At 32.2% G+C, this 72,089-nt stretch overlaps 5 protein-coding genes and 1 non-coding gene across 6 annotated transcripts; 3 read left to right on the top strand and 3 right to left on the bottom strand.

Moving 5' to 3' along the window:
* Positions 1-11,366: 11,366 nt before the first annotated feature.
* On the bottom strand, positions 11,367-12,575 carry LOC120261562 (zinc finger CCCH domain-containing protein 35). The gene has a single exon (XM_039269497.1). It carries the CDS (start codon positions 12,513-12,515, stop codon positions 11,406-11,408), a length of 1,110 nt encoding a protein of 369 aa, XP_039125431.1. The 5' UTR covers positions 12,516-12,575; the 3' UTR covers positions 11,367-11,405.
* A 14,529-nt stretch (positions 12,576-27,104) lies between these two features.
* Positions 27,105-27,177, bottom strand: TRNAV-UAC. Its single transcript has one exon. It is a non-coding gene; the product is annotated as a tRNA-Val (tRNA).
* A 14,277-nt stretch (positions 27,178-41,454) lies between these two features.
* LOC120261815 (probable inositol oxygenase) lies at positions 41,455-43,424 on the top strand. The gene is made up of 10 exons (XM_039269808.1): positions 41,455-41,544; positions 41,636-41,732; positions 41,834-41,915; positions 41,988-42,192; positions 42,298-42,410; positions 42,504-42,626; positions 42,725-42,794; positions 42,900-42,978; positions 43,068-43,149; positions 43,229-43,424. Exons 1-10 carry the CDS (start codon positions 41,514-41,516, stop codon positions 43,253-43,255), a joined length of 909 nt encoding a protein of 302 aa, XP_039125742.1. The 5' UTR covers positions 41,455-41,513; the 3' UTR covers positions 43,256-43,424.
* A 4,977-nt stretch (positions 43,425-48,401) lies between these two features.
* On the top strand, positions 48,402-48,994 carry LOC120260096. The gene is made up of 2 exons (XM_039267538.1): positions 48,402-48,494; positions 48,587-48,994. Exons 1-2 carry the CDS (start codon positions 48,402-48,404, stop codon positions 48,992-48,994), a joined length of 501 nt encoding a protein of 166 aa, XP_039123472.1.
* A 3,028-nt stretch (positions 48,995-52,022) lies between these two features.
* Positions 52,023-53,003, bottom strand: LOC120260095 (zinc finger BED domain-containing protein RICESLEEPER 2-like). The gene has a single exon (XM_039267536.1). The coding sequence runs from the start codon at positions 53,001-53,003 to the stop codon at positions 52,023-52,025; it is 981 nt and encodes a 326-aa protein (XP_039123470.1).
* Positions 53,004-55,825: 2,822 nt separating this feature from the next.
* LOC120261029 (K(+) efflux antiporter 4-like) lies at positions 55,826-69,035 on the top strand. Its single transcript, XM_039268687.1, is given in 21 exon segments — positions 55,826-56,111; positions 56,666-56,709; positions 57,225-57,283; positions 57,400-57,478; positions 57,605-57,666; positions 57,759-57,834; positions 57,949-58,023; positions 59,194-59,265; positions 60,213-60,296; positions 61,335-61,403; positions 62,730-62,807; positions 63,738-63,826; positions 65,526-65,622; positions 65,754-65,807; positions 66,614-66,709; positions 67,050-67,150; positions 67,152-67,236; positions 67,322-67,399; positions 68,061-68,105; positions 68,349-68,441; positions 68,542-69,035. Coding segments are annotated over 21 exon segments (1,704 nt in total). The 5' UTR covers positions 55,826-55,924; the 3' UTR covers positions 68,623-69,035.
* Positions 69,036-72,089: the final 3,054 nt, after the last annotated feature.

Genomic DNA, 72,089 nt, shown 5'->3' with positions numbered 1-72,089 from the left:
GAGGAGATTGTAAAATAGATAGATATAAGGTCATTTTTCTTACAGAACAAAATGGAACATATCAGAATACTATTTCATTGAGTGGGAATCAGGTTCCCATGTCATTCACCCAAAACATGAGAATTTGATTCCCTGCAAATGCTAAATGATTTACAATCTTTTGCTAGGAATGCATGAAGCAGTTTATTAGGTGTACCAAAGACTATTACAGTATTACAACAATTTGACTAGGCAATGGTCTGTCACTTCTATTCTTCTGTAACATTAACATTGCTAACGTCCATTATTTCAGATAGTGTCACTTTGTATTCTTCAAGACCTCTTGTTAAATCATATATATGCTAGTATTAGGTGAAGAGATGAATGATAGATATGGACATTGTGATAGCTTGATGGTGATGTTGCACTAATCAAGATGCCCACATTTTCATTTTCATATTATAGTGATATCAACCTTATCTTATTATCATTTGAATTTGAAATCTGAAAGAGCTAATGAATTGCAAAGATAGTGCTACTACTTCTATATGTAGTATAGAATAGATATGCATATATAGCTGCTGATTTTCTTTTTCTGAGAATCAAATGTTATTCTTATCAAGTCTTTGCCTTTTACTTTTTTATAAGAATGCTAGCAACACTTGTTAGGTGGAACTAGTGATGCAAGCTTTAAACAAGCTCATCTGTGATGTTGTTTTTGAAATCCTTGTACTTTTGGTTATCAAGTAGGAAAGAGGACAACTATGTTGTGACATTTGTATTTGATTCTTTATTTTGGTACCCTATAACTTGTGACATACTTGTTTTGAAGTTTTATCTTTCTTTCTTATGATTCTCCTGCTTATGAAGCTTGAACTGAGGTCCTTAATGCTCAGAATCCTGGATAAGATTTTTATCAGGGAATACAGAATAGCTAGGTTTTGTCAGTCTCTTTGTTTGTGGTGTGGACCAGCCAAGCTGTGGTTGTGATTAGAATTTACAGGTGCTAAGATTGAGACATTCAACATGAAAACTGTTTTAAGATTTTTTTTATTTTTATTATTAATTCATTTAGTTTATTGTGCTATTTATTAGATTAACATATCAGAAATGCTTATACTAATGTGTTTTTTTTTTTTTGTTTTTTTTTAATATGAGAAATGTAGATAAGTCGCAGATTTTGAACCCTTAATCTTTGATTCAGGTCGACTTTTCTATTGCATTTTGTTTTTATATTTTATCATATTGTTTATTTGTATTCATGCTTTATATATATACCTTGTGAACTATTTGTGCCAAGGAGGGTATTAACATGGAACTTTGTTCCCCCTTTATTTGTTCTTCATATTTATTTGTGTGTTTTTTTTATAAAAAAAAAATCCCTTTTATTTGTGCTTATGAGCACTTGTCTATATACAGTATTTGACAGTAACAGCTGATAAAGATATTATTTTATTTTATTTTTTGAAAATGACCTTACAAAATAATATTATCCCCCGGGTATAATTATGATAAAGTAATTTGGCATTCATAACCTATACCTATCATCACTTACCTTGACCAATACTTTACAATAACCGCCCCTTCAGGACAAGTTTATCATAACAAGTGGGTGTTTTTCTTTTATGACAAATTAGTGTAATTTAATTCCAACTGTATATATATATATATATATATATATGTAGTAATTAAAAGTAGAGATAATTAGTGGTTGTTGGAAGAAGCATAAAATGCTTTTCTTTTCTTTTTTTTTTTCTTTTTTTTTAAAAAAAGCCCTAAAAAGTCCATTCATAAGCCTAATTGTAGGATTATTATATTATAAATTTACACTACTTTGAAGATGATGGTGGTGGTAGTGGAGATAGTGATGTTATTGGTGTTGATATATAATGAAAAATAAAAACCCTAACAATGTATATAAATGTCACTCTCCTGACTTTGAGGAGGAGCACCAAGTAGACAATATCTTGTCCCAATTTAATCTCTCACACAAAGTCAATTAATTGGCCATACTCTTCCCTTAATTGTCATCAAAATTTTAAAGTAGCAATTATCTTAGTCTTTGATGTTGGTCATGAGAGGAGCATTATGGATAGTTTTAATTGATTATTATTCTTTTGTCTTGATCCTTGTTTTGTGCCTTGAATTAAGGAATAATTTTTATTGCATGTCTATACTTTTAGCTTTACTTTTTACCCTTTAACCCTACTCTGTTTGATTAACTTTTTCAATAATCAAGATTAGGATCAAATAACAAGATATTCTCTTTCTTTTTTTTTCTCCCTTATTGTTTTTTTTTATAATTGTTTGTTTTCCAATTGTAATTATGAATGCACAAGTAGCACATAGATTTTTTGAAAAGAAAAAGTGTTGCATATAACTCTTGTCAAATCTTCATTTTACTTTAAAGTATATTTTTAATATAAAATAAAATATATATATATATATTTTGAATAAAGAGAGTATTAATGGGAGAAAAAAAAAAACTACTTGTTTTGTGATTTTAAAATATGAGGACCTAGCTAACATAAGTGAATGATTTGGCTTTTACAATTGAATGGAAATTTTGTTTTTTTATTTTTTATTTAAAAGAAAACTAATAATATTAGGAAAATAACAAATTTTTATAATTTTTAAATTTCAAATAAATTCCAAATTAATAAATAAGATTTACAACATAAACACTTTCTTAAATCAAAATTTTCATTAGTTCATCAAGGTCATCATCACTTGCTTAAAAATTCTTTTACATTTCTATTCGAAGCATACTTAGAATTTAATATTTAGATAATTCTTATTACTTTTTATGAGCTTTATTTTCTTTATTTTCCTACATTTATTCATTTATTTTTTAATATTTTTTAAAAAGTAAATAGTCGTAGTGTCCAATCTATTGCCATCGTTCTTGCTCACGCTTGTAATTCGTGAGTGCTATTGTCAACCAAATGGACCAGAATTAAGCATTTAATTTGTAGCTTTCTTCTTTTCCAATTGAAGTCCTCTTCTTTGATTCATTAGTCTTGATCATTTAATTGTCAAGGTCTAGAAAGAGTTTTTATTCTTCTTTATTGTTAAAAATTTATTATTATTTTTTAAAAAGTTTAAATACATTTCAATTCTAATATTCATTTTGATCCCTATATTTTAAAAAGAACTTATGTAGTATTATGTATTATTGTCGGTGTTGCAAATTCAACAATAATATTAAAATAATTTCTCTCTCTAATCATCCGTCGTTGGATTATTTTATTGATACTCTTCAACTAAATAGTAATACTATATTTATAAACAACAAGACATTCAAAAGTATTTTTCTCTCTAATGTGTACTGTACCTTTCCTAATCTTCAACTCAAACAATCTGAACCGTCCAATCCATCAACCGATTGATCTCTTCATCTATTTTCCTAATTTACACTATACTCTCCCTAATTTATACTATACCCTTTCTAATTTTTATTGTACCTAGTTGACGTTTCGTCTATATATAAAATGTATTTCACGTATGGTTATGATGTCACATAAAATGTCACATCCATGGAACATCCTATATGAAATACCATACATTAAAAATAATGTTAAAAACACATATTTTTCATTTACAAAGATAAGAATAAAAGAATTTTTATTTAAATAATAGAGTTGTACGTTCTTATTCACATTTTTAAAAATTGTATTAAATATTTTGAAAATATAAAAAAATAACAATATATTTATTAAAAAATTATACCATACATTTAAAAATAATGTTAAAAACACATTTTTCATTTACAAAGATAAGAATAAATAATTTTATTTAAATAATAGAGTTGTACGTTCTTATTCACATTTTTAAAAATTGTATTAAATATTTTGAAAATAAAAAAAATAACAATATATTTTTTAAAAATTATAATTTTTTTTAAAAAAATTTGAATAATATGAACGGACTTCTTATATTCTCCATCTTTCCTTTTGCAATATAATAAGCTTAGACAATACTAGATTATTCTCCCTATAAAGATGCATGAGGTCGGCATCTAGCTTTAACTATTATTTTCTAGTTTTAGCTAATATTGATTTTTTTTTTTCATTAGTTTAAAATTTTTTCTTCAAATTATGAGGGCTAGCAAAACCCACAATCATAATTTCCCAAATTTCGAAATTTTTCTCAAAAAATAAAAATTAAATTAAATTTTTTTAAAAAAAAACCTTCACCCTCTCTCTCTTTAACACACTATAATTAATAGTTAATGAATATTAAAATAACTTTTGCTTGTATGCTACACTTTGAAAAAGCCATGTCTCTTTCATATAAGATATTCAAGATCTATTTTGAGTTTTCTTCCTTTTCTTTTTTCATATACTTATATTAATACATAAAATTATATAGGTTTTTTTTAAAATATATCATGATAAAAACTAGATGTTAATGATAATGATTCCAAACATCATATTATTTGTCATTTTCACATTGATAATGATTCTTGTTAGGCTAATTAATTGTCAAGCATTTGTGTTTTGATTGACAAGGCAAACCCACACATAATTAAAATGTCCTTATGGTCCAATTGTAACCCTAATAATTCAAAGGCATTGAGTAGGATTTGAAAACCAAGGACATAAAAAGAGCTCCAAAATGCAAGTTTGGAATAATTTTTTATTTAACTCTCAACAACAATAGTTTACTTAATCATACCATTACTTGAATTTCAAATTATTTACTAAAATTATATATTGGATAGCATTTGGTTGGAGGAATAAGGAAATAATTAGATTTAATGTAAATTGAATTACTATATTTATATGTTTATTTATAAAAATATACCAACATTCAAGTGAAGTCTTGACTTCTTTGACTCATTTTTGTTTATCATGTGACAATCTCCTGTACTAAACCCAATCAAATCATTCTAAGCACTCCAATACTCTAATGACATTGAGAATAGATGATTCATAGTTTGTAATCATCTCTTAAGTGCGACTAACGCTCTTACAGGTTTCTCTATATTAGTCTTCTTTCACCACCAATGAATAATGATATTTTTAAATTTTATTGAATTCGTGTCGTATCCATTTTATAAAAATTAATAGAATATTTAAAATAATATTTTTTTCTAATTAAATTTAGGATGAGAATTATATAATATTTAAATTTCACTCAACCGGACATAACTTAATAATTGGTGTAATCTGTCCCCCTGTTTGTGAGTATCAACTAAATAGGTTTTTTTTATATGACTTTAATACATGAACATGTAACATATTTTTTACATGAGTGACAAACATAGCTATCCACTTTTAGAAGGCTTTATTTGCAAATTTCTCAAAACATAAAATCACTTAAGGACAAAGCCTAAACCCCTTACAACATTATTATAGGTATATATATAAAATAGCTAATCAAGGGTAGCAAATGAACCATGTCTCATGGGAAAAGGATGGTGGTATACTAATTGTGATTAGTTCAAGGATTGGGTACTAATTAATTGTTTTTTAAACTTAAAATAAGAACATTGTTGGGTAGGCACACTACAAAGCCACACCATTCCATATGCACGTTCCCAAATAGTTTTCTCAAGGCTTCCTTATTTAAGCTAACCATAGTACCCTTTTTTTTTATTATTATTAAATATAGAATTTACAAATTGATGCTTACTATGAGTTTAATATACCCATTCGCATCTATTTTAAAATTTAATATTATCCCCTGTTTTTGCTATATGGTTTTTGGGAGCCTCTAGTTTTTTAAAAAGAGGTTCTTTCAATAATAAAAAATAAATAAATAAAAAATTTATATAATGTTTGATGATGTTATCAACGAGCTTGTAGCCTAGTAGTACCCAGGTTCCCTCATTGGGAGAGACGCGAGTTCGATTCCCCCTGATCACGCTCCCTAGAAGATTTTATCACTTCAAATCATAAGTTGTCATAATAGAATTTTATCTTTTTTTAAAAAAATAATAATTTTTTTATTATCTAAACTTGTAAATGCTAAACCGAACACTCCCTCCTGAACTCCTAAATTGTAAACCGCAAGGTTTGCGGTTTACTATTTAGAGTTTCGGATTTAGGGTTTAGGCTTTAGAATTTTGGGTATATGATTTTTAGGGTTTTAGGTAGGGTTTAAATTTTAAAATTTAGAGATTTATATGATTTGAATTTAAAGTTTATAAAAAAAATAACGTGGATGCCAACTTGTCATCCACGTCATTTAAAACCTCTACTTAGTCTGATGTGGTGATTTATAATTACAAAAGAATATAATCTGACATGGTGTCTCCCTTTCATATAATCCTGCTCTATACATCAAATGATGTAATTAAGATGTGAATTTCAACTATCATCTCTTTCAAATGTCAAGAAATGGTCTATGATGCTAGTTCGTTTCTAATCAAATTAAAGAAAAGTTAAATTGGTTTCTAGTGAAAGTAAAACAAGAAATATTAATGATTAGAGTATCTATCACTTCATTTGATTTGAATGACTTACAAAACCTTGGGCATATTTGTTTTTCTAATCCCATAGAATTAAAGTTTATAAATGGTACATGAATGAAAATGAAAATTTAACCATGAATTTTCACCTTTTCAAGTATTTAATTCACTGGTTTTTTAATTGTCATGGATCTAAACTAATAAGAATGCTGTATTGAGAGCTTTAGAAAAATTAATCTTTTGTATTTTGTATATACATAAATATTTGAATTTGAAAACAGTTATTTAAACAATCAAAGCATTTATCATTTGGATTAATCCCTATTGTTAATGAAATATATTTGGTGGATGATATGATTAAAGTTTGTTTTTCTATTTTCAATAAAAATTGTTTTTTTTTCAATGGTAATACGCTCAAGGAGATAAAGAAAAAGCAAAAAAGTTAATAAAGATTTAATGAGATTTTGAAATTTCTTTTGAAAAAGATGAACATGAAATTTCCAAATCTAAATAAATCTCCTCTCAAATGTTTTTTAACAAATTCAATCTAATTTATTTATTTTTTATTTTTATAATTAATTTATTTAACATAACATTAGAAAATGAGAAAAGATCTCATTGTTTATAATTTTACCCTTAATCTACTACATAAATCTCCCACCGGCCACCCAAAAATATAATGAAAATTTTTCTAGATGATTTAATTAATTTTTAGAAAATTAACATTAATATTAATGATATTAGTGCAGTTTTTTTATTATTAAGTTAAAAAAATAATAATTCAATTAATATTATTTTAGTTATAAGACAAAAGAATTTGGACGTATTCATACATCACTTTTTTGACTTCATCCAAATTGAATTGAAATTTGATCGAACATAATTTTGTAAATACTTTTATTTTCAAATTAGTGTCGTATAATATATTAATGCTAATATTTAAAAAAATATTTAATGGCTCATAAAAATATTTGACTACAATATATTTTAAAACAAATATTTTAAATATTACTTTATTAATTTTTTCGCACACAAGATCAAGATGTCAGTTTAAAAAAACGATGGTTCAGACTTCAGAATGGTCAAAATGAACTTTGCTTCAATTTTGTTAAATTTTTTTAATTTAGTGAATGAAAAAAAAAATGTTAACTTTAACGGAACCTCCTTTTTTGATCACTGGGGTGCCAAAAGATAAAATAAAAAAATATATATAATTTTGCTTGATTACAATACCTTCAAATTTTTTTAATTAATGCATAAATTTTATTTTATAATAAAATTATAATTGATAAATCATATTATTATATATTTTTTTTGTAACTAAACAAAATTTAGCAGACAATCTTTTATTTTATTTTTTACTAAAATTTGACTATCTAAAGATTATTTAATCCTCCCTTCAATTTCCTCTCTTTTCCTTCTAATTTAATATTCAAATACTATAACTTCCCTCATTTTTTAAAAAAAATTATTTTTGGATCCAAACAAAATCCGAGAATAATTGAGTCAATATTTAAAATATATAAAATTTAATAAAATTATGGAAAAGGGTAGTATGGTCATTTGAACAAAGGAAATGGATCCATTTGTGCAACATGTGAAAGGGTAGTTGAGATATTTTTGGATAAGATTAGAGGTCCATCCTTCTCCCATCTCCATTGTCCTTTTCCTTTTCCCTCTTTCATCCTTTTCCACTTATATATATATATATATATATATTTTGGATGCATTGATGGATGTGGACTCTCCATCAATTTCATATCCTGATCTTTTTCATATTTCTTTTTTTTATTCATATTTTATTATTGTTATTTTCCCCTTAAGAAAATATTAAATATTTATATTTGTCAATTTTTAAGGATTTTTACTATTTTACCCTTGGAGGGGAATTGTAATTTCATATTGAATTTTTATATATAATTATAGGGGCACATAGGTAAAATCACATCTCATTAAAATAAAATTTGTAAAAAAATATAATTTATTATTATGGAATAATGTTCGTACTTTTTATTATTTTTTATTATTATGGTGTTGTCAATGAAGAATGGATAGAGTTTAACAATATATATATATAATAAAAACTATAGAAAACATGTTCCTGTCTCTTCCGGAAATGCCCCCGCCTGGTCTGCCATCTATGTCACAGTCCAGCCAAAAATTATTCCCGACATGCCCCCACATCTATTGCCAAGTCGAAGACCACTATTTCAGTTGTTTTTTAAAAAAATGGCTTTCATATCTAAATTAATTTATTTTAAATTTTATTAGTTTTAATCTTTTTAATAATTTAATTAAATTTTTTTAAATTTAGAAATCTAAAAAGAAAAATCTGGGTTTTAATTTCATTTAAATATCTATAATTTTTTTCCCACCCTCGTAAAATTCATTAGTTTTAAAAAATCTTTTATTTTAGAAATGCAAATAACAAAATTATCCTTTGATTCCATTCAGAATTAACTAGTCGATTCTCTTTTTGTAATTAAGACAATAATCTCTTTAATTTATCCAATGAAACCGTTTTAAGAGAATAATTGAACCTTTTTATTTTTTTTTTTTGAATATTGACCACTTTGAACAAGACCCATCATCTTATCAGTTATCACTTTGGAGAAAGCAAAGCAAATAAAACCAAAATAAAACCTAGCTTTATTAACCCTCTCATTGAAAGACTAGACCAAAGAAAATGTTTCCCAATTTAATCAAATACTCCTCCGGACCTTTTCTATCTGTCATAACTAATAGAAACTAGTTATTTCATAACATTTACTTTAAATTACTCTTAATTTATATCGTTATATTTTTCTCCCATATTTAATTTTAAAAAAATTAAAATAAAATATTTTTAGATAAATTTAAAAAAATAATAAATGTTTCTTAATGTTAGAAAATGATCAATAAAAATGAACATGAATTTGGACAGATAAAAAAAACAAAAAGAGTATTTTAATTCGGGTAAAAAGAAATCCTAAAATTTTAAATTAAGTAAATAAATAAATAATTTTTATCCTACTTACACAAAAAATTGAGTGTTGATTTCATAGATACAGTTCTATAGTAGTTATTACAGTACCAAGACGTGACACACTAACACCCATATAATTAATATAAACTATTAAATCTAATACTCATATATATATATATAATATCTAACACTTAAGTATATATATATATATATATATAGAGAGAGAGAGAGAGTTAAATTATTTTTATTATCCAAGTATTTTTTTCACTTTAGCCTAGGTTTTTTTTTTCTCCACTATCTAGTTGAGTCTTAACACATGGTTAATCATTATTACGCAAAATCTAGACAAAAAAAATAAAAATTACAATAAACGAATAAATTTGATAATTTAAAAATTCATAACATTATGAGGGAATAATTTTAAATAACGTTAGACAATGCTAACCAAAACACTTTCTTTTTTTATTTCTCAACTTTTATTATGAGAGTCAAGTATTAAGCTATCGCTCTAGTGAACAGGGAAAAAAACTACACTACATATTGATAAAATTTAAGTTAAAAATTAGAGTAACATCTAAAGTAGATATGTGAGGTTTGAAGAAACAGTTACATCAAAGGAGGAGCAATAATAAATAAAGAGATGATTCCTCGGACACCCTTCCTTGAACAAGATGATCCTCGCACAAAATATAACTCATTCGTCTAATAAATTGTCTCAATTTATTAATTTATATAAAAAATTAATTATTATTTTTTTATGATAAACTATCAATTTATATTTATATTATATATAATATAAATATAAATATCAAAATAATATATTTATTTTACATTTTTTATCATTTTAATTTTTTTTAATATAAAATTTATTTTTTTTTATCTTTCAATTCATTAACTAGAAAAAGATCAAAAAGTCAAATCCATTAATTGATAGGGCTAAAAATACATAAATATGTAGATACAAGACTAAAAACAGCCGATGTTATATTAAAAAAATTAAAAAAACAAAAAAAATAATTTTTTTTAATATTTTAACCTATAATATATAAAGAATAAATGATAAAACATAATCAAATCTTGATTTCATTTTGAATTATTCCCTCATTAAATATTAAAAAGTATTTATTATTATTATTTTTTTAAAAATTACCTTAACAAATAAACCAACTTTTTTTAATAAGTAAAATTCAATTATTCACTGGGAATACTATATAACAAAAACCTCTTCAATTATTTTATAAATAAAATAATAAATTAAATTATATACTCTTTCCGGTTTTTTTATGTCATAAAAAAATATTCTGTCAGTTTTTGAGATTGGAGAGTATAAATAAATAATTGAATGAATACAAAAATAGATGCATTAAATGCAGTCTCGTGGTCTGGTGTAGAGAGGCATCAAACTAAAACTCCTCCCCGGACTCCACGTGAAACTCTTAAATTCCACCCAATAATCCCGCCTCAATTCCGACGAAATAAATAAAGTAGTCACATTTATCATTCCTGGATAACTCCCCACAAAAAAATTCACTCCGTACCATATAAATTTCCCTTTCACTTTTTTTTTCTTTTTTTTGCAAAGACAACCCTTCAAACTTCTATAATAATTTCACAGGGTTTATATATTGAAAAGATTAAAGAAAACCCATTTGATTGAAAATAAAAATACATTACAAATAACCACAAATGGGACATTAATGACAAAAAAAAAACATTCAGAAAATCAAATTACACTGAGGAGATGCAGAAAATAGAAATTAAGACTTGCTACCCAACTTTGATAGCCCTATACACCAAAAGCCCCCTTTTTTTTTCTTTTTCTTGAAATATATCCAGAAAACCCCTCCCCCCAAAACAGATCATACCATCACGTTTCCACAAATGCCATCGAAGTCGAGAGTATTTACAGAATTGACATCAGATATTCACAATCACCAAAAAATCAGGGTAATCACCTCCCCAATTAAACCGCCCTTTTTTTAATCAGATCTTTCGTTTTCTTTGGGATTTTTTTTTTAGATCCAATCCATCTCATCATCAACACTCTCACATCACCAGCTCCGACACCCACCCAACGTCCGGCGTACCCATCGCCGGCGCCGGCGATCCGGTCTCCGGCCTCTCCATCCCGCTCTCTTTGCTTAGCCTCTCGAACATCTTCGCTCGTAGAGCCCTCCCGGACTCCACCCTCTCCATCGGGGGTTCATCCACATGCCCCCCATCCCAACGATCAAACCACCCAGAACCACCCACTGACGACCTCGTCGGCGTCGCCGGCAAGCTGCTGAATCCCCCGCCGGCCCTTACCGCCGGTGACCTCGGCGATCCAAGACCACATCCCATCTGAAGACCCCACGAACTTGGCGCTGATTTCGCCTTGCTAAGCTGCAACTGCCGCAGCGATGCCAAGACCTCATTCACAGAAGCGCCGACCGGTGCACGCCTCACCACCGGCGACATCGGCGGCGAGTCCGACGGAGGAGACACCGGCGGGGAGATCAGCGTTGAGGTCGGCGAAGACGAAAACATATTCTTCGTAAAATAAGCATCAAGCGCGTGGTGACGAAGCGGAGATCCATCGTAAGACTCGACGGGGGCTTTGGGGCTCTGAGTCTGCGGAAGCACGCGCAGCTGCTCCGGCGTGTGGGCAAAGAAACACACACGACGGCGGCACGCCGTGCCGTCCTTGCATGGCTGGGTGCGGTATCGCGCCGGGTGAAGCCAGCATTCAAACACGCCGTGTGCGAACTCGCAAGCATCACCACGCTTGCAACTCCCTTTGCGGAAGTCCGGGCAGGCAGTGCCAGAGTAGTGGTACTTCCGTGGATCTCGGCGGCGTGCCTTCTCGCCGGGATGCGCGTACGGGCACTCCGTCCAGTCGTGTGAGCGCCCGCGCGCGCAACGCCGCACCTTGAACTCGTACATCCGGAACTCATCGCACGAGTAGGCATCGACGGGGGCATCCAACTCATCGCCATCCTCGTTGGACGGGAGAAACCTCTGGAGTGCCGCCATGGTTGCATCTCCGAGAAGGTATGGATCATTACCAACGGGTAGCTGAAACGCAACGCTTTCCGTTGGATCATCGAAGAGGTTCCATGGAGGAGCGTGGACCGTCGGATCGGTATGTCTCCCTTCTCCCATCATCATCATCATCGTCGTTTTCCTTTCAATATCTTTGTTTTTAGTTCACTTCCATTGAAAAATGGTGTGAAGGTTTGGGGGGTTATAAACTGGTAGGGTGAACTAGGGTTAAGGGTTTGAACTAGTGGTTAAGGTAACTGTGGTTAGTATTGAGTTATTTTAACGATGGGCGTTTCGGAAACGGACGGCGTTTGGGTTGGAGACATGGCGCGAGATATTGAGATAACGGACGAGATGCGGGACGGTTTTTTGAGGGTAAAGTGGTGGGACACGTGGAGGATGGATAGGGGATTGGGAGGCATGCGCATACCGAGGTGGTTCATTCCCAGGCCACGTCTCGCTGTGCGCGCTAATTTTTGGGCCTAACTTAACTACAAACTTTTAAAGGAAAAAAAATATTTGCTGCTTTTTTTTTAATATAATTTATTTGCTGGGAGTTTTTGCGAATACGTGCTTGAAAAGTTTCTTATTTGCGAAGAATGTGGTGAGACACTGAGAGAGTTTACACTTATACTTTGTAAGGGGTATTTTTGTAAAACGTATGAGTTTGGGCGCGCAATTAAGTGGGATTTGGTCGGGTGATTTAAGGTTGGGCTTGGCTGCGTTGGGAGGGATATTTTCTACGTGGCGTCATTTGGTCATCCTGTCACGTGACTGTACTTTTCCTTTTTGGCGAGTGGTTTTAATTTTTTTACTAGTTAGTTGACGAATTCTGTTTTTTAGTTTTTACTTGGCTATCAAGTAATATATATTTGCAATAATTATGAGCTAGGTAGGATATTTGACTTCCATATAGGTTAGATTGAGAATTTAACTCTATTTTAATTAGTTGATTAATTATATTTAAAAAAAATAAAAAATAAATTTTCATTTGAATTGTATATGTTTAGTTTTAATTTTTATTTTTAGGATTATATATAAAGATGATTTGAGTTTTCACGACCGTACATAGGGAAAAAAAAAGGCGCCTATACAACCTACTCAGATGTGGACTTGGCATGGCTTGGATTATTCAATAAATGTCGATTTTAAACACTTTAAAAAAATATATATATATATATTAAAATTGGAATAAATAGTGATAATATAATATAGTATAGCAAGTCCAAGTCTGTCTTGAAGCGTGATGGGGAGTGAGGGGTGAATCGGGTGATGGTCATGGAGGGTAATGGATAACACTGAATCAAGACATGTATTGTTGGTGGGACCCAACTGAGGCCATTCCTCATGAAAGCGTACGGCCAGGATATTGCAAGGCATCCCCATCCAAGGCGCTTTGGGAGGGCACCACCAACGCCCCCGTAAGGGGTTGTTGATCCCTGCCCCACGACATTGAGTGCCATTCAATTCGGTTTCTGAGCTCCCCGCAGTGCCTAGTTTTAGCAAAAACATCCCTCCAAAACCCTTAATTATAGTCCTAATAAAATCCCTTTAAGCAAAGGGCCACGTAAGGTCGTACCCACGTGATAGGCTAAACGTCCGGGGTCCGGCAGCACATGGTACAACATGCAGTATAGCCAATCAGGATTAGCCACGTAGGCATAGTGGATAATGCTGCTCGTACGGTAAGAAGCCACGCGGCGGTCGTGTCAGTGGGGCGCTGACTGAAGTGTGACTCCTGGCGGTACACGTGGCGCACGGTTGTGTCGCATCGTACTGACACGTGTGAGTGTGACCAGTGGAGATGAGGGCACGTAGCAGTAAAAAGATAGAGTGGTAGGGATCTCGGGATTCGCGTGAAGTGGTACACGGGTTTCGAGGCAAACAAAGCCATGTTGATGTTGGGTTTGGGTTTAGGGTGTTTCTAGAGAGGGAGGAAGGATGACACGGTCGTGGAGGCTGTGACGATGATGTCAGTGGTGGTCTGAACACCACCCGGGGAGGGGGTGAAGGGAAACATGGGTCATGTTAAGGTTAGGGAAGAGATTTTTCTGGCTTCCTTTCCTGTCACCACCCGGCATGTCAACGTGCTGGAGATTTTTAGAGGATTTGGGTGCCCTTTATTTCATCCATTCATATTCATATTCCTCATGCAAGTTCTTTCTTTTTTTTTTCTTAAAAAAAAATTGTGTATTATTCAGATGGATGAAAACAATAATGAATTGAATAGATTTTGTTTTTAAGAATATGGATAATAAAATGAATTATGAAATTTTTTTTATTGTGATTCAATTTTATTTATAAATTAAATAAGAAATTAACCAATCAAATGAATTTTTTTTATTTTAAATATAGCAATGATATATAGATAATAGGGACAAAGTTTGTTGTAGAAATATGACGAGATATTGGGTTTAGATAGGCTACTAAAGTTGGCAGTGGGGGACTTTCGGTATTGGATTGTTGGGAAACAGTACAACTAATTAAAACGAGTATATTGATAAAATTTTATATGTTTTAAATATTTTTTTTAAAAATCCAAATATAAGTAAGTGCCTTTTGGTTTTTAAATAGTTTTTGTATTTATTTATTTTTAACCGAACAAACAGGGGGGGACATATAAAATTCAGTACTGCTTATCTTGTAGTTGATTTGGTCAAGGAAAGAATGAAGACAAAATAAGAAGAGCTATTTAAAAAAATCAGAAAGAAATAAAAACAAAAACAACATGAGTTAATCAAGAAGGGAAACTTATCAGAAGGCAAGTTCTAAAAAAGTACAGAGAATTGTAGAGAGTTAATATTTCATTAGCTGCAAAGCTTCGGATTGTACTCAGTGAATTTAGTACGAATGTAAAAATTAAAAATCAATCTGAATAAATTAAAATTTCACAATATTAGAGTGGAACAAACAGACATAATTAACTCGATTAGATGACTATGCACATAGGATACTGTATCCAATTTGGACCTTCATGAGGTCTTTAGGTAAGGGTATCTCCAAGACTCGAGACAATAGGACATGCATAAACTTTGAAGGACAAGCAAAATGTATATATGCTTCTCAAAGGAAGAGATTCATGAAAGGACTGTGCATGGAAGGGGGATGTTCATAAAAAATAATTTAGACAAGCTCATGCTGCACCACCCTGTCAGTGAGACCCACACTGATTAGATGTGGATAAGAACTAATCAGATGACTAAGACTAAGATTGTATTGCAAGTAAAGCACTTTTTCCAATCTTATCAGTGGGAAGCAAAAGTGCAGACTTAAGTAGGCACTAGATTTGCCATTAGTTATGCTTATCTGTTTAACTGCCAAGAAAACCTTTGTTTAACTCAACTGGCTCAAGATATGTATTAGATATTTTGGTTGCCATTTGGTTAGAATAATGCTTGATGGTGATGGTGATGGATTAGAGCTGTAACTTTGTTTATAATCATAATTGTATTTAATTGGATTTGTGATTTCTTTATTTGGGTGTGTTTCGTCAAAACATTAGATTTTTTAAGTCCAAACTAAGGGTGGATTTATCTGCATTGTTTGCATCTCTTTGAAACGCTCAAATTGGACTTGAATAACAATGTGAAAAGATTAAAAAAATAAAAATTGGTTTTGAAGGAAAGCATTCTATGGTTTTTACTTTAATCATTTATTCTTAAGGAAGGATGTGTCTGGATGAAGCTTTAAAAACCAAATCTAGCTCAAACTCTACTTATTTATAGCTTTGAAATAAATGGTCTTTAACTTTCAACTTTTGAGCTAATCCATGTTTATCAACAATACTTTTCATTAAATTAGTTTGGTACTTAGAATTAGGGTTTAACCTTAATCCCACCTTTTTCATATGCTTGGGTATGAATCAGGAACCAAGTTAACACATTATACAATCAAGGGCTAACCGAAATGGAATAATTTAATAAGTTTATAGTATGAAGTTGGGTAGAGCAGGTCCAATTCTTAGAGCCCACTCCATCTGTCTCATGATAATCTATTATATTTAGTCCATGCATAATGTTTTGTCAAGTTCACTATTTTTAAGGCAATAGCTTCAATGAAAGCAGCACATCACCAAGTAACTAATTTACTAATTTCATTCTGAACCTCCTTTTTTTAATTCTTGACTTTAGTGCAAAAATCCTGTGACTAAGGTAATGTGTTATAGATAGTCTAATTCTCACTGTAGTGATACTAGACCTTGGTCGTATACATACATATACACATACATATTTCTTATCATTTGCATGCACTGAAGTTCAATGGCAACAAATATCTTAAGCAGTTTTCTTCTCATGATTTTATTGCTGATTTAATTTCTAAATGCAAAAATTATGTGATTTTTTTTTTTCTGATTGTGTCGGTATTTTGCAACTTGATTTTAATGCTAATTATCTTTCCCTGACGAATGTGCATGTTTTATATGGTTAACTGCTTCTTGTATTCTCTAAACAGCAGACCTTGATAGCATATGTATTATGTATAAATACAGCATGTGCTCATCATGCATACATGCTGAACTTCAATGGCAAACAATATCTTGAGAAGTTTTCTTCTCATGTGTTTAATTCTGACTTTTTAAAGTGAAAATTTTATGCTTGATTATATAATCAATTAATAATTTAGCTACTTATTTCAATTCTGATTGTTTTTTCTTAAGAATACACATGCTATATTCCCAAATGTTTTACTAGAGTAACACTAGACTTTGGTCATTTATAGGAACACATATGTTATTAGACTAAACACTCTGATCATCAATGACATCAAACATCTCAAGCAGTTTCTTTCCCTTCATTTCAGTTCTTTGTAATGCATGTACGTATATATTTATATAAACACAATGTAACACATAATATACTTCTTGTCAGTTACACATTATGAACTTCTATGGTAATAATCTTATAAGAAGTTTTATCTCTTATTTCAATTCTGACATTTATTAATGCAAAAGTTCTTCAACTAGTGCTTGGTTATGGCAAGTTGATCTCAACCCTAATTCTTCCCTGAAGAATATGCATGTTGTATGTATAGTCAAGTTCTTATTACTCTAATAACACTAAACCTTGATGTTTTTTCTTATGTATATAGCCTTTGGAATACACTTATAACCATCACTATTATGTTCATGTAATGTATAAATTTTAGAGAATGAAATTAATATCAGATGTATACTGTAAGAATTTAATCCACTCCACGCTACTGATAATTTGCATAGATGAATCAATATTAATGCAAATTAAGAGCATTCATTCCATCATAATACAATTCCCTACTCCATTCAAGAGTTTAATCATCAACATCATGCAGATGTAATTGAGCTAAGACAACAATCAAATGAAAATAGGCTGAGAAATCCAAGTTCAAGACTGAGAACAATCTCACCACAAGCTTATAATTAATTGAAGAAGAAACCAGCAACATTAACTAGAAATTACTCCTAAGAAAACCAGTAAAATACTTGGCTAAGAGACCTCCTTGCTCCCACACTGTGAGAGAAACCAGGGCCTTCAACAATCCTCAGAATCCAGCTGCCTTTTCCCCTGCAAAAGACCACCTTTTTATATTCTGTTCATAAGCCGGTATAATATACCCCTAGAGTCTTATGCTTAACCTCCTTTCGCTCTTACTTTACCGACGAGTGTCTCTTTCTTTGTTTCCTCCAATCTGATTCGACCCTTCTTTACTAATTCCCGAAGATGATGACGCAATGTGTTGCTTCTCAATTCCCTCTCTTGATTTGGTTTCATGATAGCCACACGCCCCTGAAGATGATGACGCCATGTGCTGCTTCTTCATTCCCTCTCCTGATCCAGTCTCATGCTCGCCATGCACACGCCCTGTTTTTAATTTTCTTTTTCCATTTTGTTGACCAGTTTGACTAGCAATGTAACAATGCTCCTCTCATAATCAAGGACCTTGTCCTCAAGGTCTAGATGAGGATACTGAACCACCAACTGATCTACATCCTCCCAAGATGTCTCCTCAGGTGCTAAGCCGTGCCATTGAATTAACATGCCCTTCACCCATTGACCCTGCCTCACAATCTGCCAAGATTGCAACGGCACTATCGAAAAAATTAACGGCCCTTAAGATAAAGACATCAATAGTTAAAGTATAGTTGTGAAGCTAGGATCTCCCAAACTGGTTTCAAAAGTGATGCATGGAATACCAAATGAATTTTTGTGCCTAAAGGGAGATGCAAACGATATGCGACATTCTCAATCTTTTGTGTTATCTGGAAGGGCCCAAAAGAATTCATTCCCAATTTCTGATTTCTCCGAAGCACAATAGAGTGTTGACGGTATGGTTGAAGCTTCACAAAGACCCAATCGCCTTACTTAAATGTAACCTCTGATCTTTTCTTATCAGCATTGCTCTTCATTCGTATCTGAGCTCGAAGAAGATTGCTCTTCAGTTGAGATAAGATCTTATCTTTGTGTGTCAACCATTGTGATACTAAAGGAGGGTCACCCACTGTCTCAATATATGATAATAACCCCCGAGGATCCCAGCCATACACCACACGGAAAAAAGTCATGCCGGCGTTCGTTTGATACAAGGCATTATACTAGTACTTAGCCCATGGTAACAATTCTACCCAATTGCCATGATTTTCACCAATAAAATAGCAAAGGTACATTTCAAGACACTTATTCGATTCTTCAGTTTGACCATCTGATTGGGGGTGGTAAGCTGTGGACATTTGCATGGAAGTGGCCATTTTGGAGAAAAGATGTTGCCAAAAACCCCTAGTAAAAGTTTTGTCTCTATCGCATACAATAGATCGAGGAAGCCCATGCAATTTGAAAACTGAATTGATGAAAACCTCTGCCACTACTATGCTGGAAAAATCATTCTTCAAAGTCATGAAACGTCCACAGTTTATCAATCACCATATTAATAAAAGTATACCATCTGGAACTCGGCAACCCACAGATAAAATCTATGGCTATATCTTCCCAAACCTGCTGTGGAATTGAAAGTAGATTTAATAATACCCTTGGGAGCTGTGGTGATGGATTTAGCTTGCTGACAGACCATATAGTTTTGACCATAATCATGAACATCCTAGCGCATTCCTTTCCAAAAGAATTAAGTAGCCATGCGCATGTATGTGCGAAGAGATCCTGTATGGCCTCCGAGAAGAGAATTGTGAAAGTCTTTCAATAATCTTTGCTTCATTGTATAGTCATCGAGTATCACCAAACAACCCGTCCAACATAAAAGACCTTGCCGAAGAGAATAGATAGAATTGTTAGTGCTTGATTCCTGTAAGTTGCTATAATTGGCCCATAAGTCTGATCTTGACGCTGCAACGATTGTAATTCAGTAAGAAAGGATGCCTGAGTCTGAGAAGAAGTGAGAGCAAAACATCTAGATAAAGCATCAGCTGCTACATTATCCTTGCTCAGTTTATATTCAATCACAAAATCAAAGCCCAATAGCTTAGGAAGCCAGCGCTGTTGCTTTGGAGTTTGTATTGTTTGCTGACAGATGTGCCTTAAAGCTTGCTGATCTGTTCGAATGGTAAACTGATGTCATAACAAATAGTGCCAAAATTTAGTTACAGCTTCAGTGACAACAAATAATTCACTGACATAAGCCGATTGATTTTGCATCCTTGGGGATATTTTCTTGGAGAAGTAGGCAATAGGATGATTATTATGGCTCAAAATTGCACCAATTGCCACCCCTGAAGCATTTGTTTCCAATGTAAATGGAAGAGAACTTTGGTAATGGTAGCACCGGTGCTGAAACCATTGCTTGTTTGAGAGTCTCGAAAGGCCATTGTGTTGTTTTAGACCAATGAAAATAATCTTTCTTCAGTAAATCCGTCAGCGGGCATGCCAATGTAGCATATTGTTTGATGCATTTTCTATAATATCCACTCAAGCCAAAGAATGCTTGAACTTGTTTAATTGATTGAGGAACTGGCTATTGTAGAACAGCTAAAACCTTGGAAGGATCCATTTCTACTCCCCTGAAAGGCACCAAATGGCTTAAGTATTCTATTTGTTGTTGTCCAAAACTACATTTAGACAACTTAGCATACAATTTATTATTCTTTAAGGTTCATAAAACTGTCTCCAAATGTGATAAATGAAGAGGCCAAGTCTTACTGAAAATCTGTATGTCATAAAAAAAATGAGGACAAATTTCCTTAAAGCAAAGTTAGAAACCTGATGCATGAGAGCTTGGAATGTTGCCAGGGATTTAAAAAGCCCAAATGGCATGACCAGCCATTGATAGTGTCCTTGATGAGTTCTAAATATCGTTTTAAATCTGTTATCAAGATGTAAAAGGATCTGGTGATATCCTAAACACAGATCTAATTTTGAAAAATAAACAACACCATAAAGTTCATCTAAGAGCTCATCGACTATAGGTATAGGATAAACATCCTTAATGGTGATTGCATTCAAGGTCGGATAATCTGTGCAAAAGCGCCATGTACCATCTTTTTTTTTACCAGTGTAATTGGAAAGGAGAAGGGACTTGTATTGTGTTCAATTAACCCATCAATGAGCATTTGGTTCAACATTTTCCTAATTTCTTCTTTTTAGCTGTGAGGATACCTGTAGGGCCTCACCTTAACATGTATACTGTCTAGTATGAGTGATATTTGGTGATCACAGGCTCTAAAAGATGGCAATCCTCAAGTGTAGAGAAACCCATCTGATATTCCAGTAATAATGCAACTAACTCTTGTGGAGTAGAGGAAGGCAATGTGCTGATAATTTCTGTAGACAAACTCCTTGACTTCTGAGTAACTGTAGTGTTGTGATATGTATCTGAATACAATTGAAGTAAGTAACATTCTCTAACAGCATGAGTAGAACATAATCGGGTTAATTGATTTATTGCTTCATAAGCAAGTTTTTTCAATTGATCACCCTTCAGTACTATAAATTGATTGTTGTGATAAAATTGTATCACCTTCTTGTCATAATCAACCACATGAGGTCCTAATTTGGCTAACCAAGAGGCTCCCAAAATTAAATCAGCTCCTGCAATATCCAACACATAAGCAACTACCAACAATGTATAGTCTTGTACCTGAACAGATAATTCTTGAATTTGTCTTTCAACTTGCAAGGTTTGTCTATTTCCCACCAAAACTTTCAGTGGTTATGTTGGGAGAACATCCAAATGCAAGAATTTTGCTAATTTAGGTTACAGAAATGTGTCATCACCACCACAGTCTAGTAAAATTTTTACTAGTTGCCCTCCGGAAGAACCTATGAAATGCATAGTGCCAGAAATATTAGTACTAGACATGGTTTTTAGTGATAGCTTTGTACCAGGACTTGCCCCAGGTTCTTGCACTTCTTCTAATGGATGTGGATCAATGATAAAAGCGTTTTCAGAGAGATTAGTATCATTACCATCCCATTGCAATAACAGTAATCTTTTGTTGGGATAATTATATGTAGGTGAATATTGGGCATCACAATAAAACATAAACTTTTTGCTTTCCTGAGTTGCATCTCCTGTAATCCCATCTTACGAAATGTTGTTGGTGGATTGGGAGTAAAATTTCCTGTATTTGAATTATGAAAACCCAACAAATTTTGTCCTGTGGATACATCAGTAGAAGAATTCAAAACAGCTGTTGTTCCTGTGAGAGGCTTCATTTTAGTATCAGGAGTATATATATTTTTGGTGTATAGAGATTTCTTCCCTAACTGAAGCTTTTTCTTAAAACAACCTTGCTAGTGATACTGCCTGATCCAAATCCTCATGTTGCCATGGTATAATCTCGTCCTGCAATTCTTTGTTTAATCCACTGATAAAACTATCAGCCAAAGCAGTAAAATGGTCAAAAAACTGAGGCACAGTGCCTTCCTGAGTTAGGCAAAATAAAGAATATTTTGAACAGTCAAATGCTTATGGACCATAAGTACATTCTAAGGATTTAGTAAGGACTTGCCATGAAGTCAATTTTCCTAATTTCTGGAGCCTTTGAAACCATGGCACCACCGGACCATCAAAATGCACGGAAGCAATCTTCACTCTATGATGATTTGGCACTCTATAATAGTTAAAAAAAAAAAACTGTTCCGCTTGAAAGAACCACTGCAAGGCATAAGTTCCTGCAAAATCTTGGAAAATCAATTTTGATGTTCTTTACTGAATAAATGTCCATTGTTGGATGAATAGTTATGTGAGAAGGATCCTCAACCAATAAGTGCAATGCTAAAGGTTCACCCTGAGGTTTAAGAGTTTGAGATGCCTCAATCATCAATGAGAGTCCAACCAAGGATTGCTGAATTAATGACAGAGTTGCAAGAGATTGTTCAATGTTTTAAAATCTCAGCTGATTGTTATCCATTAAGGTAAACAGTGTTTCCACCTTAGCTTGGAGTTCCTTCATGCGAGTATTATCAGCCATTGAAGGAAAAGAACAACGAAAACACCAATTGTAATATATAATTTTCAAAGAATGAAATCAATATCAAATGTATACTATAAGAATTTAATCCACTCCAAATCTACTGATAATTTGCACAAATGAACCAATATTATTGTAAATTAAGAGCATTCTTCCATCATAATACAATTCCCTACTCCATTCAAGAGTTTAATCATCAACACCATGCAGATCTAATTGAGCTAAGACAACAAACAAGTGAAAATAGGCTGAAAAATCCAAGTTCAAGACTGAGAACAATCTCACCACAAGTTTACATTAATTGAAGAAGAAACCATTAACATTAACTAGAAATTACTCCTAAGAAAGCCAGTAAGATATTTGGCCAAAGAGACCTCCCTGCTCCCACACTATGAGAGAAACCAGGGCCTTCAATAATCCTCAGAATCCAGCTGTCTTTTCCCCCTGCAAAAGACCACCTTTTTATATTCTGTTCATAAGTCAGTATAATATACCCCCGGAGTTTTGCACTTAACCTCATTTTGCTCTTGCTTTACTGACGAGTGTTCCTTTCTTTATTTCCTCCAATCTGATTATGCCCTTCTTTACTCATTCCCGAAGATGATGACGCCACGTGTTTCTTCTCAATTCCCTCTCTTGATCTGAGTCTCATGATAGCCACATGCCCTTGAAGATGATGATGCCACGTGCTGCTTCTCCATTCCTTCTCCTGATCTGATCTCATGCTCGCCACACGCCTCGTTTTTAATTGTTTCTTTTTCCCCTTTGTTGACCAATTGGACTGGTAATGTAACAGTTCATTGATGGAGAAATTTTTTTATTGAGTGCATTTCATCTCTAGTATGTTTATTGTTAACATGATGAAATGTACCTAATAAAAAAGTTTCTCTTATAAGAAAAGAGATCTATTATTTCTTGTTGAACATGGAGGAGAGAACTTTGTAAAGAGGTATTTTAGAAGAAAGAAAATATAAAGAGAAAAAGACATGCTTTCTTATCCCAAAGAGAAGGAACTAAGACATACATTGTGATTTTTATTAATATTAGTTGAACCTAATAAACTAATAAGACGATAAAAATAAGATAGAACATTAGAGGATAAAGACATGCATTCTCCAAGCACCATTATTTTTAGAGATTAGCATCTGGTTCTCAAAGCAAAGGACAGATTGAATGGTTTAAATAATTGAAAGATGAGTGTTCAATGAAATGGCTTTAGAGAAATTGTATGGAAATGCTTGATGAAATGTTTGTGAAAATGGAATGTGAATAGTAAAAATGTTGATCTTGATGATAATCAGAATTATAATGATGCTAATGATAATATGGTAATGAAATATGTATGCTTGTACACATGATGTATATGTAGAGGTATTAGCATATATTAGCAAGCATGATTTGAATGTGTGAGAGATATTTGTATTCATATAATCAAGAATGGAAATAGGGTTATTTTGCAATTGTGAGGTTATGGATGTTTTTATGGCATACGTGGAATCTTGTAAATGAGGTACTAAAGGTTAAAGAGATGTATGTATGGATGTATGCTCATGTCCATGTGTATGGCAATGAAGCAAGTATGTATATTTGAATAAAAAGCAATGCCAGATTGTGTTGGCCTGAAGTCACACTATGAGAATGTTAAAGATGCACTTTTGAGTGGGTGATGATAATGGCATAATGGGATATGATGGATATAGTACATGTGAATTTATCTTGTAAGGGTGTTTGTTATTATTATCTTTTATGTTTGTGTAATTTTCATGTTCCATGGATTGATGGAAGGTAAAATTTTGATGAGGACTTTTAAGATTAAATGAGTTATGGTCATCATTGTATTTTATGAGAATGAAGGAGTTGATGTTATAAAAGTATGGTATCGTGGAACAAGATCATGTTATAAAATGTTTTAATATATTTGGAGGTATGAATGACTGATGATGGTGATGGAAATAATGCCTATAATATATTGGTTGCTGATATATAATTAGAGTGTTAATAACTTGATATTGTGGGTGCTAGAAAAAAAGAGTATATATATATATATATATACACACACAAATATTTGACATGGTTGAGTTGGTTTCTAATTTATAGTTGAGCTTGAGCTTGAGAAAGAAACCATTAGGGAATGTAAGTTTGGTGTTCAAACTAGCCTCCATGCATAATTCATTATGGGGAAATCTTGTTTGCATTTGGTTTTTTTTCTTTAACTTGTACTGTATTATAAACTGCTTTCCAATGCTTTAGTCCACCTAGCTTTTAGAGTTTGATTATTTGATGTTTTTACTACTTGGTTTTTTATATCTCTAGAGCTAAATTATTTCTTTTTTGGATAAATACCCTAAATTCCTTCTTTGTCAGCAAATTCAGAACTATTAGAATTAGTGGTGTGCAAAATAGAATTTTTATGTCAGTGAATATTGGCACAATTATGAAAAAAAAAACTAAAATTAAGGTCCTCATTTTATACTTATATTCACCTAGCTCTTTGAGCCCATTACCAGAATTATTAGAATGAAAGACCTAAATATCTAAACTCAATTTATTTAATGTCCATGTCTAGAGAGTTCATTCATGCCTCTAGACAGGAGAAAGTATGTGTTAGAGAGGGGTTTGAAGCAATATTCCAAATGTTTCTGACATTTCTGTGATTTCAGAATGTTCAAATTGATAAGGATGAAAGATACGAAAACTAACCAAACAATAAGAGGGCATAGTCAGATGAAGTTTAGGCAAGTGGTATACAACATGGGATTTGATATTAAAGATCCAATTAGAGTTGGTTACATATTGGTCTAGTTTAGCCCAGTGTCAAGATAAGGTCGATAGAAAATTGAACATAGAAAACATAATAGATTTGTGAGGATAATAATTAAAAGAGCATCTTTTATGGTTAGCGTGGAATATAATAATGTTAAAATCACCAGTAACAAGCTAGAGAAGGTTTAATTTAAAAAACATACTCAATAATTCTTGCTATAAAACTTTTTGTGTTTTAATTCTCTGCCTATTGCAAACAACAAGTAGGATCCAGGATCCAAGATCCAGGCATAAGTGAATTTAAAAAAAATTACCATATGAAATGACCTACTAGAAATAGCAATGGAAGTCACAATCACTATTAATCGTCACTAGAAAATGATAATATCTCCTGACAATTCCTCAACAAGTATTGCCACTCATTCTCAGACGGAAAAGGATTTAGAGTGAAATGATACTGTCTCTTTAAATCTACCTTTGTTTTTACTAGACAAACCCCAAAATCCCTAATTTGATTGATTGCATTTGTGTTAAAAACACCTTTACAATTCCAACAAATAATGCTTGTCAATGACACCTAAAATGAAAGGATGGAGATCATTATTACTCAAAATTGAAAAACAAAAGCTAATTACAGCCAAAGTTTACAAAATGGAGAAAGAAGATTTAACTTTAAGCAATATTAATACTCATTCTCCCCCTTCTTGAGAGGAATCTAGAGGATTATAGTTTCAGCATGTCCAAGTACCATTCCTAATATCATTTTGGAATTGAATGTGGAAATTATGGTTTAGGGAAACCAAGATTTATGTTTCACACATTACCAAAAACTTGATGCCATATTACATACTATAATTATGTTTCACACATTACCTTCAAGCCATCACATCAATACCTTTAAACAGTCAAAACCATGTCTTTTTATGGTTAAACCTTAATTTTTTTTAAATTTCATAAAATAGCTTATTTGTGTTTTTTAACTTATTTTAAAATATTATTTTTTAAACAAATTATTAATGTTTAAAAATTCATTTATTTTTAAAATTTATTATTATTATTATTATGGGAATCATGTTTTTAACTCATTTATTTTTTTTAATTTCCTTTCCTATTTTCTAACCATAATTGTCTTTCATTTATACAGATAAACATGTTTAATATTGGTAGCGAATAGATTAATTCATTGTAATTACAAAAGCAATATATTTATTTTATTTATATTTTCTTTTACAATTTGGACCTTAATTATTTATAAAACTATATATATATATATATCCCCTATGAATTGTTATAAGCGAGAATCAAATTGTAAAAAAAAACCTATTTTCTCAATTATTAAAAAAATAAGGGCCAAATTATATGACTATTTTGATGAATATAACGATCTGGGACTATTTTGATAATTAAAAAAAAAATAATGAGAGGTCAGGTTTGAAAATGCCCCTATTTGTGTTCCAAAAAATAATATTAAATTATTATTTTTTATAAACCAGTGTAATTATCGTTTGGGACAAACACAAAAGGTATTTATATTTTATTTTAATTATAAATAAAATTAAAAACAATGATGCTGCCCAGGATCGAACTGGGGACCTTTAGTGTGTAAGACTAACGTGATAACCACTACACCACAGCATCTTTTGTTGAAAGGGTAAAACCATAATTAATAAATGTATTATTTTAAGAATGTTACTATCAACAATTAAATATTGTTAATTTGGATAATATAATTTCAAAATTTAAATTTATTTAATAATATATTAAAATCTAAGTGCCATACTTTGAAGTACATGTATTTTATGACATAAAGTAGAAATAGATGTTATATAACTAATAAATGTGTGTCCATATACAAATATGTAAATAAAGCTTCCTTTTTTTCATTGTTCCAAAAAAATTCCTTTTAACTTCTTTGATTCCTTGTAATTATATATAAAAGGACGTTTGATTCACTTAATCTTACAAGTTTATTGAGGATGTGATGTGACTCCCAAATAATATTGATGGGAATATGTGGTTAATAACATAATAATGTGGTTGGAATATAATTTTTTGTTAATTAGGTTTCCTATATTATTAATTATCTTTTTACTAAATTTTATTTAATTAATAAACTCAAAATATATCAAAATTCATAAAATTATGGTATAAATATCAAAATTGATTCATTATAAATATATTTTATTATTTTAAAAAAATAAAATTTTAATTTTTAAATATATAATTTTTATTAATATTAATTTAGTCAAACGTAATTATTTGAAATAAATATAGTTTTTTCCAATTTAATATTTAAAAAAATTAATCTCAACTATTTTTCTTATCTAGAACAAAATATTTTAATAAATATATGTGGAAGAAAAACATGAATTTTCTTATTTTTGAATGTTTAAAAAATCGAAGTTTTCATTATTTTATTGGATTTAAAGGGCATAATGGGAAAAAACTTCATATTTTATCTGGAATGTTAAATTACCACCTATTGAGTTGGAATTACTAGTAATGTTGCATATGCTATCAATTTACAGAAATATAATATTTCCACCCTAAATGAGGTAATTTTACATTGCTTGATACAGATTAAAAGACAATATAATATTACCACCAACAGTGGAAGAACTAGAAATTTTTTATAAGCGGGCAAATAAAATCTTGTAAATCAAATTTTGAATACAATCAAAATTATATAATAACACAAGTTAAATATCATAACTAGTTAAAGTCTTTTACATAAACAACTAGTACAAAACATTAGCAAGGACAAACTCATAATTGACATCTACGAGTTTTTCATATTTTGAAAATAACGAATAATAGTTTCATTATCTATGTAATCAAAAATATCTTTCTCAATGTACGTCACCAAACAATCAACTAAAAATTGATCACTAATTCTATTGCGCAATCGAGTCTTTACAGTCTTCATTGCAGAAAAAACTCTTTCCACAATTGTAGTTGAAATTGGTAAAATTAAAGCTAGGTTTATAAAGCTTATAAACCAACTGGATATAAAATGTTTTTTTCTGGTTCTCACCATTCTAATAGCAAGTTCATTAATTCCTGGTAGATTACTGAAATCTGTGCTGGATCTCACATCAATAATATAAGTCTCTAATTGATTCTCAAGAGCAAGGACTTCCACCTCTGAAAAATCACTTGGATATAGTTGAACAAGCTGAGCTAATCTTTTCTTATCAATAGATGAAAAAGAATCCATTGGACTCAAGCATGAAACACAAATAAGTAGCTCAGTAGACATTTCATTAAAATGATTATTGAGCTCTTGAAGTTGTAAATCTATAATAGAATAATAGATATCAACCCAATAATGATGCATATTTGTCACCTTTTCTACATTGCACCGAGATCTTCCATGAGAAATATACCCATCATCCATATTAATGACATTTATATCATGTTGTACAAAAAATAAGAAAACCTTATCCAACAAAGAACTCCATCATTTTCTCGCATAGATTGTAATCGATTCTTAGCTATTTTAACCAAACTCATTGCATTCACAATGTGTCTTGATCTTTTCTCTGCAATGCTAGTGATAGCTCATTAGTGATTCCCAATATGTTCTTCATCAAAATAATACAAAACACCATATCAAAAGATTGCATTGTATCTAGCAAACGACTTGCTTCACCCCTTTTTCAGACTTTGGATTCTCTATGATCAAATCAAGTACTTCAATAACAGAAGAAAACACTTTAACCAAGCTAATTAAGGTATTATAATGAGAACTCCAACATGTCTCTCTAGGACGTTTAAGAGCACTTTATTGATTTTGGCCACGACCACTTAAAAGTTTACCGGTTTCAAGTGCTTCAAAAACTTTGATCGCTTGATTTTCAATAAGAATGTCACAATGCTTGGAAGATCCTCCAACTAGATTAACAATTTCATTCACCACTATAAAAAGCAATTCAATGGAAACAATTTTTTTTTTCAACAACTACAAGTGTCAGTTAGAGTTGGTGTACAAAACAATGGATGTAAAATGCACTTTGATTTTCTTTCAAGATTAGAGTTTTAAGCCCATTGTACTCACCTTACATATTACTGGCACCATCATATCCTTGACCACGCAATTGAGAAAGACTCAAGTTATGCTTGAAAAGAAAGTCTTCAATTGCTACTTTGAGTGATAAAGTAATGGTATTAGTAACATGAACAATGCCAAAATGCGCTCAATCACTTGTCTGTCATTGTTCATATATCGTACTACTACACCCATTTGCTCTTTAGTTGATACATCTCATGCCTCATCAACCAAAATTGAAAAAAAAAAAATGAATCTTTAAGATCTTGAACAATAATCTTAGTGGTCTCAATTGCACATGCATGAACAATGCCTTTCTAAATATCTGGTGAAGTCAACTTGAGACTTCCAGAACACTTATCCAATGCAACTCTTTTAATGTCTTCATTATGATCATAAAAAAATTTTAAGATTTCCAAGAATTTCCCTTGATTTTCTAAATCTTCATATTCATCATGACCACGAAAAAGCTAGGCCTTGTCGTAAAATAAATCGAATACAATCAATGGAGGCAGTCAAACGCTTACGGTAGTCACTTCTAGCTTAATCATTTTGCTTGCTCACAATTGTTTGAATATGTTGTTGTTGATTCATTAAAACTTGACAATTGTTCAAAGCCACCGACATGCTCTCGTAACTTTTCTCCTTTTTTTTCCAATTAGTGAAACCTTCGGCAACAAAAGCATCTGAGCTTCCTGAATGTTTCTTGTTAACCATTTTAAACAAATAACAACACAAGCAATATGCCGCTTCTTTGACAATGTTATACTCTAACCAAGTAGGAAATTCATCAAACCACGAAGGATTAGATCACCGCATCACATTACCTTGCATGGTTTTCTTAAAAGTATGGTTTCGAGGTTGACATTGCCCTTTTTGCAAATATGATCTTCGAATTTGATCTCTTAAATTAGGATCATAATCAATAATAGGCTCTCATAATCCAGGATCAGAAGGAAAATTTTCTAAATCAAATTCCATGTGGCTCCTCTTTGAGCCATGATATTCAGAATCCACCATATTGTCTTCATTGTTTTTTTTGTTTGAGACATTTCTAATTTTATTGTTATTTTTTCTTGAAATACCACTCTATAAAATCTCTACATAAATAAGAATAAAAAATTAAAGTCCATTGTATTGAAATATCTCAACACAAAATTCCTATATTTAAATTTCAATTAACCAAATCCAACACAAGATCAAAGAATAATTGGAAAGGTGTGAAAGAATCTAATGATGAGAACCCTAAAATCTAAATAATGAAAAGAAAAAAAAACCTTGTTCTTAACTCTGATTGTTATACCATGTCTTAATTTTCAACCTTTAGGCCTTTTTAGATTCTTGTGCATGCATTGGGGGTAAAATGGTCATTTAGCACTAGTGGCATCCTTGCATGATTGCACAGTAGGTTGTGTGTGAAAACCAGCTGAAAACCAAGGGCAAATCAGTCTTTTGGACCCTTTTCTATTTATTTTTTATTAGAAGGGCATTTTGGTTAATCTATTGTTTAAAAAAAAACAATAGGATAAGAAGCCACCTGGTTCCCTCTCTTCCTCGCATTCTTTCTTTCTTCCTTTTCTTCCTTTATTTCTTCCATTCAGCCGAACACCCATCTTTGAAAAAAAAATTCTCCAGCGAGCTTTTCCGACGAATCAAAGCTTCTAATCTCTTCCTCTTATCCTCTTGAGCTTAGTAAGGCTAAGATCCAAGGTTGTTCTTTTTTTATTTTCCTCATATTTAATCATTTTTGAAAATCTTGGAAAACCTGGAAATACCCTATGGATTGGGTTATTTTTAGGCTCAAATCGAAGCAAGTGTCATTGTTATTCATTTGTCTGAATGTTTGTAAAGAAATTTCGTGATTTGGTGTTGTAAATCGGCAAAAAACCATTGTTTAAAACCCAACTTTACTGTAGCAATTTCTTGGATATTGTAGAATCCCGAGGTTACTGTAGCACCGGTTTTTTTTTCCCTTGTATTTCTTTGGTCCAAATTGAAGCCCTTCTTACTTGGAATTCATTGGAACTAGGTTTACTTATGTTTGAGGTCGTTTGGGTCCAAAATGACGTCGTTTTTCCTTAAAAGCCTAGAGTAAGGTTTTCATTTTTGTGTTCATTGGTTCTTGGATTCCCTGCTTGATTCTAGGTGGCGAAGCATCCTCCAAGGGGAAAAAAATTGCCGACTAGTGAGCGTGTCTCGAGGCGAGACGACTAGTTCAGTGAGTGGTTCAATTCATAATTGTATAGATTTAACAAGAGTGTTATAGTATTTGTTTATGTGTTTCATAAATGAAATTTGATGATAAATCAGATTTCATTTGATATATATATATATATAGAGAGAGATATTCTGAGCATGGAGTTATTTGGTAAAGATGATTCTAGTATACTTATACATATTTATTTTGAAAGAAGCATGTTTACATATATATATGTATTTACATGCAAATGGAATATGGTTTGATGTGCATTTTTGTATTCAAACATCGTATGGTGGATTCCTTGAGATGGAATTGAAAGCATTACATTGCGGCATTTGGTTTTGATGGTGACTATGGACTTTAGTCCGAGACTGCAGTGGGGTCCCACGGTCCGGTCTGATGGCAGGCGGGTGGGTCAACCCTGAGTTTACCCTAGTCAAGAGTTGCTCGGAGCCATTAACAGGGGGTCCTTTTATGTGAGAAACCTGGGGTTCCCACACGAGGATCTCAGTGGCCAACACCAAGGAAGGCAGCATATTGAATTTTAAAAGTTTTAAAACACCTTGGTGGTCCCATAGCTAATCGCGGCCACGATTAGCTCGGGAATTGTTTGAGGCCAGCCTGTATTTTGAGCCAGTGCTCAATGTGTTAGAAATGTTTTATTTGTACTATTTCTAAATCATTGTATTAACTTTCAATCTATTGAATACTTGGAGCTACTTTTTTATATTATTATTGTGGTAATTACTATTTGAAATACTTTACTAATCTGTTATATCTATGTTGTCACCACTCACTGGGTAACATCTGTTACTCACCACTCTCCTTTCTTCTTTCTCAGACTGCAACGTTGGACTGGGTTGTACTGGGCAGGCAGTAGACTAACCTACCTTTTCTCCTTGTCTAGGTTAGTTTGCAGTATGCATGTAAACTTTATGGATCCACTAGACTTGACTTTTGTGTAATGTTCCTGTATTTGTACATTCTGGTTGTATTTGGAACTCTGGCTGGTTTTGTTGTGGATTTTGTCTTCTAGTTTAGTAGGTGTGATAGCAGGTTTGTTTTGAGCCTTACGATGACTAGGAGGTGGGACTCTATAGGGTCCACTCCTTGTTGTCGTGGTGATTGCCACTTGCCCGGCTAGGGTCGATGCGTGACGCTAACTAAAGACAAAGATGAGAGAAAATGAGAGATAGTGTACCAAATCCCAGAGGCTGGAGCTCAATGAGCTCATGGTGATGACTGATGAGTGATGAGGGCTAGTAATCAATGTGAAGATAAGAAACAAATGCCCAAAGATTAATATAGATGAGATGAGAGCGTGACTAATTGAAGATGAGAACTTTATTCTTAACCCTAATTGAAGACAAAAAATGAGAGAGATAACGTACCAAAATGGTGGTGATGATTGATAAGGGTGAGAAATTAAGGTGAAGATGAGAAACAAATGCCCAAAGATTCTTATGGATGAGACGAAGCATGACTTCATTGGCTTTCTCTTCCAAAGACTCTCAAAGAGAAAAGTAAAGGGTAACTGATAAATATTTATGTTTTGTGACTTGTGAGGATGAACATGTAAATATAATTTTATAAGAGCGTATATATAATTATATATTTTTATATGAGTGAAAATACAAATATTCCTATCATAACTTATAATAAATAAAAATAAAAGGGTGACAAATGCAATATTAAAAAAATATATTATATGATATGATAAAAAAAAACTTAAAAAGATAATAAATTTTTTTCAAAACTAAAGGGGGGCAATTACCCCCTTCTTATATAGGTGGCTCCGCCACTGACCACCAACTAAACGCTACCCTACGGCAAAACCTCTATAAAAGAATTCCGTTGAAACTAAAATAACCATTATTTCATAAAAGTTATTTATGAATAATTTATTAACTTATGATAAATAAATATTTATTAATTTGGAGGGAGTTTTTACATTTTATAGGATTAGAAAAAAAAAACATAGAGAAAATTACATGTAATGAGGGACTTTCTCCAATTTTTCATCAAAATAATTTAAAAATTAAAAAATGGTCAAAATTCCTATAAGAATTTCGAAAGTCATAACTAAAGCCTTGTATTCACAGTAACATAAAAGAAATAAATCTTGGAATTGATGGTAAGCTTAATTTAAACTATTGTAAATAAGTCATAATTATACGTGGAATATAGTTTTCAATTTAATGACTATAAAATAAAGTGCATTTCAAAATTTCACTAAATTTATAAATAATTATCATTTTTTATCTTTAGATTTTAAAATATTAATTTATATTTTCGTCCGATACTAAATGGTTTTAAAAAAATTATTATGTTATGTATTTAATAAGATTATTAAATTAGAGTAATAATATTTTTTATCGAATAGATTTTCAAATAGGTTTTACGAATGACGTGAATGCCAAATTAGCATCATGTCAGCGTCCACTGATTCACGTCATTCTTTCTTTATCTTTTTTTTTAAAAAAAAATAATTTGTCTTTATTATTTAAATTTTAAATTTAAACATTTAATTATAAATGATAAACTGAAAACTCTTCCTATAAATCTTAAAGTATAGATCACAAACCCCCGTAGAGGTTGTGGTTTACTCTTTGGGTTTAGGGCATATGATTTAGGGTTTAGGATTTAAGATTTTAGGGTTTAGTATATATTATTTAGGGTTTAAGTTTTTAGATTGTTAGATATAGATTTTGTAGTATTTGGGTTTAAGATTTTAGATATGGTTTTATAATTTTTTTAAAAATTAAGAATTTAGGAATTTTTAAGATTTAAAGTTGAAGTTTATATAAAAAAATAATAACATTCAGAACGATGATGTGGATAGGAAGTTGGCATCCGTGTCATTCAGAAAACTTATTCAAAAAATCTATTTAGTAAAAATATTATCGCTCATTAATTTAACATGTTGACCTACTGGGAATAGATATTATTTAATCGAGGTTTTATTGTATCTCGTTGAAGTCAGTGAGCTAATGCAAAACTTTCATAGAGTTGGGCAATATTTTGGCTTCCATTTGGCCCTTTTTTCACAACATCTCTTATGCTTTAAAAATTATTAACTTTATTCTAATATACAATAAAAAATGAAACTCTAAAAGTGTGTGATGCATAAATTTTTATAACCAGGAAGTGAAGCTCTGGAGGAGAAAATAAAAAGAAATTTTTTGAGAGGAAAGCCATAAAACCGGGGCATTATGGTCATTTCACATCTTGGGTTAAAAAACCAAACTCATGGTTATTGGTTAATTATGATCAAGTGTAAGTCATTCATCATACTAACTCAAATTGACAAAGTTTTACAATGAAGATGAATACTTAATATAGTTATATGTAATTAGGAAAAAATCAGGCATATTTTTCAAAATTAAAAATTTCATTGAGCTATATATATATATATATATATATATATATATATATATAAGTTTATATGTAAAAAAGAAAATTTCATTGAGCTATATATATCTTTATTATTAAAAAAACAACACTATGCTTTACATTAGTGAATAACCCACTTAACTCATCTTATAAGTGATTTATGAAACCTCATTTGTCAATTGTCAAATCCTTGACTTCCAGTTTATGGCAATGTTTTAATAACCGGACCGGTTGTCAAACCGGTTAAGCAACCGGTTCCGGTCCAACCGATTGAACCGGCCGGTTCAACCGGATTTAATTTTTTCAAATAAATAAATATTTAAAAAAATTTAAAAAAACATTAAAAAATAAGTAAAAAAATAATTTCAAAAAAATAAAGAAAAAAATAATAAAAAAATACAAAAATTACATATTGCAAATTTAAATTACCTTTATAAGGTCATAAAAGTTTTAACTTTACATAAAAATTAAAATTTTTCAAAAATACAAATATACAAAAAAATACAACTATACAACAAATATTGAAAAAAATAAAGAATTAAATAAAAATATAAGTCTACAAGTATACAACAACAACAATAATGATTAAAAAAATTAAAAACCAAAACCCGTTCAAATATTTGGTTTAACACTTTAACTTTAATGAGTTTAATTATTGATTAGTGTAAAAATTATAAGTTAATCATAATAAATTAATAATAATAAATTATAATATATTGATATTTTTTTATGCATTTTGTTTTTTTATGACTTTTTGTCTTTTTAAAAATTTGGACGGAGTTAATTAGTTTATTAACTTGATATAAGTTTTTTTAATTATAAAAATAAATTAATTAAATAAATTAATTAAATCAATAAATTAACTGGGTCCGATCCAACCGGTTCATCGGGTTCACCGGTTGAACCGGTTGAACCCGGCCGGGATCCGAGTTCTTTTAGTATATATTACTAACCGGACGGTTTATCGGGCTCGGTTCCCTGTTGAACTGGTTGAACCCAGGCCGTCCGGTCCGGTTTTTAAATCATTGGTTTATGGTTGTGGAATTTGTCTTATTAATAAAAACAATGTATATTAATTAATATTAATATTAATATTAATATTAATATTAATATTAATATTATTAGTACTTAGGCATTTTAACAGTTTTTTTGTTTAAAAATATACCAACTTGTAGATATAATTTTTTTTATTATTATTATTAGCACGTACAACCATCTAAAAATAATCCCATATGGATGCCACGGACTATATATGGAAGTCACTTTCTATGCGACACTCTATTTTTTTATTTATTTATTTTATAACAAATGTGGATAAGGCATATCAAAGATATACACATACAAAAAATTAATATATTAAACTATTTATATTTAACACGGTTTAAATTCGCCTTCTAAACAAAGACACAAACACCTTACGCAGAAAATTCGGTACTAATAAATCAAAAAAAATTTAGCTTTTTTGCAACATGTTGTTTAGCATTAATTACTGACTTGCTTTAAAAAACAAAATCCTAATACTTATTTTATAATTATAAAAGTTTTAATTTAAAAAATTGTTTTCTCCAACTCAATTCATTTTAGTGGTAGACGTAATTCCTCAAAGGATTAGTTGAAAAAAAAAATTATTTGAATTCAATCTTTATTTTTTATAAAGTAGAGAAATCATATGAAAAAACCATATAAAATATAAAATTAATATTTTCAACATACTTATATTTTTATTTTGTGTAAAGATGATGTTTGAACTCGTCTTCCCAACAATAATACGAATAGCCTACGCAGAAGACCATGTGTCAATAGGCTAAAAAGTCATCAATTTTTTTCTTGTTTTTTTCAATTAGCAATGTAAGTGATTTGTATTATTGTCTCTATTTTTAATACATATTTTAATAAATAAATATTTACGTAATTTTAAATATTCCTTAAATCATTGACCTTGTTCAAAAATATATCTCACTTCCAATGCTATATTCTAAATAAGTTCACTTGAATTAGAAATATTTTATCCTCTTGTTTCCACTGGTACTAGCAGAAAATCAACATTCAACTTGCTATTTTATTGTTTCTGGTGTCGGCTAATTGTGTGATAGTTTTATATAACCCCTTGCAATTTTAAAAATTAGATATAAAAACTAGAACCTAATGTAACTTGTTATAAACTTCATGCATTTAAATCCCAAAATCATAAATAATAATAATAATAATAATAATAATAATAATAAATAAGCAAACAAATTTCCGAGAAGTATATAATAAAATACTAACACTATTGGCATTGGTGCTTCAACCAATGGTGGAGCCAAAAACCATAGACATGGGTGGTAAATGAAACTTAATAAATCAAAGTTTAAATATAATTAAAATTATATAATTTTTTTTAAAAAAATATTTTACATAAATAAGTACTACAAAGTATCAACAAAAGTAAATACATAATTGACCTCTACGAGTTTTAATATTTTGAAAATAATGAATAATTGTTTTATGATATATCTATACAATTAAAGATATCTTTCTCAATGTATGACACCAAGCAATTAGCTAAGAATTGATCACCAATTCTATTACTTAATTGAGTTTTCACAATCTTCATTGCAATGAAAACCTCTCCGCAACTGCAATTGAATTTAGTAAAAGTAAAGTTAAAGTTAAGACATTAAATAAATAAGCAAATATTAAATAAATTTAATTTCAATCAAACCAAAGTCATGGCTTCCTTATTTGATAAGATGAGACTCAAGTCTCATTTTATTTTTAGTTAATAAAAAATTAAGGCGGCCAATTGTAAAATAGATAGAGAATAATTCACTCTCATTATTGGGCCGGGTTGGGCCACCCAAATTTGAAATATGAAATCCATGGCCTTAGCTCTTTTAATCAATTATTGGATTGGGCCAGGATCGGCTCGTTAGAATTGGCTCAAATCGGGCCCGTTGTTATTTTCTTTGTTAATTTTACTTTATTAAACTTTGTAATAATTTGATAATAAAAAATTAAATCAAATAATTTTATTAATTGATTAGTATTATTATATTTTTACTTGAGAAATATATTGCATCACTACAATATAAGTACATATTATATTAGCACATTCTCATTTGTCAATCATATGCAATTTTGTTCCATTCTACATAAAATTCGACCTCTATGTACAATGATCAATGAAATACAACCATTTTCCAAAATAAATCATGGAGGAAGTTGTTGGTTGGCATTACATTGACTCATGAGATTGGTCCATGATAATTAATCACTTAGCTAATTAGCTTCCTATGGGCTTATTTCAATCAATTTATCAATTGTGATATTTTTTAATTTTTATTATTAATATTTAGTAATAAATCCAATGAGCCAGATCATGGGTCGGCATGTTGGATCAAGCCAAAAAAAAGTCCAAAAGGGGCTGGACCGCAGGCCGGTCCATCACTTAAAAATGATATCCATATCCAATCCAAGGTTTATTTGGGTCGGGCTTAGACTGGTCCGTCAAACATTGACTTTGAATCAGGTTTGGATCCAACTTGGGCCAAGCTTGGGCATGTCCGTAAGCCTTGGGCCAAATAACGAGAGTCAAGAATAATTAGTATATCGACTAATTAAATTATTATTAAATAGATTTAATATCAAATTATAATTGCCCCATTCTCCACCATGTGGCTTTGCCTCGACGGCCACTATTGTCCTAGTACGATCTTGATCAGACAATTTTTATTAAAATACTGTGTATCCCACTTTTTTACTATGAAACTATTTTTATAGTACCATGCATGGACACTGTTTACAGGTTAAAGCAAATAGATGTTTTGTAGCTGTTATATTTGAATCAAATGGCTCAAAAATGAATTTTTAATAGAATTCATAGGTCAATTCTAGGTACGTTTGTAGAAAGATGCGCCCACTACAATATATATATATATACATATATATACACATTCATAGGTCAATTTCCACTTTAATACAAAATAGAAAAATTTATTTATAAATCCTTACAAAGTTTTATTTTTCCTTTCAAGTCCCTTTGACATTTGCACTTCCCAGCCGTGACATCTGTCACTCATTTTTCTCGTAATGGCAGAAATGCCCCTCTTTTCCTCCCTTTTTCTCTTCTTCTTCTTCTTCTCTTTGTTGTTGTTCTTCTTCTTTGCCTCCTTTTTGTTGTTGTGGGAGGTATTCTAAAAGAAGATGTTCGGCAAAAAGATGGTGGTTATAAAGAACATGACGAGGAGCTTCGCAAAAGTTTCCTCTATTCCGAACTTGCCTGAATAAGTCTAAATAGATTATCTTTGATGGCATTGTGATACTGGTTGTGCATTTTGTTTAGGTAGGCACACTCAAAGTCAGATGAGTCATTCTCGTACCTGAAGGAGACAATGTCTCCCACTCAAGGGATGCCCATAATGACTGCGCCAGCATGCTATCTCCAATCTTGAACCATTAGAGACACTGCCGAAAGTCAGAATCTACACAAAAAGAGAAAGAAGATATTTTACACAGGAAAAAATGTATATTATACAGAAAAATCTAAAAACCCCAAATAATACACATGAAAGCCTAAAACCCATTATCGTTCTAAACACCGCAGAAATTCGGATTCTACACAGGAAAAAAAAAATACACACGAAAAACACACAATAACTTCTTTTTACTTTTTGCTTGGTTTTTGGCTTGCAGAAAGGCTCACGAGTTTGTGGGAACTTCGGTTGAAAGCCGAGAGTGCCAAGAGAACTCCGATTAATTGGCAACGTCTCTTGAAGAAAATTGTCGGCCAAAGAAGAAGGAGAAGAAAAATGGAAGTTGAACAAGGGTTTTTGTAGGAGAGAGTGCAAAGAGAACTTCTGTTGGCAAAGTCTCGAAGAAAGTCGTGAAGAATGGAAGTTAAACAAGAGGCGAGAGGTCATTTCCGCGGCCACTTAACTGCACAGTCATCTCCATTACTGGCATCTAGACTTAATGGGGATTTTATTGAAAAAGAGGGATCTATGAGGGATAAGCAAACTTCAAGGGTTTTTAGGGTATGTGCAAACTATAGAGAGACTTATAGGTAATTATCTGTACAAAATAACTACAAAAATATTGTAACTTATTAGATAATAAAATTCAACCATTCATCTTACAAACTTAAACATCATTTATCTATTTATTTGATAAAGACCTAGTTTTACTTTTAAACATCATTACATCAGTAAGACTTTCTCAGACTAAAAAATCCAAGTCCTTTTCCATTACAATAATCCCAAAGATGATACCAAGAATAAATCAATTTGTTGAAATTTTTCCCTACAAGAAACAAAAACTGTCTTGCTACTTTCTTTAATAAAAAATTTAATAATAATGAGTATTAAATTTCAAGTAATGATAACATCAATTAGTAGTTATTATCTCTAAAATTTACTAATTATTACACTAATTAGATTAAGGATAAATTAGCTATGTTGGTTGGGATAAGGATAAATTTGCCTCAGGGTACTGAAGTTTAAATTTATATTTTAAGTAATTTTGATTATATTTTAAATAGTAAGTAATATTTATTATTTACTAAAATAATAATAAAATGTATAAAATAGCATATTTATATCCCAAATTTATGTCAACGTTGATAAGAAGATACAAATTAGAATAGAAATACAATCATATTAAATTTACCGCATCTTAATTAAGATAAGATTTATCTCTAAATAAATAAATATATATATTTCAAATTTATTTTATATCTCAAAAAATAAGTTCCAGGAAGTAATCGGATACAGGTAAGAATGCATTCATTAATCATTAATAAAATATCAAACAAAAACAAAAAGAAATATACTTCAGAATGCAAAATTTATTCCATATATTAATTAACCGTATAAAAGTTGCACATTAAATATTTTAAATTTATCCTTAATTTCATTTTTTTTTGTATTTATTATCCAAATCCATAACCAAATAAAAAATTAAAATTATTATTATTTTTTTAATAATTATTAAATGAGTTTGGTGGGTCAATTGAAAGCGTGCTTTGAACTTTGAAGACATTTGAGTCGGAGCCACATCATCTGGGGCCCACTTCTCAGCTGTTAACAGAACCAGAGATTTTTTTTTCCTCTCATTTCCCAACTCCGCGCGTTTTTCAGTTGGACTTCCACGCCAGCACTGACTCATTCTTTCTATTTATTTCTAATTTTTTTAAATCCTCTTAATTAACATCTAATTAATATTTAATCTATTCTTTATCTATTAATCCTTTATCTTTTTTAAAAAAAAAACTCTGTTTTTTTCCTCTCCTATAAATACTTCCTCAACATCCAAACTCAATACACAAACACAAAGAAAAAGTAGAAGAAGAAGAAGATGACTATTGTGATTGAGCAACCACTCAATGGTTTGTTTTCTTATTTGTTGATTTTTTTAATATGTTTTTAATTTTGTTTTTTTTTTCTCAAGTGTTTTTTTTAAAAAATTGGTTTGTTTAGAAGCTGGAAGGGAGGAGAAGAGTCTTGTTTCTGGTGACTTTGTTTTAGATGGAGGTTTTGTTGTTCCTCAGATCAACTCTTTTGGGCAAACTTTCAGGTACATTTTTGAATAAAACAGGTACATTTTTTTTTTCTTTCTAAATTTTATATTTTGTATTTTGTTTCTGTTGATAATTAATGAATTAATGAATTTTGTAGGGATTATGAAGCTGAATCAGAAAGGAAGAAAACAGTGGAGGAGTTCTACAAGAACAACCACATTAATCAGTGTTATGAATTTGTAAGTCTTGTTTAAAGTAAAAATAAAAGCAACGCCAAAAACAAGCTCTGAAATTTTATTTTTATGCAACAGGTGAAGAAGATGAGAGAAGATTATGGGAAATTGAATAGAGTGGAGATGAGCATTTGGGAATGCTGTGAATTGCTTAATGAGTTTGTTGATGAAAGTGATCCCGATCTCGATGAACCACAGATTGAACACTTGTTGCAGACTGCTGAAGCCATTAGAAAGGATTACCCTGATGAAGATTGGCTTCATTTAACTGGTCTTATTCATGGTACTAATATTTTTCACAAAATCTTCTTCTTCATTTTAGTATTTTTTTTTTTAATATAATTCTGTGTTTGTGTTCTTATGTAAAGAATAATAATATGTTTAACAGATTTAGGAAAAGTTCTTTTGCATAAAAAATTTGGAGAACTTCCTCAATGGGCAGTTGTTGGTGATTCATTCCCTGTTGGTTGTGCATTTGATGAATCAAATGTTCATCATAAGGTTTGGTTTCATTCAATTCAATCCAATTCAATTAATTCACTTATTTATAGAACACAATCTCTGAATTTTGTTTGTTTGGTTGATGAATTGCAGTATTTTAAGCAAAATCCAGATTTCGGTAATCCGAAATACAACACTAAACTTGGAGTTTATTCTGAAGGATGTGGACTTGGCAATGTGTTGATGTCTTGGGGACATGATGATTATATGTATTTGGTAATAGTTTTATGATATTCATCGAAAATTCGATATGTTTGTTAATGTGAATGTGAATGTGAATGTAATTTTTTTTTTTCATTGATTAATTACTGCAGGTGGCTAAAGAGAACAAAACAACTCTTCCTTCTGCTGGGCTTTTCATCATCAGATATCATTCGTTTTACCGTAATTTTTCTGCAAACTTAATTCACATCAGTAAAAAATAATAAAATTACATGAATTTTGTTACTGATATTGCTTAATTTTTCTGTTCATGTGTTTGTGTTTCAGCATTGCACAAACATGGAGCTTATAGTTATTTAATGAATGAAGAGGACAAGGAGAACTTGCAATGGCTGCATATTTTTAAGTGAGAAATTATTATTTATATATGTAATTAATTGTTTTGTATGGAAAAAAAAATTAATCTTTTAACTGATAATTACCATTTAATTGCAGCAAATATGATCTTTATAGCAAGAGTAAGGTTAGAATTGACGTGGAGAAGGTGAAGCCATATTACTTATCTTTGATTGAAAAGGTTAGTAATTTTAATTTAATTTTTAATGCTGTAATTATATGTGTTCTTTCTAATTTTATTTTTTAAATATTTTTAACAGTATTTTCCGGCTAAGCTGAGGTGGTGAAGAAGAGAACATTGGATCATTCTTCAATAAGAGACTCAATGATTGATTGATTGATTGATTGATTGATTGATTATAATCATTATCAAGTTATGTAATCTGAATATATATTTTGTATTTCAATGAATTATCTCAATAATGATCAAAGTTTCCATTTGATTAATTATGCTTTTATGGGTGTTTTCATTGCAAGCAAGCCTGTGTTGATTTTATTCATGGATTTTTATTGTTGGATTTTAAATTTCCCATTTTCTGATTTTTTTAAATATAATTGGATTTAAAATTTCACATTTTTATAGTGCTTTTTAAAAGTATTGTAATTTTTCCATATAAAAAATAAAAAATTACCCACTTAAAATGGAATATCATCCATATTTTTTTACAAAATTAAAAAAAATAAAAGTTTGCACTTGGTGGCATAGACAAACAAAACATAAAATATTCCTTATGTTGGTTTTGGTCGCTGACGTGTAGTCCTGTAGGATGCGTCATTTTTAGTATGTTTATGATCTATTTGTCGTAGAGGGAAGGACCATTTCGTGGATCCTAAAACTTATCTTTTTGGAAGTCTAAACTCCTCTTAATTGAGGGTAGACTTAGATTATAAAACTCATCATATTGGCAGTCTAATCTTTTCTTAATTGGGGGTAGACTTACCCTAATTAACTTGGTGTTATCTGCAATACCTACCCACTAGATGTCTATCTACTTGGGTCATTAAAGCAATTGATTGCATTCGAAGGAATTTTCTTTAGTTTAGGGTTAATATAGACAAGTCTAGTAGCAAGTTGGCCGGATGGAGGAGCATATGTAAACCTTAGGGACTTGCTTGGATGAGGTGAAGAAAAGTTTTGTAAAGCAAGGTAGAGTAGGGAAAGTAAGGTAAAATAATATAAAAGGAGGTTTTAAGTTATACTTTGTTTGGATTGAAAGTAAGGTAAATGAAGGTTATCAAACCTCATAGTGTTTAGATTGAGGGTAATAGAATGTAAGGTTTTATATGAAAATTACTAAAATGCCCTTAAAGCTATAAATTATATTTTATTCTAATTTTACACATAAAATATTTTTTTTTGTTAATTAAATATTCTTATTTAATAATTTACAATATTTTACTATTTTATTCCAATATAGAGCTATATATATCATGATTTTACAAAATAATATCATAAAAACCCTCCTACAAAATTACACATCATAAAAAATGAAAACACACACCAACATAACAAAACAATGAAAAAATTATAAGCAACCATTAAGAATACAACACTCTCCCTAACAAAACAAATGAAAAAACACAAACCAATAAAAAACAACAACTCATTCAACTCCTTTCACAATAATATCCTTTCACAATTATGAAGCATTATTTATCACAAAAAAATACCAAAGTAAAAGAAAAAAAAATTGAAGCATAGTTATTTCCAAAAATAAAAAAATATGATCCCATAGACATCACTAATTTCGTCTTAATGTTCGAATAGAAAACATCTACCGGATGAGTTTTTGCTCGAGGAAAAGAAAAGGAAATCATCACTGATGTCCAAATAAAAATTAAGCTTAAGGCTATACAGTTGGACTTGGAAATTATTCAACTCACAAACTTCTAAGTATGAGTTTTTCTTGGCAATCTTGCAGTTTGCAGTTTTTGGTTCTATAGTTACAATTGGAGCAATGTTAGGTGCAGTCACAAGCTAGATTAGCCCCTTTTATAGATGCCAATGGTTTAATGGCATTGTTGCATGTTCTGCATTGATCTCAAACCAGACCAGACAACCAACATAATATCAGATACATATATATAGTCTTTATGCTTATGACCTACTAAAGAGTGACATCTTATAGCACTAGTATAATAGTTGCAATTGAGGTTAATGGGATATTGATATAGCCAAATTATTTAACTTGTTTTGTCTCTCCTTGATGAATCAAGTCAATTTCATACATGCTACCTAGAAATCATTTGCATTTGGTGAATGACTGTCTGAATTTCCTGGAGCCTGTGTTATAAATTAGAATTTGTGCTGCCTTCATTAGGTCATTTAGGATTGGGACTTGGAGATCAAAGCAAAGAACCCATGATAACCTCTTTTCATATTTTTTTGCTAGATTATCAAGTGTAAGTTATCTATACAATGGAAAGTTTAGTAATATCCTTACAATGGAAAGTTAGTTTTAATTTTGAGAAAGTTACTTGTGCATATTCTGTGAATATTTCATATAACTATAATCAGCTTCGAATTCAATGTATGTGTAAAACTGTCTTTTATAATCTTTTCATTTCAGATGAGCATAGCAGAGAGCCCTTGACATTTATTGCTGCACAGGGACTAGACCAGCCAATCAAGCCCATTTCGAACATAGGCAATGACTATGTAAATGAGCTCATGTTTAATCAAAATCAATAATACATTGGCTTTTTTTTTAACTGTTTTTGTTTGATGCTGGGTGAGGAAAGTTCAATGAAGCCATTAATTTAGGCTTTTAGTTGCATTTATAGAACATAGAGGCGGTGGTGATGTAAATAAATCCGATTACTTCACACAACATATGTTTTGATGCAATTTATAAGCTTTCTGATTTATTCCATGGAGTAGACTAATATTTTAACAACACAAACCTCAATTTATAAGCTCATATAAGAGAACAACTGAAGAAAAATGAAAGTGATTCAAGAAAAAGTCCAGCCACATGTTTCAACAGAGAAGATAAAGACAGGACAAAGCAAGATCATCTTGCAATAATTCAAGACATGATCAATGAAACCAAAACAATAAAAAGAGAAAGAAACTCACTCAAAAAGCTCACCAATTTCTTTCTGAGATGCGAACCAGAGTAGTCACTTGGAATTTACAGAAGAAAAACCTGCAACACAAGGTACCAAATCAAATGATGCACCACAGAGCAAACAATGAAGTTATAAAAACACATCTGGAAAGCTTTTGACCTTGGAAGACTTCGATCAAGTCAAGGGAGAACTTTGTAGAGGAAGCGCCGGATCTGAGATTCTTCAAAGATGAAATTCGTTGATATGGAGGAGGAAGCTGGAAATGGTTGCTGGAAACCCTACCAGCAAATGTATATGGGGGCAGGCATATAATTAATTGATTTCAAAAGGGGCATTTTGGTCATGGAAAAATTTCAACCCTCCAAAACCCCATTTTGGAGGGTTGGAAATGGGGGTTAGATGGAGGTTTTTCAACCCTCCATTCAGTGGTGGCGCCAGGGTGTAGCGAGGAGGGACATCCGCCACACCCTCCGCCGGAAAAAAAACCTTAAGGATTGAGTTGTGTAGCAGACGGGGTCTAATAATCACTATATAGCATCTAGACTTCATGAGAAACAAGTCTCTTATTCACATCAAAATGAAATTCTCTCTCTACAAACCAGGAAAATTCGACAAAGAGAGCTATCTCATAAAAAACTTGAGAAAAACTTAGGAAGAACAATAAAACACATAAAAAACATTAACTAACTGTTCTCTAACTTTATATTAAACAAACTTTGATCACCAAAAAGAAACTAAAAAAGGCTGAGTCATTACTCCACGCGTCTGCACCAGACCAGCTCCACCGCTCTTCATCCATCCACTTGCCTTGCCTCGAACTAAAGCTATCCATCCATGATGATTTAATCTCAGCCGTCCATGCTTCTCTTCATTCTCTTTTCAGTAGTTGCCTCAAACTAATGCCATTCCACTTGATCAAATTCATCACAGCCCTTGATTGATTCCCGGTCACAACTCAAAGAACAAAACGACCATTCAAACACCTGAAAAGACCGTATTACCCTTCTAATCAAAACTAAAGACACCAGGACAGCAGCAGTAACTGCAACTCAGCTTCTCTTCATCAATTCATCTGCAAATTCACTTATGCTTCAATCACAGCTGACAATCATGTAGAGTCACGAGTGGTAGCCTGGTAGCAGGCTAGCAGCAGCATATGCATGAGCACCATTCATTGCTACTTTGTGATGGTTTAGCTTATAGGATAATTAATGAACTATTTTTTTTCTCCATATCTATCTATTGATGGCAAGAAGTTATGCTATAAATAAGGCTAATTACTAATTGGATTTATGTTATGTGGTCCATGTGGATCAGTCATCACTAACTGGTGCTGGCATAGCACATCACATGTTTGTAGAAATGCCTCATAGGGTCATTCATATGAGACTCATCACTAACTAGTGCTGGCATAGCACATGTTCGTAGAAATGCCTCATAGGGTCAGTCATATCACATATGAGCTATTAGCCTATTAGGCTATTACCACTTTGTAATTGTAGTAACTTGTCTCCTTATATTTTGTACTCATGCATTATTAGAATGAAAGGCAACCATTTAGAGATTTAGCATTAACTCATTGTGTTTGTTTTTCAAAAAAATCTCATCTCCTGGATTTGATATCAAGATTTGCCTTTGCACATAGAAAGATTGGCCATATTGGTAAGTGTTTGTTTAATTGTTTTTTTAGAATTCCATCACCAGATATGTTGTTTTTGATTTTTTGACTTCTAGTTTTTCATGTAATATTTTGTCAATTGACTTCACCATCAGATTCTTGGAGGTTTTACATCTGTTTGCATGCTTATGATCTTTGATTTGTTTATTTAAATGCATTGATTGTAAATAGTTGTTATTGTTATTAATAGGAATTACAAAAATGAAAAAGTATTTCATGCCAATAAACCCGAGTCCTTCATCAACTCCCGAACCATCAAATACGAATAATGAAACTCCTATTGACCAAGCTAGTGGAAAAAGACCTCGTGTAGAGGTAGAAGTTTCCAATAATGATATAGTTAGTGATCCGGGCTTGAGAAATCCAATTGATAGCTTTCCCTTAGAGATGAGGGATACATTGAGAAGGAGATACTTAGCTAAAGGGCCTTGTCAACCAATTGGGCATCAATTTTCCTCAAACTAATAAAAGGAGGTTTCTCCCTAATTGGTTTAAAAGATTTGCTTGGCTAGAGTATAGCGTTTCCAAAGATTCTACAAGCCAAAGATCAAAACATAGCCACTGATGTTCGTATGGTTGAAGCATTGAAATGCAAGTTACATGCATATAGAGAAAATGGTTGGGAAAATTTGTTGAAGGAAACCACTGAATTCTGTCTAAAGCATAAAATTAAAGTACCAAGCATGGACGAAATTATCGAAAGCCGTCGTATTACACTTGTTGATGGAGAACCAATGACTTATATTCATCATTTCCATGTGGAAATCTTTGCAACGGTATTTCATTCTATTTTCATTTTCTTATAATTGATAAATATGTATGTTATTGGTTTTTATACTTGAAATGAATTGTGTTTTAAATATGGTAGGTAATTGATGAGGTTGCTGAAGAATTGAACAATCGTTTCAATGAGGCAAACACTAATTTGCTTAAGGGTGTATTGAGACTTGATCCTTCCAACAACTTTGCTCGTTTTGATCATCATGAAATACTCCATCTTGCTAGATTATACTTTGAAGATTTCTCTACTGCTGAGCTAGCTGAGCTTCACTACCAACTTGAACTCTACATTGATGTTGTAAGAGGTGTTCCAGATTTCTATAATCTTGTTGATGTTGGAGCTCTTGCAATAAAGATGGTGAAGCATAAATATCATATTTGTTTTCCTTTGGTGTATCGACTCATTGAGCTAGCATTGGTGTTACCAATTGCCACAGCTACTGTTGAGAGATGTTTTTCAACAATGAATGTTGTGAAGACCGATTTGCGCAACTGACTTGCAGATGAACTACTGTCAGATTGTTTGGTGTGTTACATTGAGAAAAAAATATTCATTAGAATTGATGAAGAAACAATTATGCAACGGTTTCAAAAGTTGGCATCTCGCAAAAACTATTTGAAACCTCTCAAAGGTTCCGGTGCTTGGAGTACTCCATTGGTTAGGAAAAATTAGTTGTTATTCATACACTTGTGTATAATAATGAAGTTTTTCTGAATTAATTTGACTTTCTTGTTATTGAATGGATCAATTAACTTTTGATATGTTTTTATATATTTTTGTTTCATGTTTGTATGCCAAATTTTTTGTTGACCGGTCGGAATGTTTATTCGGCGGCTGGAAATTTTTTTTCCATCAACTTTTGCCCCACCCTCTGACGAGTCCTGGCACCGTCACTGCCTCCATTTAACCCCCAACTACCATACCTTCCATGTAAACTTGGATACAAGCAAAGGTTGGATAACAACCTTCCCTTACAAAACCTCCATCTACCGCCTCCCAAGCAAAGCCTTAGGAATAAAGAGGTTAGGGTATCTTAAACTTGAAGATTTCAATAATGCATTGCTTGGTAAATGGTGGTGGAAGATCCTGACAGCTATTGTAGTAACCTCAGGAACAATGATAGAGGAGCATATGTAATTGTGTGGGTCTCAAGTGGTCCGTTTCAACTACTATCATAGTAATTAGCCCTAGAACCTTTTTATATAAAAAAACCCTAAATGTATTTTGTTTAGTTGGAGCATGATCCTAAAATGCCTTTCAGCCTTTAAGACTTGTACTACCCCAATCTTATGAGACGGGGTATCCATCCTTTTCTAGATGGATGGTTGGATTGAGGGTAGTGTACCTATGAACATTTGTTCTAAAGCCTTCAGGAGTGCAATTCATCCACTAGGCACCATCAAAGATTGCATGGCCTTATTGGACCTTACCGTCCAGAGATTCCATGCCTCTTGCCTCGAGTTAACCCACAGGATCTCAGGGGGTCCGTTGGACAACAATGATTCTAACTAGTGGGGTGTCTAATCTCAAATGGATGTTTCATGGTTTAATCTTTTTATTAGTTTCTAAATGATGGTGGGCTAATTATTTTGCTATGTGACCCCTTATTTTTTTGGAAGAGTGGTTATCCCTCGCAAAGTTAATATTTTTGTTTGGCTAGCCTGGAAAGCCGGATCATTGTTGGAGAACCCAGCTAAGAGGAGATCTAATAGATTATTGATTGCTATATTTTTTTTTATCACTTAGACATTGAATTGGCATGCTATCTATTCATCCATTGCCCCTTTGTGGTACGGGTTTGGAATCACTTTGGGTCCTCACTTGGATTATCACTTATAGTGGGTTATGGCAACTTAACCTTCAATCCCTGAATCGGAAATGTGGGACTTCTTTGCTAGGGTCATTCTTTGGAGTACCTAGCTTGAGAGTAAAGCATGTTTTCTTAAACAACAAAATGATTCACATCTTTTGATTTTCAGCAATATTAATCACATGTTCTTTTTATGGATGTTTGCAATTCATGAGGTAAAGAAAGTGAAACTGAATGGCTCAATCTTGACGATTAAGAGAAACTTGGAGTTCTTGGGGTCCCACACCAGCAAAGCGAGTGATCTTTCGAAGAACCACCGTCCAACCTAGGTATAGGCGATACCTGGCAAATCGAAGTATGCAGCCTTGGAGTGACCCCCTTCCCCAATCTGCCTGCATGGTGTCATTTTGATGATAGTCTTATATCTGGTCCTCTTTTTGATGTTTCCTTAGTCTTGTTTAACCCATTGCTAGTGGATGTGTCCGATGATTTACCCTTGCGTGGTGTCATGAAGCTTGTTTGCAAAGCTTGTTTATAAAGCTCGTTTATGAAAAATAGAACCTATATATTCACAAATAATATACTTATCCATTTTTTACATCAAAATAAATCATCTATTGCAATAAATAAATTGAAAATATGAAATGACAAATTCAAACACAATCTTGAGATAAACAACAACATAGAATCCAATACAAGTAATTCATCCATATTGAAATAACAAGCATTTTGTCCATAATCACTTAAATAACAAAGCATAAGAACACTTGAGCCTTCCTTGTAAGCAAACTCATCATACCCCAAACAGACTCACAAGTCTAAGCATCTTGACAAAAGCATAATTACCTAAAAAAAAAGATAAAATAGTGTTAATCACAAATAGAAAATGTAAAATTCAAAACAAAATGTAGTACTCATACCGATATTGATTACTAATTGTCTTCTTGTCAAAGATGCCTTCATTTTAAAAGAAATTCAAGGACTTCCTTCTTCTCCTACAAAATGTAAAAAATATTAAAAATGGTCTTACATATAATTAAATTTAAAAAAAATAGGAAACATAAATTATTTTTACTTACCTTTTCTTTTCTTTGAATCCCATAATAAGCTTTCAACCAATCTCCACCACACATCAATGCTTCAACTGTAGCCGGTGCTAATGAAGCACGATGCGACTCAATAACTCTTTTGGCCATACTAAAAGCCGACTCAGAAGGAACTGTGGCTATTGGTATGGATAGAACATCACAAGCCATCTTTGACAAAACCCGAAACTTCAAATAATTAGCTTTCCACCACTCCAAGACATCAAATGGAGGATCAATGCTCTCATTGTGTATGTGAACACCTTCTTCCAAGTACACATCTAATTCCGACTTTATCAATTGAAAAGAACCCACATTTCTAATGAAATTATCAAATTCAGCCCTTCCTCTTGATCTACCAACACTAGCACTAGATGAAGAAGTTGTAGGAGCAGAAAGTTGATTTTGAGTATCTATGTCACTCTTGGCCTTGAAAGCTTCCACATACTCATTATAAAGCTTGTAAAGTGATGATCGAACAAAACTCATTTTGTTTGGAACATCATCCACTGAATAGAAAAAAAGGAAAAGCCCACTCAACCAAAAGTCATCTTATTCCTTGGATCTAAAAATAGTCGCAATTGATATCAACAAATTATTGTCCCCCAATATTTATCAAACTTTCTAATCATTCTTGCTCGCCATTTTGTCTCATAAAATCATTATCACCTTTCACATGTCTAGACAAAGCTTTCTTCACAGTTGTGAGTTCAAGGAGAAACAAATTTGAAGTAGGATACTCACAACCTGAAATAACATTTGTAACATAATGAAATTCTTCAAGAAATGTGCAAACAGTTTGGACTTTACTCCAATCTTCTTCTGATGGCAAGTAATGGTAGTTTGAATCTCTTAGTTGATATCTAGGAAAGACATCCTTCAAATCTAGAGCGGCTTGAAGCATGTAATATGTAGCATTCCATCTTGTGCAAACATCAAGAGCAAGCTTTTTATTTGACAGATTTAATTGCTTAGTAATGTCACTTAACATGGTAAGACGAGATACACTTTTACTGATATGCTTCACACTTGCACGCACATTGCAAACTATATCACTAATTTCACCAAGCCCATCTTGAACCAAGAGATTTAAAATATGTGCACAACACCTCACATGAAATAATTTCCCATCAAGCACAAGTGCATTATGATTGTTCAAATTTAGATTAGCTTTCATCAAATTCACAGCAACATCATTATAACTTGCATTATCAACTGAGACACTCATCAACTTTTTCCCAAGACCCCAATCAGCTATGCATCTTGCTAATTCATCACAAACAACAACACCAGTGTGTGGAGGGATAATAGAACGAAAGCATAACTTACGTTTTTGTAATTTCCATTCATAATCCACAAAATGACAAGTAACAACCATATACTCTACATCTTGCACCGTAGATGTCCATAAATCAGTAGTGATACTAACTCGATCAACTTCTTTCAACAATGAAGTTACTCTTTTTTTCTCAATGTCATAAGCAGATATACAATCTTTTTTTGAAAGGCCTCTACTTATTTTTTCCCAATTAGGGCTCACAGTTCTCATAAAATGATTAAAATCTTCATTCTCAGCAAATGAAAATGTTAAATCATGCACTAAAACCATATGAGCATAAACTTTCCGCACCTTTGCTTGGTCATACTTCCAGGTTTAAATTGCATTCACACTTTCACATTTTGCCAAATTTGTTGAGATAGTCAGCTGCCTTTGTCCCTTCAATGCTAATTGTCGTCTCACACACACCTTCAAATGGCGAATAAACTGAGTTGTTGCTCCAGACTTTAACATGCCAAGTTGATGCCTGCAATGAATACACTCTGCCTTTTTTGTTCCATCTGAGAGAGTAACTTCCTTGAATTCATCCCAAACTTTGGAGGTCTTCTTTCTTTTTTTTGGCTGCAAATGGGTTTTCTTCTACTTCATCATCTTTAACACTGATGGGAGATTCATTAACTTCAACATTGTTAGCCTCATTAACAACATTATCAAAATTTCCCACACTTCCAATGGGACTAACATTAGCAGATGATTCATCAATTGATGCAGGAGTAGACATTCTACAAAAAAAAACAAAAATCTGAAAATAAAATCAGAGATGAAAAAGAGAGATGAAAGAAGAAGAGAATGAAGAAGGTAGACTTACCTTTTCTTTTGTTTCGAATGAAAAGCTCGTCAGGATGAAGGCTGGCCGATGATGAAGAACGCAAGAGCAGGTCGTGGATGGGTGGTGGACTGGTGTGGCGTCTTAGGTTGAAAAAAATTGATGAAAGAAAAGAATGATGCTAGGGTTTGTTCTGATTTTGTGTGTTTTTTTTTTTGGTTTTTTTGTAAAACAAATTAAAAATTCCATTATGGGCTTGGGCCTTAAATAAAATTTTCCTTCCAGGGGCGCTGCCCCTGGAAAACCCCGCCGAGGCGCTCGCGCCCTCTGACTCCCGCATGCGACGCGACCATGTATCGTTAGGGGCATACATCATTTAAATATATAATTATTATTATTGTTGTTGTTGTTGTTGTTGTTATTATTATTATGTATGGGATATCCTTAATTTTACTTTTTTGACGAAGGTGATAAACATCACAAACTTCACATAATCAAAACATAGTCACTTATTTAAATAATCTTTAATATGCCAATGATCAGTATGTACGTACAAATATAGGATGTAATACTTTAAATTGAAAAGCCAAATAATAAAAAAAAATTTAAATAACTAAACGCTAACTCTGAATAATAAGCAAGAATGACAAAATAATACATAAAACTTAAATAACTATACGCCAACTTATTAGAATAACAAGTAGTATTGACTAAACAATACATAGAAAGTTAGAAAACTTAAATAATTAAGCCAAATAACTTTAATTTATGCTTTTATTTATTATTTGCCATTTCCGTTTAAAGTATCACACCATATACTTTACTTATTATTTTAAGTTGTTACTCATCATTGTATGTTTATACATATTGTTATATGATATAAACTGATATCTTATTAATTAAATATTGCAATTTACAAGTATGTGAGTCAAGTAATAATATTGATGATAATAATAATAAGAATAATAATCATAATCATAATCATAATGATGATGACAATAATGACATAGTCACATATACACCTTAATATACATGGATATAATAATAATAATAATAATAATAATAATAATAATAATAATAATAATAATAATAATAATAATGACAACATCAACATATGTGATATACATGTATATATATAAATATATATATAAATATATATAAGAGCTTATAAACGAGCTTGTTCATGAGCTTTGTTCATGAGCTGGAACTTGTTCGTGAGCTGTGTTCACGAGCTTGTTCGTGAGCTATGCTCGCGAGCTATGTTCATGAGCTTGTTTGTGAGCTATGTTCATGAGCTAAAACGAGCCGAGCTTTTGGCTGCTCAAGCTTGGCTCGTTTATTAATCTAGCTTGAAAATCAAGTTCAAGCTTGACTCGTTTACAATACGAGCCGAACATGAACGAGCCCTAACCGAGCCGAACACCGAGCCGTTCACGTATAGCTCGGCTCAAATACACCCCTAGTCTCGAGCACCTCCATGTTGCTTCTAACCCTCATGGCTGCCAATTTGCCCATCGTTTCATTGATTTCTCATTCCGCGTCATGCTTCCGATGAAGGAAATAGAAAATAAGAATTAAGGTTTGAATGTTAAAGGATTCTAGAAATGAATTACAGGATGAAAGGAGGGTAAAACAAAATAGATAATGATATGGTAAATTATTGATGATGTGGCGATCACATCAACCACAAACTTACGCCATTTTAGTGATCGGATTGAAAAGAAATAAAAATATGAAGGAGCTAATTAAAAATTTTCTAGTTTGGCGACATAATATGAATTCTTGAATAGTTTAGTAACTAAGAAGGTAATTTAACCCATTTTTAATCACTTAAATGAAATATATATTTAATTTCTTCTAAAGCAAAATTACTTAATTTCATTGTTTTTATTTAAAAAAAAAACTTTGCTACCAAACAATTGTCTTTTTATAGAAAGCAGAAACAAGAAAATTAAGATTTTTTGTAACATAATTAATTAATAATTCTAATCACACTTTGAAGGAACCTCTAATTTGTTCCGCAGGACCAACATACCGAAGAACCACTTTCCATCTGTCACCTCGATGTTCCCAGTCTTCAATCCGACGTTGCATATCATCAGATTAAAGACCGAAACACATCTCAGCCGTACAAATTTGTTCATTGTCCACCGCCCGCACGTGTGGACCCACCCAGCCGACGGTTCTTTTCGATGCCCAAGCGGTCAGATACTCCGCACGATAACGCGTACCTCCTACGTGGCGTTGTCTGGCGAATCCAGGAAGCAGAATGGGGCCCACTAACATGGATCTCGTAGCCATCATCAATTGGTGTGCTAAATGTGGACCTCGACCTCGTTATCACTTATCACTCTCTCGCTCACCGTCATACTCTGGGATCTCGCTCGGGAGCACGATCCCACGCCGCCGCGAGGCTTCGCCGGCGATGAGGAGCCGACCCTGGCGCCATGGGCTTCTCGGATCTCGGCTTTTGATCTCTTTCGTGTGTGGTTTACTTCTCGGCTCTTCACTGGTGATTGCCGGAGATGCGGAACGGGGCAATGGGACGGATAGCTTTGCTGACATGTTTGATCGGGCGTTGCAGAAGGAGTTCTTTGAGAGCGAGCAGAATGGTTGGGGTTTTTCGTTTGTTTTTGTTTTTGGTTTTCTTGGATCTGCTCTTGTTGATCTCTGTCTGTGATGGAATTGATTGTTATAGTTGTTTGATTTTGTTTTTTCGACAATGTGGCGTGGAGTGAGGAAATAGGGTTGTGAAACTTTGGTTAATGTTGCATTTTGTTGGATAATTTGGTGTTGGGATCTTTAGGGCGGGAGTTTGGGGGAGATGGGGATTTGTGCAGAAACTAGGAAAATGGGCTGGATTTAGTTTGTTCAAGTGGTTAAATATTCTTGAAAGAATTTACAATCTGAGTGATAGTGAACGCACGCATTCTTCTTTTGCTTTTTGAGTTTCATGGATGCATGTCCAGATTAAAAGTTTCTAATATTCGCTCTGTGGATGTTTATAACTTCATTTTTTTCGTGTATTAGAGACTTTCTTGTTTGGTTCTGTTGGACAACTGGAAGATCAGTAACATTGGGATAGTGAATCTTTATTTTGTGCGTAAAGGGAACGCTTTGATGACAATGCCATTCACTTTGATTGCTTTATTCTGTTTTTTTGCAGAAACTGAATCAGGAAGCTTTAACAACAGTGTAACTGAGAATCAGGTTCGAGTTTTTGAACCTTTGAGAATGTATTGTATGAACTGTAAACTCTATGGTGAATTTTGTTTTAAAATGTTAAACAACAGTTTAGCTTTTGAAACCTCTAGTGTACTTTTCCTCAGGGAAGGTGAATGGTTATAATTCTTGCAACATCCCATTTGATAACTTGCTCATATTGAAAAAAGAATTTTTTAAAAGAATAAAGCATAAATGAAGGGAGGACATGACAGTGTTTGATAGGAATTGATTTAGTTTGTTGCTTGTCTACAATGTCTAGTAAGCCATACAGAAATTGATGTAGTTATTGAGTAGTACCATTATGACTTACTTTCCTCCATGGAGTCATTGTTGAGAAGTTTGGGTTCTCTTTTGTTATATTTTGTCTGATTTAGTAAAAGTAATATGGAAGTGTTTCATATGGAAGCATAAGTGCTTAAGTTTTACCATTCCTGTTCTTATGCATATGGAACTAGATTTGTGAGCTCAATGTCGATTGTTTTGTGCATGTGTTGTTCCAGGCAGTTCTTGAAACTGTTGCTAGGGTTACCACAAAGAAAAATGACACCAAAGAGGAGAAGTATGCATTATCATTTTCCATTTACATATTGACCTTTTCATGTGAGATTTATTTTATTTTATTTTAATTTACATTAAATATCAGTCTAATCCTTGGTTCTTCATCTTCTTCTTTAGGTCATTTCAGTTCCATGATGTTTTCAATCTGGACAGTGAGAATAGGGCAGAGGACATGCCTACTTTAATAGATCGCAAGGTGGTCATCCTTTTTTTGCATTGCGCCATGCTAAGCAGGGATTATTGTACATGAAATTAAGATTTTAAGTTCATATTGGTTTTTGCCATTGTTCAATTATTTTTATTTTTGCATTCTTCTTTCCAGGATAATGTCTTTATCATATCAAATCCAAAGTCAAAATATCCAGTACTAAAATTAGACCTGAGGTATGCCTGCATTTTTTCCTTATTTGTTTTTTTTTTTTTCAACTTTAGCTATTTGTCTGGCTTCGGTTATATTTAATCAAGTGCATCCGCAGATTGATATCTGATCTCGTAGTGGTCATTGTATCTGCAACTTGTGGCGGAATTGCCTTTGCTTGTGTTGGACAACCGGTATGAGTGTGAGAACACATTTTACGTATCAAATACTTAGATATAAAATAACTTAGGATTTAACTCTTGGGCTTTTGGTTTCTGCAATATTACTGAACTTTGTTCTTATTGCAGGTGATCACTGGCTATCTGCTCGCAGGATCTGTTATTGGACCTGGTGGTTTTAGCTTTGTTAGTGAAATGGTGCAAGTAAGGGGATTCTGCTGTCTTATTTCTTTATGTTGATACTTCTAGGTGGTGATTGGTTTTGGTATAACCACAATGGTTAGTGAAATGGTGCAAGTAAGGTAGGATAGCCTACAAGATAACACAATGAGTTGGGCATCAGGAACAGAATTAAGTTTGGTATCATTTTCCATTTTGGCTTGAGTTATTGCAATAGACTTCTTGCAGAAAGCTTTTGAAGTAAAATTTTGTTTGAGAAAGTTCATTACGAAATTATGTGGCTTGTAGCATTCTTTTTTCTTCGAATAAGCTCTTTTGATAGCTTTGAAGTAGATTTTTGGTGATTCTTTACCTTAGTTTTGCAGACATGCAAGCTTTGCTGTTGGAGGTCAGGTTTATGCATGAGACTTATCTGGGATTGCTTGTTTTGGTCTTTTTGGTGACTAAAAGAGTTTTTCTTTGTAGATGACCTTAACGTTTGGTGAACATATGTGTAGTTAATGAACTTTTTAAGTTCTAAACAAGTTAACATCATTACAACGCGTTTGTGGGGTAAAATTACACAATAAGAATGGTGTCTGCCAGATGGCAGATTGTTGTTTGCAGCTTTGATCTGGTAGCTTTTGACTCAGTTGATCTATCTGGTTGTTCGTGTTTATAGTTTTGGGTGTGTATAGATTTTTCCAATGGTCCTATTGAGGCAAAATTATGACTAGTCTGCTACCTCTGATTTTTCTGTTTAAATATAATCGAGTGTGTTTGATTGGGGGCATTCCTGTCAGCCCACAACCTCCAATCAATATTCAGTAATTAATTTCTAAAATAATATTAAAATAAATGAAACCTATCATTATTAGAAAAGTATAATTTTAATACTAACAACCATTGTCCCACCCACCAGCCAAACATGCCCTTAGGTTTCCATATCAAATGTCAAATTTAGTTGATCTGCTACGTCTGATTTGTGCTTTAATGTACCTTATTACTTGCATTTTGTTTGATGAAGTCGAACTTTATATGACAGAGTTTTTTTTCATAGAATACTTCACATTGATCACAGAGCGATATGTATTTATTTATTTTTCTGCAAAGGATGAGTTGCTATAACACATGGTTGTCTTACTGAACCATAAATTTTCACAGTTTATCTAGCTACTGTGTTATCTAAGCCTTCCTGTTATCTCTTCTTTACAGGTTGAAACAGTTGCTCAGTTTGGGGTCATATTCCTTCTTTTTGCACTGGGGCTTGAGTTTTCTATGACTAAGGTTGGTTTTGAAATCCAGTAAAGTTGCATTTTTTTAATGTCAATTACAAGATTGGGGTAATTCAAATTTGAAATACTTATCCAGTTATATTCTTGCTGTGCCCAATGTGCCCAATGTGCCCATTTTTGTTTGTCCTAAATCTTCTTCTTCTTCTTCTTGGTTAATCATGTAAAAAATGAATTAATGATTGGGTTAGAGTCAATTTTGGTGTGGGTGGGTTTGGTATTATTCATGCTTTTAGTTTGGTTGGCCTTGTTATCCTCCAAATTATTCACCATGATTACTTCATTTGGGATGCGAAAGACAGATAAGTATGCATTCTAAATTGATTTTATGGTGGCTGCTATAGTGGCCTCATAGTATATCAGAACTAAAAACACTGGATATTTAAAATAGCTGGTCTTCTTTGTGTTCAATCTGAGGTGACTGCAAAAGTAGTTCAAATCTGCTATGCAAACTCTTTGGTGGATGCCATGGTTGTGGCATTGGCTCTTGGCTCTGAAAAATCCAAATGTAAACAAGCAGGTAAATGAATTATCTAGCAAATCTAACAAATAGATTGAACTGTTTATATTCTCAGATGAATAATAGATCGCTCCAGTAATTTGGTTTTTAAAGTAGGTGAATACTATGGATATTATTGCATCTAAATTATCATTGCCAATATGTGCCAATTTAATACATACCCATGCATAGATACATAATGCATGCTGATGTAGAACATGCGGATGTAGACATAAGTATCTGCAACTGTGTGTCGATGTGTGTCTTCCTTATGCCTACTGTCATGAGAACCCTAAGACACATAGACCCTATTTTTTTTTGGTAATAAGCTATTTATCAAGTGTACCCAAAGGAATGTCTTCCTACAAACATCTATGCAGATAATATAGCAACTCAGTAAAGGCATTTAGTGATATAAAGGTGTTTGAACAAATTGTATGCAGCTGCGGGTTGTTCGTGCTGTTGCTGTTCTTGGTGGGCTGCTCCAAATTTTTCTATTCATGTGTTTATGTGGCATAACTGCCTCGGTATGTTCCATAGTTTGATTCTTCCCTTTCTTGAAATATATAGTTCTGCTAGCTATGACTCGTGCAATTCAAAAACACATACAAATGGAATGCGCTTTTAATGGAAGAAAACAAAGTCAATATTGTGTCACTAATTACTGTGAGCATGGTTGACTACAAAAAGATATTCAAGTATTTCATCATATTGTTGGAATATTTGTACATTCTTAAACTCGCAACAAGTTGAATAATTTCTCTTTATAAAAGTAAATCATTTTACTCTTTATAACTGGCATTTTTCTATATAAATTTGAGGATTGCTTTCTTTTTGTTCCATTTTCGTATCTATTGATGGGAAGTTCAATTTCTTGATTTCAAATTATGCTAAGCATGATTCATCCTCAACATAAATATTGTGCCTTGTTTGGCTTGCTTTTTCTTATCAATCATTATGAGGCAGAAAAAATAAATTATAGTATTGGATTAGCTGATATCTTTGGCCGTGATTGAATATTATGTCTACTAGTGGCAGAAGTAGTGAGCAGTTCATGTAAGAAATAGTCAAAGCGAAATGATGAATTCCTTGAAAATAGCACATTGTTAATTCTGATTGATTAATGAAAATAACAAAAGCTGCTGCCAGGCGTGAATCTGAAATAACACATAGTAGATGGCTAACTGGCGGTCAATATTAAAGATAACTTGCATTCTCGGACTATATTAATTCAGTATTAACCTGCAACACATTTATCTGAATACCTGTACACATGAGCACACATGACATCAGGAACTGTTGCCATTAAGTAGCATGTTGATATTGCATATGGCTCAAGGAGTGCATCTACAGACACATATATACTGCTACACAGACTACATGGAATTTTGTGATAGTGTGCATGCTGTAAAGTTAAATTCCCATTTATTATTATTAAATTGCTTTGCACATTCTTCTTTAACATGGCTCACATTTATTTTTATGCAACTTATAGTATAGTACAAGTCCCCCATCCTTCCAGAGTTACATTCTTATTTTAACATGGTGATCTATGTTCTTTGCAGTTATGTGGGGGTAAACCTTCAGAAGGTGTATTTGTTGGTGCATTCTTGTCAATGTCTTCGACTGCTGTGGTATGCATTCACTTTTAGTTTGAACTTTATTGGCACATTAATTATGGAACTGCCTTATTAATTCCATTTTTTATTTTTTTATTTTTGTTCTTTTCATTTGATTGCATTATTACTATTATGTATCAGAGCAACAAGATAATAGTGGCTGAGGATTTCAACATGTTCATATATATGTTATGGAACTAAGCAATCAGATTCCACTTGCTCATACCAACACGTTAAACGTAATCCCACGAGTTATCTAGGAATGTGTGACCTTAAACCGAGTGTTAAGCTATTAACTATCCGAGTAGGGAAAAATGTGAAAATGAAGGTTTAACTGAAATTATAATGGAGTTGGAAATTTTCTACTTGAAGGCACTATGGTTAAGAGATTCACCAGATGAAGATGCTACATGTGTGATTTACTATGCAAATATTCTCATATAGTTGGAGGATTATGCCTTGGTTGGTTTTCTACATTAGAGGTTCCTATCGCTAAGAAGCTACATTTGATGGCAGATTAGGAAAATCAGTGGTGATCAACAAGATCTAACATTATCAGGATTTAGCAGTATTGCTTGCATAAAAGCTTGTTGGAGAAAGATGAAACATTGCCCCTGTAATTGCTAGAATGATAATATACAAATTGATTTAATGGAATCAGACATCAGCGTCAAACTTTTTGGAACTTCCATAATGATGTTTGGAAAGGAATATATATGGTCTCAAGTTCTTGTTTGGCTTGAGTGAGTTTCTGCATTATTGTGATGCATGGTCTCACTTCTTGAAAACTGAGATAGAAACTTCAGCTGCATTTGTTTGTTCTTTGTGAGCTCATATACATGGAAGGAAACTTTCTCCTGAGGTGATTCATGAGATAATCGGACAATGATGGCGAAGTCAAGATTTAGAAAACAAAAATGGATGTAGTCTACATATAGAAAAACTCAGAGAGTATGATGTTCAGTTTCTTTTATTTAATGAAGTGTTAAAATTGGACCCAACATGCTAGAACTCTCTCATATCTTTTGTCTTTAAGTGGTATGACTCATACTTGGATCTCTTTAACTAATTAATTGGTATAGTTCCAAATAGTTCTCAGTTCATCTACCTGGAAGTTAAATTATATAAGCCTTGGCTCAGCCTAAATTCCTGGTAAGCATCTCTTTTGCTGTTGATTTTGCTTTTTGGCGAGTATTGCATAAATGTTGATCAATATCAATTCATTTATGTTTAAAGGTTAATGAATGTCATCATTACATTCAGTCAAGGAGCTGATAACCTTTTGATATTAGCCTGTGGATTTTCAATCCTTGATGATATGTTCTTATTTTATTTGTGTAGGTTTTAAAATTTTTAATGGAAAGAAACAGCATCAACTCTCTCCATGGTCAAGTTACAGTTGGCACCCTTATTCTTCAGGTAGAATATCTCCCTGTTTGTCACTAGCATAGCTTTCTCTCTTAATCCAGCTTATGTTACCAGACCAGCTGAACTTTGAATTTAAGTTTAATGGCACTACTGGTCGCTAAACTGAGGGGCGTTGCTCATACTAGTCCTTCAACTGAAAAAAAAATGATTGTTTTGGTCCTTTAAGGCCCTCTTTCTGATGGTCTGCCACCTGACCTGGTGCCATTACTGGCTGCTAAGATGGTAGCTTATGTTGATGGGACACATGGATTCAAAGCACAAATGAACGACTTATGCCTCATGTTAAATAAATTTTCTTTTATTTGAAAACATAATTTCGAAGTAGTGATGTAGGTAACTTGCCCATGTTTGCACCTACTCCTGCCCCACCAAAAGGAAAAGTGAAAAACCCTTCATTCCATCTGTGCGGAACTGAGAGGAAAACCCTATGTTGATGTGGATAACTCATCCATTTCCACACCACTTTAAATTTACATTGACATCAGTTTGCCATGGCAAGATAAGTTACCATCTTAGAGGCTTGTTGCTCCGATAGGCTACCGGTGGATGCTGTTGGACGGAGGGCCCAAGATGAGCATAATTGGCTAGTTTTGGTGGTCTTTTTCCTCTTTTGTTTTCTTTTATTCCTTTTTTTTTGTGGGAAGAGAAAAAAAAAGGGGGGGTTCACGGTGCGGCAATATTATTATTATTATTATTATATTGTTGTTGTTGTTATGACATCATCATCATCATCATCTTCAGTTGAAGGATTAAAGCAAACAATGACCCTAGTTTAGGGATGAGTGCCTTTAAGGCTTGAATTTTTGAAGTTGATAACTGCTTTCTTTCTTGTGAATCAAGTGTTGCATTTCCTATAACATCATTCTATCTTTGAGAAAAGTTGTCTTTGTTTTGGATGACACCATCCTTCCTGCCTTTCAGGACTGTGCTGTGGGCTTGCTTTTTGCTCTCCTCCCTGTTTTGGGTGGCACTTCTGGCATTCTACAAGGAGTGATATCAATGACCAAATCGTGAGTGAAACACTTTTATGCATGCATTAAATATTTACCCTCATTTATGTCCTTTTAGATTTTGATATTGGAAAGACTTCTAATGTAGCTGTATGCTGAGTACATGTCTGTGTAAGATATATTAATCATTAAACTTGTTAAAATGTTGTTGAATATTAATTAATGGGGATATGGGGTTTATGTTATCATAAATTAACATCGGATTTATGCTCTCAGTTTGCTATTAACTTTTTATTATGCTTGGTTACTATGGTCTTAGCTTTCTCCTTGTCTAATTTTTAGCTACACTAATTTAAAATTGGCCATCTGCTGTGTCATATCCTAGTTTCATTTATATTTGTTCATTTAAGTTGATCTGTCTTACTGTTTTAATAGACAGTGCATTTTTGGTAATAACATGCGTTATTGCTAAGTTGATGGTTTACTGACATTCACATTTGCCTAATAATTAACAAATCAGAAGCATAGATGGAATACACACATGCATAAGTAGATATAAATACTAGATAGAATTTTGTGTGGTGTGTGTGTGTATACACGCGTGCAGTAGGAGATTGATCTTCATAAGGCTAATTTTAAATGATTCCTTTACAATGAGATTCATGTTATGAAACGATAATTGTCTTTGAGCATAAATCAAAGCTTCAAACTCTTACAGTTTTAGTGCATTTAATCTCCCTTTCTTGTTCTCTTCTCCCAAACAGATATGTGACTTCAAAATTTGAAATCTTGTTATTGTAGTCTTTAGGTGAAATTCCATTAGTATCGTGAAGTTATAATCTAGCACTGAGGTAAGTGGTAGATGCTCAACATAAATGTTACAAGCACTTGTTGGGGCAAACATTATGGGAGAAGGAGATTTAAGTAAAATCAGTTTCAAAAAGGAAAGGAGGATGGTATAAGTAAACAATATTAAGAAAAGGATGAAGAGAATTAAGATGCAATCGAGAGCATACAAATTAAGGTAGCAAATAAAGATGATATCAATTAGTTATGCTAAAGAATTATTCTAGAATCTGAGTATGAATAAGTCTTTTATTTTCTTCCCTGGTCAAGTCCTATAATAAAAGGAGTAGAATCCCTATTGTTATACGCTACCTGAAATAGTAGTTTAACCTTGTTATTTAAAGGCTGAACCTAATGAAAGAAGGCAAGCAGAAAAGTTTGTTCACTTGGGATAGGCAGCTCTCTCTCTTTTTTCTTGCGCTTCACCTTCCTCACCATAAGTTTCCACAGAAAACCCTAGTAGAATCATCTTGTGACTAGATTTCAATCCAAGGCTTGCAACAATAAATCTCATTGATGTTGAATCAACTCCTTTGAATCATTAAATTCGCATTGAAACAGGTGCTTTAGTCGCGGGTCCCTTACATTAAAGTTCTAAACTAATGCGATATGAGGAAGGTGAAAAAAAAGTTGCATATATTCTGATTGTTACTCTTCAAAATTTAGCCAAATGCTAAAATTTTGTTTTTAATGAGGTAACTTGTCAAATATTAATTGCCTATTTGTAAGTAGCTTCACATGAGCCTGTAGCGTGAGATGTTATCTGTTTTGATGGAGAAAATATTAACTTGTCCAGCATCCTGCTACATAGGATCTCATCATAATTACCTTTTGGAGAAAATATATTATTTTCTTTTCTGTTAATGGCTTCAGTTTACTGAAATAGCTGCATTTGTGGAACACTTCCCACCAGGTTGGTTGTGCTTTGTACTTTCTTGACTATCCTTTCCATACTTTCACGAACTTGTGTACCGTGGTTTCTGAAGCTGATGATAAGTCTTTCCTCTCAGGTATATACATTTAATTGAGACTCAAACTTGAGACGATATAACTTTTGTTAATAGCATGATGGAATTTAATTCATATCTTATGTATATGTTGGTTGCACACTAATGATTATCTAAGTTGAATACATATCCAGACCAATGAACTTTATCAGTTGGCGGCAGTCGCGTTTTGCTTACTTGTTGCATGGGTAAGCACAATCAATTCCATAATTTAGTGTCTTCCCTGCTTTTTTCACTGTTTCTACAGTATGATTGCTTTGCTTATGTTTTTGTGACTCTAGATGAGTTAAAATCTCTTATAAAGCTCACATAGTTGCTAACTATGTTGCATGACTCTGTTAGTTCTTAGCTGTAGGATCATGAAATTATTTGACTCCATCAAATTGTTTGACCTATTCTATCTTCTTGCTCTGTTTTTCCCACGCTTCCTGCTTGATGAAGAACTATCAATTTTCAGTGTCGGAGTTTTGTGCTTTGCTTGATGAGAGCCACATTCAAGCACTTTGAGAAAAGTTTGCTATAGTTAAAGTTATTTGCGTTCATGCCATCTAGGATTAAAGAGCACTTCTCAGACAGACATAGTTTGTTCAGTTAGTGAAGTACTAGAAGTAAGATATACCATTTGTAGTTGGTTTAGAAACACATTGTTGAGATTAACAAATTGATACTAGGAATTCAGGAGGAACAAACAATACCTATTAGTTTTATACTACTATAATGGTCACATAGGTAAAAAAATGAGGATATGGGGAATTTGAGGCAATAGATTTCATATCATAGGTACTGGCGGATGCTTTGTTCTTGATTTGTAGTACCTGGAGATAAAAAATATCTAATTTATGTGTTCAGCAACTAAGTAGCCAGAGTTGATCATCAGGTATCTTATCTACATAGGATTGTAAGCAATATATTACTCTTTTTTGATATGCAGGACTTATTGGTAAAATTATACTATTATTGCCTTTTTCTGATTTTGGGATTTTAATCATCTCAGTGTAGTGACAAATTGGGCCTTAGTCTTGAACTTGGTTCATTCGCTGCTGGAGTGATGATATCAACAACAGATCTATCACAGCATACCCTTGAACAGGTAAGACGTTTTGTGCATTAATTTTAAGCAAAATGTACTGTTAATAGTTCCCAACAGATTTTTTTTTTCTTCCATTTTATGTTATTAGCTATTTTACTTTCCATCTCTTTGTAGTTTATGCAAAAGCTAATTTAAAAATTATAAGGTTTGAGAATTAATTTGAGTAGACAAAAACTTAATTTTCATCATGTCCCTGTTCATGATATGCTCTTCGACGCTAAATTGTGTCAAACTTCTTATTGTATCTAATAAATGATATACTCTTCTGTGGTGCTGCTAAATTTTGCCTGCATAATAATTTATAATATGTTCTCTTATTTCAGGTTTGTTCTTTCTGCAGATCGAACCCATCAGGAATTTTTTTGCTGCTCTTTTTCTTGCAAGCATTGGTATGCTAATTCATGTTCATTTCCTATGGAATCATGTGGATATATTGCTAGCCTGTAATTTTGGTGATCATAATAAAGACAGTAGTTGTGGCAACTGTAATAAAGGGATTTGGCTACACAAATAAGACTTCTCTTCTTGTAAGTGTGAACTGATTCTGTCTAGTCTTTCGATTTTCTGGATATTTATATGGTTATCGATGCTAAATTTGTTCTCTATGCATAGGTTGGTATGTCTTTGGCACAGATTGGAGAGTTTGCTTTTGTTCTTCTAAGTCGTGCTTCAAATCTTCGTCTTGTTGAGGTAAATTACTTGTCACTGTATAGGATCAATAAATAATTAAACTACCCCAGTTTTGAGTGCTCCAGGTTGTTTGCTTCTCATTTTATGCAAAAATAGATCTTGGATTTGAAGAATATGTATCACATGTAGTTTGTTGAGTTCCCTTAAGCATCATTATTGACACCAGCCTGACTCGTCTGGCTTGAATCATCAGTATATGGCTATAAATGCTAAATAAAGTTGTTGAACATTTATTTGCTAGAAAGACCTACATACATGCAGCTAGCTTCAAATAATGGCAAGTTGGCAACAAACATAAATATCAGTTTCTATTCTATTGACAATGTCATGTCATGTATATGCTTCCAATGTCATGCTTTCCCCATCAGCGGACTTCTCCTTACAATTCTCCATAGCTTCCTTTAAAAGTATATTGGTTCTACACAATAGATGGTGCTTGGATTGTGTTACTGCAGACACATGATTTATTTAAGATAGGTAGTTGAGTTCACAGTTAAGTCTCGTAGGCTACTCTAGAGTATCTGTGACAAATTACGGTCTGAGTCTTCTCTAACAATAATTATTATGCCCATTCTACTTGATCGGATTTCTGTATTTGGTTTCTTATCTCTACTTGCCATCAAGTGCTCTGCGTAACTATTAGTCTGATTTCCTTTTACAGGGAAAACTATACCTTCTACTCCTAGGAACTACTGCTCTCAGTTTGGTATGTTGTTAAACTTTTTATCTACTGATTTCCTATGTAGTTAAATTAAAGAATTATGAAATTATATCTATTTGGGTGTAACTCACAGCAATTGTATGTATGAAGATAACTAACTGCACTATCTTTCATGCGTTAACATCGCTTGACTGCATATCTTATTGTGGTAGGACATGGTTCTATTGACATTTAGATGCTTGAGCTCTTATTTTCATGGTTCAGGCTGTAATTTAGATTAACTTGCAGGTGACCACTCCGTTGCTCTTTAAGTTGATTCCTGCTGTCATTCATCTTGGAGTTCTTTTAAAATGGTTCCCACCAGATAACAGCCAAAATGAGGTACTTCTTTACATCTGTAAATCTTCACCAGCTTCCATATCTGTTTAAAGTTATCCATGAGAGGTCATGTGGTTCAAATTTGCATGATCTTATTGTTCAGATGGTGTTTAAAGGCGATAGCATTCGTACTGACAGTGGTAAGCGCATTGTCCTGATGGTCCAAGAGTCCCATGATTCATGAAAAACTTGGAAATGTACATGAAGCAATGTGGAAGAGTGGGTTTTTGGGGATAACTTCTGGATTCTCCATAAGACAACCAGTTCATAAGAACCAAAGAATGTTCTGACCAGTATCATCATTGGAGAAGTTTTACGCCTAATGCCTCCAATTTGGTGACAGAAAAAAAAAACTGCAATTAAAAAGAACATCGATACCTCTTGAAGTCTAACACACTTGGTTTTGCTCTTCTTTGTCTTTCAAATCACATCCTCGCGTGTGAATGAGCGAGCTTCTGCTCGTTGTTATGTAAATTATTTCGATTTTCTTACATGATTGTTCATAGCTGAGAAACATCCATTCTAGACATTAAACAGAGTGTAGAGTATGTTAAATTACTTTTGTTCTTTGAAAATTTTCCCAAGTTCCAGATATTATTTCCTTTCACATGCTTTTTTAAACTAGCATAGATTTAAACTGGGTATGAAATTTGGTCAACTATTTCACAGGTGTGACCAACTAACTGCTGGCATTCCTTCAACAATGGCCAGACCTTTCTGCTGATTATCTCCATTATAAAAGATAGCAAAAAAAAAAACCTCTTAACTTTATAATGCAGTATCTTGTAAAGTAAGCTTCATTTTCTTTCTTTATTTAATGATAACTATGTACGTTAGATGCATCATGCATGCTTTATTATATTATGTTATATTATGCATCCAATATTTTAAAATTTATTAGTATTCCAATTGATATTCAAAATATCCAGGACTGGTTGTGGATAATAACAGCAATTGATGAGAAATCCTGTAGAAAGAATCATGATATTTTTAGCCTTGAGAGAGAGAGAGAGAGAGAACAGGGCATATATCTGTTGTTCTGTTGTATGATTTGTGGTGGCCGTACCTAGTAGTACACTGCCACCTTCCCTTGACAGATCTCATGCATTCCTCATTGAATTTTCCTACTCACTTCTACAGTTTTTTAATATTTATGCCAAAATTTGATAGTTTATGGATCATGATGAAAACATTATGAACCAAAAACACTAATGGTCAATTTGGTAAATGGTTCTTTTCCCCCCTTAAGAACATGTACTCATTATGAAATGACATTGAATATTCAACTTTTATAACCCAAAGTAAAAAATTTTAAAAAGAAAAAAAAAAGTTCTGTTTTAATATGCATAGTAAAGAAGACAAAGGTAAGGTACAAGACATATTAAGGCATTAATTAATTAGCCATATAAGAATGAGTGAGCATGCAATGCAACAATATTCAAGAGCCAAGAAAAAACATGTGGACATGAAGAGCAACAAGCCACAACAAAAGCAAGGCATCAAATTTCACGAATTGTCTGGTACAATGACAACTCATTTTGAGAGCAACATTTGGAGCAAAGCAGGGGACAATGTGGTTCACATGTCACCATTCTTCAAAAGCTAATTAAAACCAAATGCTTTCAATCCTCCCACTTCTTCATCTACCTGTGTATCATTATTATTATTATTATTATTATTATTATGAACACCAACCAACCCCTTCAAATATCACCTATTTATGTTTCCACATCTTGATCTCTTTTCTTCCCCTCAATTTTCAAGAATCCAATGAAAACATATAGAATTAATTTAATGTATAACTAAGATGATAACTCGATCTCGAAATTAAATAGATATATACTATACAGTATATTCTACAATATTGTTATAATATTACACAATATTTCTACAATACTGACGGCAATATTTGGCCATTAGATTTTATTTTCATAGATTGTATGAGGGTACAAAATGGACTAAGACAAACCAAAAAAAGAAAATTAATTTAAAAAAAGAAAAGAGAAAGGACTGGTCCCAAAGTCCTTTAAAGAGAAGCAACAATTGAGTAAAATGCAAAGGCACCACATGAATAATAAGTGCTGTTTGTTCTCTCATTCCTTCCAAACTTTTGTGGGTGGGCTCTCTATCTACTACTGCTACTACTACTACTACTAGTACTACCTTTCTCTCTTCTTATCCTTGCAATACATTTTGTGTGGTGGTGGTTCTCAATTCCTAAATCTCTTTGAACAATTGCCATTGTGATGCCATGTCCTCTTCTTAGTTTTTCACCCTCTCAAATGCTTTTCTCATGATTTCCCTTCACCAACTTGTATATATCCCTCCATTTTATTATATATATATATATATATATATATATATCTTAGTTTTGTTTTTTCTGTTGTTTTTTAGATTCAATCGACAAACATGACGGACAAATTGTTTAACTCATGTATCATGTATATGTGTGCTTAGAAAAAAGACTATTTGACAAACTAATATTCATATAATAATAATAATAATAATAATAATAATAATAATAAATTAAAATAAATTTATTTAATTTGATTAAATAGAAATTTTGAGGGGAATTAATATTTATGTATGTCTTTCGTTTTTAGGTTGAAAGCACCATTTTAAGGATCTTTGTGCTTGCTTTGGTCCTTTGGATTGTTAATAAGTAAAATATATATGATACTGTTTTTGATAACTTCTTATTATATAATTAAAGGACCTTTAGGTAGCATCAAACAAACAATCAATCAATGTGGAGATTTGGACTTCTCCAAAGACAAAGATAAGGTTTTGTCTGATGTGATGATTTGTGATCTTTCATGGTGCAGATGGTTGGAAAAGAAATGGTGACAATCAAATCAAGAGCAATTAGTATGATGGTTTTATATCTTCAATTATTTAATCCATGATTTAAATAAAAGAATATGTAGGTCAGTTGCAATTAGGATAACAAAACAGATAAGATAAACTTAATCTTGATGGTGTTTGTGTTTCCTAAATTTTGGAACATAAGTTGGAATAAAAGCATTAAGAAACCTTTGTTTTCTTTGTTCAATCATTCATGAGATAAGGTTAGACAATCAATATATTATCTTAAAAAGGGTGATAAAGTCTTAGAAGCCACACTAATGTCAATATAAACATAGAAAAGCATGCAACACTATTTTTATTTTCTTTAATTTGAAGGCTAGCTTCATATATATATGATCTTATATATGTTTATTAATTTATTTGTTCAAAGATTAATTGCTCCTACCTAATTTTTTTTCATAGTTATATCAATTATATATATAAATAGATGGATCACATCCATTGAAATAAAACAATCAAAGCACGAAACAACTGATATAAAAGATGACCATATATAACAAGAAATGATTATATTCACTTAATTCTTATATTTATCTCATATTAATACTTTATCTTAATATATTTTAATACATATATCAATGCCATATCCACAATCCATAATTCATAAACAAACACATATACACATCACCCCACAATCCCTTTATGAGATATTTTTGATATATATATATACATATATTCATTTAGGAACCTTATCTTATGCATTAAATAGAAGACCCAAAATTTTCTTTTGTTTGTAGATGCTTAAAGAGGCAAAGGATGAAGAAAGGATCCAAATTTACATTG

Source organism: Dioscorea cayenensis, chromosome 5, assembly GCF_009730915.1.
Source record: "Dioscorea cayenensis subsp. rotundata cultivar TDr96_F1 chromosome 5, TDr96_F1_v2_PseudoChromosome.rev07_lg8_w22 25.fasta, whole genome shotgun sequence".
NCBI lineage: Eukaryota > Viridiplantae > Streptophyta > Magnoliopsida > Dioscoreales > Dioscoreaceae > Dioscorea > Dioscorea cayenensis.
The sequence above is the reverse complement of the archived record's forward strand: the minus strand, read 5'-3'. Positions and strand labels throughout refer to the sequence as shown.

Bases quoted from the DNA above. Each gene is read 5' to 3' on its own strand.
- LOC120260095 (XM_039267536.1), bottom strand. From the start codon at position 53,003: ATGGTTTTAGTGCATGATTTAACATTTTCATTTGCTGAGAATGAAGAT.
- LOC120261815 (XM_039269808.1), top strand. From the start codon at position 41,514: ATGACTATTGTGATTGAGCAACCACTCAATG. The intron at 42,193-42,297 runs GTACTAATATTT...TATGTTTAACAG, and splicing joins TTTAACTGGTCTTATTCATG to ATTTAGGAAAAGTTCTTTTG. The intron at 42,979-43,067 runs GTGAGAAATTAT...ATTTAATTGCAG, and splicing joins CAATGGCTGCATATTTTTAA to CAAATATGATCTTTATAGCA.
- LOC120260096 (XM_039267538.1), top strand. From the start codon at position 48,402: ATGGACGAAATTATCGAAAGCCGTCGTATTACACTTGTTGATGGAGAA. The intron at 48,495-48,586 runs GTATTTCATTCT...TAAATATGGTAG, and splicing joins ATGTGGAAATCTTTGCAACG to GTAATTGATGAGGTTGCTGA.
- LOC120261562 (XM_039269497.1), bottom strand. From the start codon at position 12,515: ATGATGATGATGATGGGAGAAGGGAGACATACCGATCCGACGGTCCAC.